The sequence below is a fragment of the Mus musculus genome, chromosome 11, assembly GCF_000001635.26.
Source record: "Mus musculus strain C57BL/6J chromosome 11, GRCm38.p6 C57BL/6J".
In the NCBI taxonomy this organism is placed as follows: domain Eukaryota; kingdom Metazoa; phylum Chordata; class Mammalia; order Rodentia; family Muridae; genus Mus; species Mus musculus.
Genome location: NC_000077.6, coordinates 70,744,321 through 70,813,392, shown reverse-complemented (window position 1 = coordinate 70,813,392; position 69,072 = coordinate 70,744,321). Strand labels below are relative to the sequence as shown.

Here is a 69,072-nt window from a genome sequence, read left to right as displayed (position 1 = left end):
GCAGGTGGGGGAATCTTCCCCAGTCACTTTAGTTGTCATCATTGTTCCTGAGTGCCAGCGCACCCCTCCCTTGGAGAGGCATCTCACACACATCCATGCTGCCATGAAGTGACGACTCACCACAAGCAGCTACTTCTACAAGGCAGTTTCTTTGTTTCCTCACCCCAAACTTCCATTTTTAGAGGCTATGAGCATCACTGGGAACTCTGTCTCACAGTGTGGTAGGAAATGATTCAATTCAATTAACACTGTCCACTGGCCGGGTGTCACAGCATGCACTTGTAATCTGGTACTTGGGAGGCAGAAGTAGGAATATCACAAGTTCAAGAACAGCCTAGGCTACCCTCTAGGTATCACCACCATGCTCTCTTAGACACTCTCTTAGAGTCTCCTTGACTCCTCTAAACAGAAGTTGGGCCAACAGGTCCAGGGGTTCAAGAGCCACACTTGCGGGATGATGCATCTGTCTTCCATTTCCCACCATGCATCTCTGGGTAGACCTAGGGCCCCCCTCTCTCTTCTTGAGTCCCACATGACCATGCCCAGGAAAGTTTAAGGGAGACTTCCCCTGGGGCAACCCCCTCACTCACTCACTCACTCACTCTGGAGCCTGATTCCTCTCAGGACCCCCTTCCACACCACGACCAGCCTTCATGGGCCTCTGCTGGAGCCACGAAGGGCAGTGGGAAGGTAGCTTTTAAAAACAGAAAAACAAAAAACAAAAAACAAAACTGGAGTAGTTAGCTTCACTAGAATGGGGACCAGAAAGAGGAAGTGTGGTCAGGCTAGTGCCTGCAGCCTCCAAGGGTGAGTGAGGGTATGTGGGCGATCAAGCCTCTCCCCAGTTGTGCTTGAGTAACACCCTCAGTCCACAGCTGTCTCCCCAGCTGCTTCCAGTGAACACCCCGGCAGTCTAGGTAAGTGCTTCAACTTGCTTTTCCCACCATAGTCATCTGTCCATGTTGCTGTTAGACGTGTGGCCAAATAGGCAACCCCACAGGCACAGGCTGAGGGGACTGTCGCTCGAGGCTGTAGTACACAGCCGGGTACAACTGGAGAAAGAGTGGCCTGGAAGAGTTCACTTGGCGTGGCTGCTGAGTGACGCTGGCCATCTCCTTACTCCTCCAGTGTGTGTGCCAGGCAAGGCAAGTTTACCTGGAAGGATGAAGTCACAGTTGGGAGTGAGTTGTGTGAAGTGTGAGGAATTATCGCTATCTGCATAGTGTCTGTAATATCTGGTATTTGATTGGTAGAGGACCCGCACTGTACTGTGTATTGTAAACGCTGGCTACCTCTCAGTGCTCTTGGATGAAAGAATCAGAACAGCACGCCTCTCGGTGCCTTTGGCACTCAGCCTCTGGTGTCTGGGATTTATAAGGCACTTGCCAACCTTCAGAAGCCTCGGGACTCAGAGGTGTTCAGCTGGCGTGAGACCTCGATGGAGCCTTCTGCTTTTGACCTCTGGAAATCAATGTTCTCAATTCTTTTTTTTTTTTTTTCTTATAGAAAATATTTTCCTTTCTCTGTTTGGGAATTTTTCCTGCATGTGTGTCTGCGTATCATATACATGCCTGGCGTCCTTGGAGGAGAGATGAGGCCATCAGATCCTTGAAACTGAACTTACAGATGGTTGTGAGCCACAACACCGTGCTGGGAACGGAACTTGGGACTCCTCTGAAAGAGCAGTCATTGTTCTTAACCACTGAGCCATGTCACTAGCTCTTCAGAAATCATTTTTTCAATCCCTGTATTATGCCATAGACCATGTGGGAGGATCAGCATCTCCAGAAGTGTGTCAGGATGGAGTTCCTCCCGCCTTCTCCCCTCTCCCCCTCCCCCTTCTCCCTTCTCCCTTCCTTCTCCTCCCTTCTCCCTACATCTATCTCTTCCTCCCCTTTTCCTCCCTTTCTCCCCTGTTCCTGTTTCCTTTTTTCCTAGCAAATAGATGTATTTCCTAACTGTAGGTAAACAAATCTGCTAGATAAGCAATAAGCTGTGGGGACTGAGCATGTATGGATAGAACTGAGTCCTATGATATAATAAATCAGACTCAGGATTAATGTGCGGCCGTCCCGGCTTGCTAAGCTGTCATGCTGAGACACACATGCAGCAAGCAGCAGGACAGTGTGGGCAACTGCCAGTCCAGTTATTGGCCCAAACACTGTGTTAACACATGCAGGCATCAGAGCTAGCCATAACAGAGTTAAATATCAGTGGAGACAGGCATTCATTATGCATAAGTACCCTCGCCTTGTTAGTTCTACAGGATTCGCATTCTGACCTGACATCTTTTTTTTCCCCAGCCAGGGTTTCTCTATGTAGTAGCCCTGACTGTTCTGGAATTTGATGTGTAGACCAGGCTGGCCTTGAACTCACAGAGATCCACTTACCTCTGCCTCCCAAGTGCTGAGATTAAAGGCGTGTGCCACCACTGCCCACCCTGATACTGTTTTTAGTGGAATACTAACCACCATGTCATTATAGAGTGCGCTAGCAAGCCAGAATACAGAATAAGGATATGATTACAGCATGTTCCCATAATTCAATATAAATACAATATAATATAAAATATAATAAAATATAAGCAGAATATAAACTTCCTCACAGGGTTTTCTACTGAAACATCATTTTATAGCCACACCTTTAATCACGCACTGGAGAGGCAGAGTCAAGTCAATCTCTGTGAGTTCAAGGACAGCCTCATCTACATAGTGGCTTCCAGTACATCCAAGGGTATGTAGAGAGACCCTGCCTCAACCACCCCATCCCCGCCTCCACCAAAAATGTATAATTCTGTATATAAATCAATGTCAGTACATTCATTTACAAGAACTTTGATTAACCCATTTCCTTTAGTAAAATATTGCATGTGATTTTAAAGAGGCACGGGCTGGACTTGTAGCTTAGTGGTAAAGGACTTTGCCATGTATGTGCAAGGGCCTAGGTTTAATTCTCAACATAAACAAACAAACCTACAGAAGATCACAAAGGAAACATCATCCAAAACAAATTTGTAAATATGTAACGATATTGTACATAAGTATGTCTTCTTTAGCAACATATTTAATGGTCATAATGTATATTTAAACAGCAAAATGTAAGTATCAATTTACTGAAGTCATTGGCCCCATATATAGTGTTAACATGTGTGCATATCCTAGATATCCCACGATAAATGTATTAAGTAGCTATATCAGTCATAATACATAGTTACAAATCACCTGAAGTCCTTTGCTAGCTCTCCACATCCCTACTGAAGCCCGTTACAGACTTCATGTTCTCCTTTACCCTGGAAGACCAAGCCCCTATTTATTAAGTTTGATGTAAGGTCCAGTCAGCCCAGGCTTGTCATCTCACATCCTACGCATATTAGACTGAAAATTATATATATATCTATATCAAACCCAGATATGGTGGCACTGGAGAAACAGAGGCAGGTGGATCTCTGTGAGTTTGAAGCCAGCCTAATCTACATAGAGTTGCAGGACAGCCAGGGCTACATAGAGAGACACTGTCTCAAACCAAACCAAAAGTAGCAAACAAACAAAGCTCATGGACCCTAACAGCTAACCTTGGTCCTGACTGTGCCCTTCCAGGCTAGCAGCCTTTCCACTTCAGGGAAGGTCCGCACTTCTAAGAGTTGAGATGGTGACACTCCCAGGAGTCAGTGTCTAGACTTTCTGGCAAAATATTATTTAGAGTCCTCAGCAAACTCTAGGAGCCAGATATTTTAGTTTAAGAACATCAACATCACATTTCCGTAGCTATTAATAATTTAAGAAGTTACTGGTAAACAATGGCCCTTTCTTTTTACAGAAAAGTGAAAGTTATACATTGTATCCCATCTGACAGGAGAACTGAAGATTGACTCTAAGGAAAGTTGTGCTTAAGGCCCATCTGGAGGACCCTGAGGCCTTCTCAGCTCTAGATAATGACAGGGAAGGGATTTAGTTAGGAGGAGGTGTCTGTACCTATCTCATCTTCAAGCCATCAGGATAAAAGGATTTCCAGGTTTGGGGGTAGAGAGTTGACATTTTCTCCATTTTGTTTCAGCTTTACTCTAAACTATAATTATGCATCTACAGGCAGGTCTTCCATTGTTATTGATTTTTGCATAATATCTAAATAAAAAACACACTGCTTGGTATGCAAATGGAGCCTCTAGATAGCCAGCAGGCTGTTGTCCCCAGGGAGCTTATGTATATGAGCCATGGGGGCTGTCACCCCTGGAGGCCCATTGAGCATCCTTGCTTTAAGCTGACAGAATGACCCCCAAGAAGGCCAGGGAGGATGCAGGGAGTCTGTGGAACTGCAGGACCCTTGCTGAGCAAAAGCTCAATGGGCCTCCAGGGGAGTCCCGAGGTGGGCAGGTGCCATGGGATTGATCTTGGCTGGGCTGGGCAGACTTTTTTTTTTTTTCCTGCTGGGCAGACTTTAGGGAGCTCATATTTCACCCTGCTTCACTGGCAAGGAGCTATAGAAAGACAACAAGGGTCATATTTATATGTGGCAGCCAGCAGTGAGCCAAAGAACTAAAACGGGACAAGCAAAATGGCCCTTTGCACAGGTGTCTAGAACCCGGGCTGGTGCACTGGAAGTGGAGCTACAGGGTAATCGATGTGAAGGCTGGGGAAGGAGGTGAAATGTGGAGGTGAGCTTGCCAGCCTTGCACCGAAATGGAAGACCACAGAATGAGCAGGCAGTGGAGACAGTGGACGCTTTCTGTAGCCCCGCCCTGTAAACACTCAATTTTAAGTCTCCACGTGGCCACTCCCAACACACATGGCAGCAAGATGGTCAGGTGGGAATATGGACATCCTGACCATCATCAGTGATGGACGGACAGACCACTAGAAAGGAATCAGGCAAGAACTGTTCACACCGACAGTGTTCATAAGTGCTTAGCTCCCTGTGCCTTTGAAATCAGTTCAAACCCTCATCCCATGCCCTGCTTTCCAAAACCCTTTCTAGTAAGCCTGTGGATTAATTTAGGAGGTACCTCTTTCCTCCTGGTCAGCAAGGCTCACAGCTTCTGTGGTTAAGCCTGTACTGCACTGACTCATGAACCAAATCCCTTTCCTGGTTCCCACACCACCAAAACAAACTGCTTAAGAAAGCACTGGTAGACGCAGAGACTTTATCAAGGATTGGGCAGGAAACGACCAGAGCGGAGCACAGTGCATTAGTGAGCAACTACAGACTGAATGCAGTACAGCCATCTTTGCTGCTGCATCCCTGACCATTTCTGTTGGTGGCTTCTTCAGGCTCTGGCTTGTGCTAGGCCTTAGCCTGTCCCAGTTCTCATACTTGTCCCTCCAGGTTCCCATCTCTAAATATCTCCCTGTATGTCCCAGAGGAAACACTCCCCAGTTCTTACCAGCAGCTCAGCTGATGGGTGGGTATTCTGTAGCCTCCCAATGAAGGGCAGTTATCCTTTCCGAAGGCAACTGCTGTTGTAAATAGAGCATTTGTGGTTTGCTCTTGATAATGCTGGTGTCTGGTGACCCTCGGAGCTCTGTCACATGTGTCAACTCTTGGAAAAGTTTCAGAACCTGTATGGAGGCTTATGGGTCTTGCATCAGCTTACAGATGCTGGCATACAAGCTACAGATACAAGCTTCGGGGGAAGCAGCCCGTTCCCTGGGTGCCCAGCTCAAGGCCCTGAAGTGCTTCACAATTCTGTGAATGTGTGTGACTTTCCAGTGCAAACTATCTTCCTCCCTAGCCCCCACCCTGCTTTTGTGTCTCTTCTTTCTTTCCTGTCTGTCTTTCTTTTTGTGTGCCTTTTCCTTTCCCTTTCTTTCTTTCTCCCCTTCTCAGGCTGTAGCCCTGGCTGGTCTGGAACTTGCTATGTTGTCTTAAGCTCACAGAGATCCGCCTGCCTCTGCCTCCCAAGTGCTGGAGATTAAAGTCATGAATCACCAGTCTCAGGAATTCATGATAAAGAATAAAGTATTGTCACTGAAATGCTTTCTAAAGAAGAGCACATTGAGGCTAGAGTAGCCATTACCCTTCCTTGCTTTTCTACCTTGCTCAACCACCCTTATCCTGTGGAATGTCCTGCTCAGTCCTTCCCACACATTCATCAGGCTCATTGAGGGTCCTTAAAATGCCTTGAGCAACCTGAGGAATGCAGGATATCCAGGGGGTAGCTAGAATGCCCGTCCCCAATGCTTGCAATGGCCTCTGCTTCTCAACCTACCTCTGCCCCCAGTGGTGGCTAGCAGATGGATGGCAGGGGTCTCACCTGCCGACATATGTCCTAAAGATGTGGCTTGGGAATAATACTACACAGGACAGGAATTTGAGACCCTCACTCAAGACTCTGTACAATATGAACAGTATGTGAATCTGACTGCTCACTGCATAAAAGCCAAAACAGGATGTTGGCAGGAAAGAGATCAGCCTCATCCAAGGAGTAGTGCCTGAGAAGGTGCACGCTGATGTCCCCAATGCTTCCTCCCAGAGAAGTTAGGTACATGAAAAGGAGGAAGTGTCCGGAGCCACGGGCAGGAAGACTACCGCTGGGTGGGTCTTCATCACTCAGAGCACCTGCTTCCTTTCTTATTTTTCTCTGGCTACAATGTAGCAGCCTCCTAGGGCTGGTTTTTGTCTGTAGAGGGCTCTATCTGTTTTCTACAAGTCAAGCCTTGTAGTACTTGACTCACTTTCTGTTAGCTGTTGGGCAGAAGGGAAAAAATAAGAATTATTACATATTCTGGTGTAACCCAAGATCAGTACATGTTCTGGGTTCTGTAAATCTAAATAAAGATTACCCGTGATTATCATCTTTTTTTTTATGTGCGGTGCTGGGAATCGATCTCTGAGCGTTTGCATCTTGAAGTTGTAGCAATCTTTTTTTTTTTTAAGATTTATTTATTTATTATATGTAAGTACACTGTAGCTGTCCTCAAATAGAAGAGGGCATCAGATTTCGTTACGGATGGTTATCAGCCACCATGTGGTTGCTGGGATTTGAACTAGGGACCTTCGGAAGAGCAGTCTGTGCTCTTAACCACTGAGCCATCTCACCAGCCCAAGTTGTAGCAATCTTACCATGAAGCCACATCCTCAGCCCCAGTTATTATCTTACTCATTCAGGGTTAGTTTATGTTTAGAATTTAGAGTGTCAGGCTAAGGGAAGAGAACTAACCTTGCAAAAGAAGAAAGGAGGAGAAACTACAAAGGACATTTCACGAAGGCATGGCCACTGTTACACACCCGGGCTGCATGGCCACAAGGGATGTCCACCCACAGTGGAAAGAAGGGCTGTCAAATCTTTTACTCATCTATTCATTCACAGACACACATGCAGTATCTGCTGTGGCCCTGTGACTTAGACACCAGGAGCGTGGTAGTAAGAGAGGAGCCAGGGCCCTGCCAGTATGGTACTTACACACCAGCAAGGGGGGTGGGGGAGGACGATGACCAAAGGGACACACGGCAGACAGGAAAGAGATGCCAGCATTGTATGGGTGGGGAAAGATGTGTGTCATCCATACTTCACAGAATAACCCAGATCTGAGGTGCCCCTTCCTGTAGCTGAGGGGCCGTCATGGGGCTCGGGGAGGAGGGAAGGAAGGCCCCAGAAGTGCCACAGGGAGATGTAGAGTGGGAAAGATGGGCTGGAAAGAGGTGGAAGACTTTGTGGCTCACTTGGGAGCACTGTCCTCACTTGGGAGCCTGCCTGCTTCCTGCCTTGGCCTACCCTGCCCCCACCTTCCACCCCCACCCCCCACCCCCCACCCGCGTCACCCTGGTTATTGACTTTGCTTCCTACTTTGGAGAAATGGACATTTGTAGTGTGATCTGCCCACTTCCTGTCCCTACGTCCTTCTTTCCTCCGGTTCCATTCAGCATCTCTCTTCTCTCCTTGTCACCGTTCGATTTTGAAAGCTCAATCTGCGACCAGAGGAGACAGCATCTCCCGGCTCCGCTCTGCCTCTTCTTCCCTCTCTCTCCTCCAACCCTGCGTTTCATTTTTCTCCTCCCTCCTGGAATCTTCACAGTCTGCAGCAGGCTGAAGTTCCTCACATCATAAACAAACTCTGGGCCTTGGATCCTTCTCTTCTTGAAATTCAGAGTTTCTCTTTCCGTGAAGACACCCTCCCCCTTCCTTATTCCTGTGGCAAACCCCCCTCCCAAGTTCTTCTTCCTCTTCCTTTCCATCTGTGGCTTCCAGCCCCCATACACCTCCCCAGAGCTACAGATGTACGGAATCTGTAAATCTCTGAGATTCCCAAGGACGACTGGGGAGAAAGGGCAGAGAGTTCCGAGAGTTCTGAACACTTGAGCAGAAGTGTTATGAGTTAGGGAGAGGACACCAAGCCGGGAGGACACAGGGGACCACTTCATGTTCCAGGAACTGCGTTTCTGCACCCTCTCCACATCGGCTCTAACTGTCCTCCAAGGACCTCAGAGAGCCAAGTCCTGGAAAGAAAACCTGAGGCACTAGGGAGTTAGTTTTTCTTCCTAAATGTGCAGGCAAGTGAGTTTAAATGAAGAAGTACAAAAAAGGTCAGCCTGGAGCCTTGCTGGTGAGAGGGAACTTGGTCGTTGGTGTAACCTTCCAGGGGCCATGGCAAGCACGCAGGAAGGTATTTGGGTTCAAGGAATATTTTCAGTGCCTTTTATCCCACCCGGTTCCTGCTGCCACCATCTATGGCTGCTCCAAGGAACAGGCACACGGTCTCCAGCACCAATTAGGAGTCCTACAGACCTGTCAAAAGTGGGGCTCTTCACTCAGACCAGAGAACCTTCTAGATGGCTTGTGAAAAATGCTGATTCAGATTCTCATACCAGATCCACAAGAGTTGGGAGTTGCACTTTGAAGCAGAGTAGGTGCTTGTAAAGACCTTGTATTTAAGTGCATCTTGGTATCCAGGAAAATTGAACGGGTTTTTGGGATGCTCAGACATACTGGTCAAAAGTTAAGGCCCTAGAGTCAGGCAAGTTTTGGTTTCTGATTTTTTTTTCCCAATTATTTGTTCTACAATCTTGTTAAGCTCTCCCAGGCCTCTATTTTCTAACCTGTAAAGTGGGATGATAATGATGACTATTTAGCTTATGGAGCTATTGTGGGGATGAAAGGATCTGGGTATATAGAATAATTAACTCATAGAATGTCAGCACACAGTACATATTGCTGTTTTGTTGTTCTTGATGTTTGTTTGTTTGTTTGAGACAAGTCTCACTATGTAGTCCCAGAACTTGATATGCAAAGCAGGTGGTCAAGGAGCACACCTACCTCTGTCCCCTGAGAGCTAGGAGGAAAGGCAAGTGCCCCAGGCCTGCCTACAGATGGGCATTCTCAGTGGTTTTCACACTGAGGCTCCCTTTATGAGCAACTAGCTGCACAGAGACCCTGAAATCTTGCGAGGACTGGAAAGTTTTGAGCATGGTTCTGCTTTCGGTTTTAGAAGAGAAGATTTGTGGGTTTCATGTCAAGGTGGCAGAATAAACAGACTCCGATGTCTGAGCTGGAATCTCAGATTGCCAGTTACCTCAGCTCTTAACCTATCCAAGTTCTGCTTCCTCTTCTGAGAAACGGAAATGCGGTCATCCCTCCACAGTCGGGTTCTACATCTGTGAATTCAGACAATAGAGGATGGAAAAGACTCCAAAGCACCAAGTGCCTCTCCACTGGCCATGTGCACTCTTTCCCCCCCCCCCTTTGTCATTGTTCCCTCAGTGACACACTGTTGCAACTACCTTTATAGCACTTACCACATTAGTGTAAGCAACAGGTGGTCTCAAGTGTGTACATAGGCTGATACAAAGACATATTTGCTCATGCACTGTTTTACATAAGTGACTCACACACCTGTACATTTGGGTCAAAATTAGATGACAGGGTTGGACAGTCCTGCTGTTCTAACCTAAGGTCATTCTTGGACCCACTTTGGCTCTGAGAGCCCTGCCTTATTCCAAGCACAAGTTATGCCTTGAGAATCCCTCCTGATTATTTCTGTGTGGCATCCCAAGTCTGCCTTGCAGCAAGACAGCAAGCCCCTGCTGCTGCATGACCCAGGTGACAATACTGGACACCATGTGACTGACTTCAGATCAAAGGTGGCAGAATCACCACACTGTTTTCCTTTCCTTGAACCATCACAGAAAGAGGCAAAGTATTTTTTTAAATATAACAACATAAGCCCATGAGTCTGATTTAATCAGAGTGTCTTTTCATTGTGGAGTCATTTGTATCAGAGCCCTTTCCTTCCTCAGAACTTCCACATCAAATCCCCAGAGCTTGGATTATGTCAGAGTTCATAGAAAATGGGAGTCAAGGCTTTGAATCAGCTGACTGAGTGAGGAAGCTGTCCTGACTCAGTGGCAGGACCCAGTGTAACCCTGAGAGTCCTTAAACACTGGGAAGAAAGCCGGAAGAGGACAGTCAGAGGCAGATATGACAACAGAAGAATGGTCAGAGCCGTGTAACAGGACTGGCTTTGAAGACAGGAAATGGTCTTGAGCCAAGGACTGTTGAATGACTTCTTGAAGCCAAAGAAACAAGAAAATGGATTCTCCCCTACAGTATCTAAAAGGGTATTGCCTTAAGGCCCACAGTCCTTTGGTTTTAGACTTACAAGTGGGATATTCATGAACTTCTGACCTCCAGAATTGTAAGATGACTTTTTAAATTTTTATTTTATGTGTGTGATGGTTTGCCCACATTTATATATGTGCATCACGTGTGTGCAGTACCTACAGAGACCAGGGGAGGGCACTGCATTCCCTGAAACTGGAGCTGGCTATGTGGGTGCTAGAAGCAGAACCCAGGTCCTCTGGAAGAACAGCCAATGCTCTTAACCACTGAGTAATTTCTCTAGTCCTAATATAGCATCTTTTAAAGATACATAGTTTCATTATGTTGCCCAACCTGGCCGCAGACTCCTGGGTTCTTAACCCAGCTTTTCAAACAACCCTCTCTTGAGAAGTCTGTTGTCCTCTGTAGCCCTCTGAGAGTTGTGGCTACAGCCTTGAACAGATTGTCAGCATCCTGTCAGGCAGGCATTTGCTTGTGCCATGCTCTGGTGGCTTCCTGCAATCCTGCAACCTACAGTCTTACCTACCAGCTTGGCCACAGGCCTGGGGCAGAGTAAGATTCAGTTTCTGTAACTTTCCAGGGCCTGTAGTTGATCATGCATTCCCCTGGCATGTATCCCCACACCTCTGTCCTGAATGCCTATCCCATTGGGAAGCACCTTAACCATTGAACCAGCTTGGTGGTCTCAGGTGACATCATACTGCAAATGGAATGTGATTCTCTTGGGCCCCCTCTCTTGGCTTCACTCTCAGAAAGACAAGTTAGCCTGTTCTGTTGAAAGAGCATCTCTCAGTAGTCCATGGAGAAGGGTGTGACTTCAGGGCATTCTTCATGCTGGGCACTGAACATTCCATTTGGGGAATTGCTATAGAAATGGCTCAGCTTTTAAAACACCAGCTGCTCTTCCAGAGGCTCAGGGCTTGGTTCCCAGCATCCACACAGTTGCACACAACTGTCCAAAACTCCAGTTCTAAGGGATCTGTCACTCTCTTCTGGCTCCATGGACACCAGGAGCGCATATGGTACACAGACACACACACAACCAAAACATACATATAGAATAATGGTTTTTTTTGTGTTGTTTTGGTTTTTTTGTTTGTTTGGTTTTGGTTTTTCTAGACAGGGTTTCTCTGTATAGCCCTGGCTGTCCTGACTGTCCTGGAACTCACTTTGTAGACAAGGCTGGCCTCGAAGTCAGAAATCCACCTGCCTCTGCCTCCGGAGTGCTGGGATTAAAGGCGTGCGCCATCATGCCCGGCTGTTTTGTTTTGTTTTGTTTTGTTTTGTTTTGTTTTGTTTTTAACATTTATTTATTATTATATCTAAGTACACTGTAGCTGTCTTCAGATGCACCAGAAGAGGGTGTCAGATCTCATTACGGATGATTGTGAGCCACCATGTGGTTGCTGGGATTTGAACTCAGGACCTTCAGAAGAGCAGTGGGTGCTCTTAATCACTGAGCCATCTCTCCAGCCCTAGAATAATGTTTTTATTAAAAAGAATCCCATCACTTTTCAATACTGTGTCATGATGGCCAAGCCTCAGCTTGGGTTCCAGGGAAACATGCCATATTCAAATCACAGCACCTAGCAAGGTACTTTGCCGAGCCCCATCCTCAAAACAAACAACAACAAAAACTCTCAAAATTCTCTCTCCACAGTCATAAAAAGTGTATCTTATCTTTGTGATATAAAGACCTGCCGCTGGGGATTGCCTTCAGTGGCACGCCTCCCCTCTGCTGTGTCTTGGCAATGGCAGCAAACCATGGTTGTGGCCTATTTCTGGAGGGTGTGGTGGTGACACAGCTCATAGCTAAACCTCACCAGACCCTTATGAAGTACTTGGCAGCATCGGTCCCATGTTACAGATGGGACACAGTCTCAGAAGACGGTAAGTGACTTGCCTGTGGTCCGCTGAGGCATTGTCTGTGAGATCTGTCTGGTTCCTAAGCATATGGGTCAGGAAGCATGATAGATGATAGCCCCAGCCTGCAAGCTTTCCACTCATGCCTCAGTCTTTGTTCTTCCTAGGCTCCCACAGCAATGAGTTGGTGGAGGGACAACTTCTGGATCATCTTAGCTATGTCCATCATCTTCATCTCCCTGGTCCTGGGTCTCATCCTGTACTGTGTCTGCAGGTGGCAGCTTAGACAAGGTAATGATGGCCACCTTACCTGACAGGGGCGGGGCAGGTGATGTCAGTGCAGCAAAACCAAGGATAAGCCTGGCCCGTGTGGGCTTAGGAGGAGCGTCCTGTGCCTTGCCACAAACCCCTGGGCCTCAGTTTGTCATGCGCATAGCAAAGGGGAGGAGATTCGTTCCAAGGTCAGAGGATTTGGGTAAAAACAGATGCAGGGTCACTGGAACCCCATGTTCTCTGGGCACTGACATCATCTTTTCTGTGGCTCTCAAAAGGGAGCAGACAGAAGTCTGTAGAAAGTCAACTGTCTTGAGCATTAAAATACAGATTCGATCAGTTGCTAAGTGAAGTCTCTCTGGTCTCTTTGATGATGATTCTATGAGGCTCCAGTCCCAGAACATGCTACAGGCAGGACAAACTGTAGGTCAAAGGTTTTATGGATGGGTTGATATCCCAGTTCCTCCACTTGAGGCTTTGCCTGATTACAGAAGATGACCAGTGGAGGCTCCCTGTCCTCCATCACTAGGAGTCTTTGCTAGGGTTACTCTTGAGATTTCATGGAGTTTAAGTACCACAGCCAAACATTAGGCAGAGCTCAGGGAGTCCTGAAGAGGGGAGGAAGGAAGGATCAGAGGAACCAGAGGGGTCAGGGACACACCACAAGAACATGAGAGCATAACACAGAATCAAGTGACTGGGACTCATGGGAACTCACATAAATTAGGGAACCTATAGGGGTCCCACCTAGGTCCTCTGCACTTGTGTTATGGCTGGGAAGCTTGGTGGTCTTGTGGGAATCTTAACAGTAGGAGCATGGACTGTCCCCAACTCTTTTGCTTGCTTGTGGGACCCTTCTCCTCCACTGGGTTGCCTCATCCAGCCTTGAAGTGATAGTAGGTGCTGGTTTGGTTGTAGCTTGTGTTTGGTTGATGTCCCCAGAAGGCCTGCTGTTTTCTGATGGAAGACAGAGCAGGGGTGGATCTGGAGAAGGGGTAGGGGATGGGAAAGAGGCTGGGGGAGGGGCAGGATGGGAAACTGCAGTTAGGATGTAATATATGTGAGAATTTAGAAACAAACAAACATAGATACCACCCATGATGAACGTGCTTCAGTAGCATGACGGCCTTCTCTCTCTAAGACCTGCTTTCTGCTATTATCTCCATCTTGACCAGAAGTTTTTGGCCTTCTCAGACAAGGTGACGATTTGGAGGTGAACACTAATTTTAGGTTATCTACAACTGGGTTTTCCATTTTGCTGTTTATCTCCAGAAAGAGGAACTCCCCAAGCAGTAGCATAGTCCTTTGAGGTCCTAGCCCTTTATAAGAAAATTCAAAGTGGTCCAAGACAGGAGCATGCCCAGGTAACACACCGGGAAGTACACAGGGTGCCCTGGGTGAGCCTCCCTGAGCACTCAGCACACTGTCCCACAGGCATCTGCTCAGTGAGAGCTGAAGTGCACAGCCTCACTGAGGGCAAGTCCTTTAAGCCTGGTCCCCAGCCCACAGGGAGACAGAACCTCAGTAGAGGTGCTCAGGGATTAGTGGCGATTTGGGATCAGATCTCAGGTGTGCTGCATTCCCAATTTTATCTTCTTTTCCCACTATCCCTTAAGCAATTAATTTTTACTAAAAGGAGAGGGGCTAGAGAGATGGCTCAGTGGTTAAGAGCACTGACTGCTCTTCCAGAGGTCCTGAGTTCAAATCCCAGCAACCACATGAGGGCTCACAACCATCTGTAATAGGATCTGATGCCCTCTCCTGGAGTGTCTGAAGACAGATACAGTGTACTAGTATATATTAAATAAATAATATTTAAAAATAAAAATAAAAAATAAAAGGAGAGGATTTATTCAGAACTCCATTACTTTAATATATATGTATATATATATGTATATATATATATATATATATATATATATAGAGAGAGAGAGAGAGAGAGAGAGAGAGAATGCCAGGCGTGGTGGTGCATGCCTTTAATCCCAGCACTCGGGAGGCAGAGGCAGGCGGATTTCTGAGTTTGAGGCCAGCCTGGTCTACAAAGTGAGTTCCAGGACAGCCAGGACTAAACAGAGAAACCCTGTCTCGAAAAACCCAAATAAATAAATAAAATGTATATATACATACATATGTATTTATGTATTTTTTATTTTTTATATTTTTTGTTTTTTTGAGAAAGGGTTTCTCCATGTAGCCTAGGCTATCCTGAAACTCACCATGTAGACAAGTCTAGCCTTGAGTTTGGAGATCTGCCTGCCTCTTCCTCCTACGTGCTGAGATTAAAGGTGTGTACCACCATGCCTGGCATCTTTTTTTTTTTTAATCTATGATTTTTAGAAAGTATGTTCTGGGCTCATATACTTCTCTATTATTGGCTATCTTTTAAGTTTTTTCCCATTTATTTATTTGTTTCTTTGTTTATTGCTGCTGTTGGCCAAGGGTGGCCACTGTTGGTGGCCAGTGTCCAAATGCTAGCTCTGTCACTTTGCAAGCTCGGTGTTCCTAAGTCTCTTATCTCTTGGCAGTTCCCTTCCTAGTGCCCTGGATCTGATTATTTTCCAAGGACTTCTAAAATTCTGAAGTCACAACTTTCATTAATGTGCCCTAATGAATATGGTTTCCCTCCCTTAGGCAGGAACTGGGAAATTGCTAAGCCCTCAAAACAGGATGGAAGAGATGAAGAAAAGATGTATGAGTAAGTGGAGGGAGGGGAGACCCCTGCAGTTCAACCCTGAGAATCAACTGTTCACTGCCACCAGGGCCCTTCCAATACTGTTCTGGTGTGGCTGCAATGCCTCCTTCCCTATGGAGTTGGTGGAGTGGATCTGCCAACATTCTCCATCTATCCAAGGCAGAAGGTCCAAGGCATTGTGGGTGCAGGGCACCTCTGGCACCCTGTTATGGGCTCCCTGGTCTGACAGGGGTTACTGTGTAGGTTCTGTGTCCTGGCTCAGTCATACTTCTTTTCTTTAAGCAGATTACACATCTGAAAACGTGGCATGAAAGTATAGCATTTGCTTCCCCCTTTAAAGATTTATTTTTATTTTATGTGTATGTGAGCTTTGCCTTTGAGCATGTCTGTGCACCGGGTTTGTGCCTGATACCTAAGAAGAAGGGCATCTGGATCTCCTGAAACTGGACTTACAGGCAGCCATAACCCACTGTGTGGATGCTGGGAACCAAACCTGGGTCCTCTAGACCTGAGCACCGGCTTTACATTTTGGTTTTTTTTTTTTTTTTGTGATATGTTTTGTTTATTTGTTCGAGACAGGATTCTACTACGCATCTCTGGCTGGCTTGGAACTTGCTATGTAGACCAGGCTGGCCTCAAACGCACAGAGGTCCATCTGCCTCAGCCTTCTGAGTGCTGGGACCAGGGGTGTGCACCACCATGCCCAGCACAGTTATAGTTTAATACAGCCAAAATTAGATAAAATCAGCAAAGAAAAAAAAAGGCACATAAGGTGGAATCTAGGAGAAACCAGCCACACACCTCCAGCCGTCCTTCCCTGGTAATTCTGAGGACAGATCCCAGCAACCATGTATGTCAACTCACATGAAACATCACAGACCCAAGCATGGAGCTCATCACAGACCCAAGCAGCTCAGCGGAGCCTTGGTACCCAGAGATAGTGATAGAGAAACCATCACTGAATTACTCAATTACTCAGTCCCCAGCCCCTCCAAGAGTCAAATTGATAAAACATGACTCAGGGGTTCAGATGAACAGAAACAGGCATGCCCCATAAATGAGATCATGAGCATAGCCAGCAGGAGTGGTATATACATAAGAGTTAAAACTGTGATGCTCATTGCATACACTAGCAAGATTTTATTGAAAGGACGCAGATGTAGCTGTCTCTTGTGAGACTATGCCGGGGCCCAGCAAACACAGAAGTGGATGCTCACAGTCAGCTAATGGATGGATCATAGGGCTCCCAATGGAGGAGCTAGAGAAAGTAGCCAAGGAGCTAAAGGGATCTGCAACCCTATAGGTGGAACAACATTATGAGCTAACCAGTACCCCGGAGCTCTTGACTCTAGCTGCATATATATCAAAAGATGGCCTAGTCGGCCATCACTGGAAAGAGAGGCCCATTGGACTTGCAAACTTTATATGCCCCAGTACAGGGGAATACCAGGGCCAAAAAGGGGGAGTGGGTGGGCAGGGGAGTGGGGGTGGGTGGATATGGGGGACTTTTGGTATAGCATTGGAAATGTAAATGAGTTAAATACCTAATAAAAAATGGAAAAAAAAAAAAAAAAAAAGAATAGGATGTTGCCAGGAGGTGGTGGCACACAACTTTAATCTCAGCAATCCAGAAGCAAATGCAGGTGACTCTTTTGAGTTTGGATCCACCCTGGTGTACAAAGCAAGTTCCAGGACAACCAGAGTTCCATGGTGAAACTCTATCTTGAAAGGGGTGGGGGGGGGAGAATACTATATCAAACTTGCCACCTATGTTCTGCCAGAAAACTTTCTTGATTTACCTTGTTTTTCTTGATTATAAATTTACTCTTAGCTCCAATTCTTTCCAATAAATTTCTGTTATTAGTGCATGTTTCATTTTTGTTTTAAGATATGTTTTGATGACTCCCAGTAGGCATAATGTTAATCCTTTTCCATCTATTTTCTATTTTGGTAACAAAATTGCTACACATCAGAAAAATAAATAAATTGAGCTCCAAGTAGTAAAAAAAAAAAAAAAAAAAAAAAAACTGTGATGCTAAAAACTGAGAGGTGACCACCCAGGACCCAGCTAAGGGCCAGCCTTTGCCTATCTACAAGAAAATCTACACTTTTCTAAAATGGGTTGTATTGGTGTTCAAAGAGACCAGCAAATATAACCTTTCCTCGTCCAATCTGATCCCCTTGTTGAGTAAGTCAATCAAGCATCACAGAGCCAGGTGGCCAAGGCCTTGCTACAATGTGAAAACTTCCCACAGAAATGTGCTATTAGGACATGCCTTAGTCAGGGTTTCTATTCCTGTACAAAACATCATGACCAAGAAACAAGTTGGTGAGGAAATGGTTTATTCAGTTCCACATCGCTAAAAGAAGTCAGAACTGGAACTCAAGCAGGGCAGGAAGCAGGAGCTGATGCAGAGGCCATGGAGGGATGTTACTTACTGGCTTGCTTCCCCTGGCTTGCTCAGCTTGCTTTCTTATAGAACCCAGGACTACCAGCCCAGGGGTGGCACCACCCCACAATGGGTCCTCCCACTTTTGATCACTAATTGAGAAAATGCCTTACAGCTGGATCTCACGGAGGCATTTTCTCAAGGGAGGCTCCTTTCTCTGTGATAACTCCAGCTTGTGTCAAGTTGACACACAAAACCAGCCAGTACACTACAGATTTTTTTTTTCAGGAAGCACACAGCTCAACAAGTTGCTATGAATGAAGCAGACATAGGTAACAGATCCCCAGTTCAAGAGAAGCTATTGCTAACATCATAGACATTTACTTCTAAGGCCTTCAGCCATGGCACCTACAAATCCCTTCTAGCCAGAAGGAACCAGCCAGGCATTTTATTGTTTTGTGCTTCACAAGAGTGGAATAGCACATGGTAGTTTGCTTTTTTTTTTTTTACCCATTTTTTTTTTTTCAGTACAATCCCAGGGCCTCACATACAACATGCCAGGCTCCACTATTGGGCTACCAGCCCGAGTCAGTATGATTTTTGTGAGATTCATTGAGTGTAGTTGTAGACTGTTCATTCCTCTTGCTGTAGAGCATTCCACTGTGGGAGTGGGTCATGGTAAATTTGTCCCTTCTACTGTGAATGGACCTTTGGCCAGTGTGATGGTGACTTGTATGGGAGCTGCTGTTACTATAACAAACGCCTGGGACAATCAGTTTATAAAGAGAAGAGGTTTCTTTTGGCTCACAGTTTGTGAGCTTCTAATCCATGACTGGTTGGTCCTGATGCTTTGGGCCTGTTGTGAGGCATTGTGGTGGAAGTGGCATAGTACAAAGCCAGGCACAAGAGGAAAGGTGAAGAGAGGCAGAAGGGACTCAGGGCCCACAGTCCCCTTTGAGCACATGCTTTCAGTCACTTAAGAATTTCCGACTAGGGCTGGAGAGATGGCTCAGTGGTTATGAGCACCGACTGCTCTTCTGAAGGTCCTGAGTTCAAATCCCAGCAACCACATGGTGGCTCACAACCATCCATAATGAGATCTGACGCTCTCTTCTGGTGCATCTGAAGACAGCTACAATGTACTTAGATATAATAATAAATAAATCTTTAAAAAGAAAAAAAAAGAACTTCCCACTAGGTTCCAACTCTTGAAATTTTCACCACTTTCCGACAATGCTAAGCTGGCGTTTGGGGGCCATTTAGCATCTGTAACATGTTGTGAACAGCCCTGCTTCAAATAGCTGGACACATCTGTGGTGAATCCACAGTGGTGTTGCTGGTCACCGTGTTGATACTTAGCATCCAGGGGGTGCTAATTGAAATCCACCTGATCCAGCACGCGTTCCCACATGAGGCTGTGCTCTGTGCTCTAATGACAATCCCTGCCCGTTGTGCACGTGGGCTGGAGGAAATGGTTTCTTTAGGGTGACAGAAATGAAATGCAGAATCTAGAAAGGTATAAAAATGCTTCCAACGTGAGGAATCTAGATTTGAACCTTCAACCGGTTTACTTGCCTTGCTCTCTTATAAAGCAGCCAGCAGTGGGCTTGATCCAGACCAACCACTGACTCTCTCTCTTTCTCGTGTCTGGGTGTCTGTCTGTCTCTGTCTCCCTCCCCCCTCTGTCTCTTCTTCTGTGTCTCTGCATCTGTGTCTGCCTCTCTGTCTCTCTATCTGTGTGTGTGTCCCTCTCTCATCTCATTCTCTCCCTCCCTAGGAATGTTCTTAATTCTTCACCAGGCCAGTTACCTGCTCTGCCACCCAGGGGTTCACCTTTTCCAGGAGACCTAGGTAAGTACAGTTGACTGATAACAGTATCATTCTGGGTGGGATAAAGAATGTATGGATGTATCCCTTTTAGCTTACTAACACAATTCTATAGGCTAGATGGCTTAAGCATTTCGAAAATGACTTCCCCCACAGTTGCTGAGGCTGGGAGTCTGAGATAAAGGTGTTGGCTGGTTGGGTATATGGAGAGGGCTCCTCCTGACTTGCAGATGGTGGCTGTCTTAAAACAAAACAAAACAAAAAAACAACAACAACAACAAAAACTTTGTGTGTGTGTTTGTGCGTGCGCATGCACACACGCGTGCGTGTGCACCCCATAACAACACATATGAACATAGTAGATAGATAGATGTTTGACAGATTGATAGATAGATAATTAACCTACAGATAGATGGATAGATAGATAGATAGATAGATAGAGATAGATGATAGATAGATAGATAGATAGATAGATAGATAGATAGATAGATAGATAGATAGCTATGGGTTCTGGGAATCAAACTTGGGTCCTCATACTTGTGAGGTAAGTACTTTGCAGACTTTGTCTCCCCTCCCCCCTTCTTGAGATAGAGTTTCATGTAGCCCAGGTTGGCCTTAAGCTCCCTTAGCAGCCAAGGGTTATCTTGAACTCCTTCATCCTCCTCCCTTCATTTCCCAAGTGCTGTGATTGGAGGTGAGGACCCCCAGGCCTGAATGGTCCTTGGTTCCTGTGACTGGCCCCTGTTAGGCACGATCTCATGTAAACCCTCAGAGCTCTGTGAAACCGATGATTGCCCTTGCTCGCTCCTCTGACAGCTGACAACACCGAGGCCCAGGGACATTAAATGATTTACCCATGATCCAAGTTACCAAGTTAATTCGTTAACTAACTACTGGAATCCAAACATGAGCTCATTTTTACAGAAAATGAAATGGCAGGGGCTTTCCAATTTTCTTAGAGAAATATAAGATCACTGTGGAGGCAAATCTGATTCTCATTATAGGAATAGCTAAGCTACACATCACTGTATTAGTCCATTTTCTGTTACCATGACAAAATACTTGAGGCTGGGTAGTTTATTTTTTTTTAAAGAGTCTTACTTAGCTTGCAGTTTTGGTGGCTGAGTATCCAAACAGCATGGCACTGGAAAGCTACATCATGTGATAACTATGACATCATGGTAGAGCCCATGAGACAGCAGGAAATCACATCTTAGGGCTGGGTGGCAGATCAAAGGGAGGACCTAAACTGCTTCTAACCAGGCTCCATCTCTTAAAGGTCCCTCCACATTTTACCCATCTTTTAGTCTTGTGTTTGTATGTGTTTGAGTGTCTGCCTGCATTTGTAGCATGAGTACACACATGTCCCGAGTCCAGAAGAGAGAGCTAGATCCCCTGGAACTGGAGTTAGAGGTGATTACGAACTGCCTGACATGGTTGCTGGGAATTGAACTCAGGTCCTCTGCAGAGCAGTAGGAGCTCTTAACCATCGCCCCCTTTCCACACATAATGTGACCATGAACCTCAGGAGAATCGCTCTTAAGTCACAGACAAAAAGCAGCAACCACTCTAGTTCCTGCTATAGACCATTCTGCACTGAGTCTATCTTTGAACACTACACACACATTACACACACACACACACACACACACACACACACACACACACACACACAGAGAGAGAGAGAGAGAGAGAGAGAGAGAGAGAGAGAGAGAGAGAGAGGTTTCCTTCCTTCTTAGCAGGCAGATTTGCGTGTAAGCAATGCCAAACAGTCCTGGAAGCAGCCTACGGTTCGGTTCGGTACAGCAGAGGTAGGGATGCACCAACAAGCCCTTCAGATCCTTGTGATCAGGCATCTGTGGGCATAAGTGTGGTCACCTAGCAACTGGCTGTGGTCTGCTTCCTGAGTGTCTGCATCATGGTTCCCTTGAAGTGGGGTCTTAGAACAGAGATGTGAGAGTCAAGAGATCTGCCCAACATTTCTCATCCATGCACTTGGGTGATCCTGAGACATGTGTCATGTCTGTGACTGGTTTTCCTCTGTGAAATGGGGAACTGGCCACCCAGGAAGTGGGAAGATCTGTAATATGCTCAAAGCTCAGTCAAAAATACATCAGTACCGAGTAGCCTTGTGTATAGCGACCTTTTTCTGTGCTTTAGCCCCACAGGAAGCTCCAAGACAACCCTCAGCTTGGTACTCATCAGTGAAGAAAGTTAGGAACAAGAAGGTCTTTGCTATCTCGGGCTCCACCGAGCCAGAAAATGATTATGATGATGTTGAGATTCCAGCAACCACCGAAACCCAGCACTCTAAAACCACACCTTTTTGGCAAGCTGAAGTGGGTTTACACAGCTCGTTTTAGAATACTCTAGAATAGCCGGATTATAACACAAGCACTTCCTAATCCCCAGAGGAAGCCACCTCAGCCATGTGAAAGCTACAGCAGAAGACAGGACAGCTTGATGTTCCCGAGGCTCCAGATGTTTCTGTTGCTCCAGATGTTTCTGCTGCTCCAGATGTTTCTGTTGCTCCAAATATTTCTGCTGCTCCAGATGTTTCTGTTGCTCCAGATGTTTCTGTTGCTCCAGATGCTCCTGTTGCTCCAGATGCTCCTGATGTTTCTGACACTGCAGAAGCTCTACCCCAAGATTCTGAGGATGTGGCCTTGGCACCTTTGTGGAGGAAGTTTCCTTAGTGCAGACCACTGGGCCTGTGAGAACTGACTCATTTCTCAACATTTTCTTTCGTTCCCTGGGTGAATGTAGCTGTAAGGCAGTGACTCTCAACCTTCCTAATGCAGGGATCCTTCAATACAATTCCTTATTTGTGGTGATCCTCAACCATAAAATTATTTTGTTGCTACTTCATACTTGTAATTTTGCTACTGTTACGAATTGTAATGTAAATATCTGATATTCAGGGTATCTGATATTTGACCCCTAAGGGGGTTGAGACCCCTAAGCTGAGAGACTGCTAGGGATCATAGTCTTGGTGTTTGATTGTGTGGAGCCTCCCAGCTCTCAATCCCTATGTAGGCCACACCTTAAGGATGCCTGTCTCCCTTCTCTCAGGCCCCACCCACCCCTGAACCTCCTAGAAGCCATGACTTGTCTTTATAGCTGAGGGCTCTTGTGATGCGCAGACACTTTGAGTCTGTAAGGTGAGAAAGTGACGCTGCCCCACCCACTCACACCTCAACCCCCAGGATATTTATAGAATGTGGACCAAACCCATCAAAGAGTCAAGTTCTGACACAAGTTTATTTCCTGTGTTTTCAGACACCATTTCTAATGATCAACAGAGGACTCAAGTGGCCTTCTGACTTCTGCCCCCAGCTAGCTTTTCTTTGGCAGTGGGTATGTTGGCTGTGCCAGGAAGAGTAGATTGCCCCAGGAAGTGTCCAGCCAGCACCCTCCAGCAGGGTACTCAAGACGAGAGTTCAGAGCTTAATGCCCCTTCTGTAGCTTTCACTATCACATCTTTAGTGGTCATTCCTTACTTTTCCATCCTATCTTTCCTGGGGTGCTGTTGTTTCCTCTTTCCCTCTCAGCATTGCTGAGTGATGTTGCCAATACCACAGGGCTCAGCATCCCCTTTACCCTAGCAACTTCCCAACCACAGGCTCCAGTTCAACCCCTCTTTTCCAGTTCCAGGTTGCAGAGCCCGCAGGACACCTCCATCTGATTATCCCACGGGATCCTCAAATTCAACATATTCCATGGATAACTGATGACACATCCCCACCCCTGACTTCTCGTGCTAGATTACTTCCTCCCTTGCTAAGGGCAGAAGTTAGGTCCTTTCTTGCATCCTTTATTGCCAGTGTCCCCACCTCCTGTTGACTGTGCCTCAGTCAGATCAGCTCTGTCTCCATCACTCTGAGGTCAGTCAGCCCATGGCCAGCACTTCCCAAAGAGAACTTTAAGAACCTCTAACCAGTGTCCTGCCTCTGGTATTTCAGACTCCAAAACACTGATTGGCAGCTGGTGATTTTTGAAAGTGAGCAACCGAATACTTCTTCCCATTGCTAAAAGCTCATCTTTACCTATTAGCCTCAGACAGAGGCCAAACTCTTAAATATGGCTTACAAGATTTGTCAGGATTTTATTACTGGCTAACTTTTCACACACTACCTCCTCCTGGCAACCTCCATGTTCCCCAGTGTTTTTCCTCTACTTGTAAGTACCTTTGCTGTGGTCTCTCTTGTCCCTGCTATACGCAATATTCCTCCCCTCCTTTGCATCTTAGGCACTGTGCTTTCCTCACCGGCCCGATGTGGTGGTGGCCTTTGTAGGTGCTTCCCCTTCATAACTCTTATATCCGGAACGATCTGCTCATGTGACTTTCATTTCCAGTTGAACAAAGGCAACACCAGTGCAGAGACAGGCCTTCTCTTCTTCCTTGTTTTCCCTGTTCCTAGCATGCTGAGGATGGTCAGTAAGTATGCTCAATGATCGAATGAATGAATGGATGAATGAATGAATGAATTCCAGGCCCTAAACTTTCTGTTCTCCCTATACTGGGAGGCCCATGTGTTGATATGTGTTGTCCAGCTAGTGGTTCTATTTTGGGAGGGCCTAGAAACATTAAAAGGTGAGGTCTAACAGGAGGAAGTCGGTAGCCAGGGTGTGTCAAGGGCTGTGTCCTGCCCTGGGGGTTCTCTTGTCTGTTTCTCTCTTTCCTTCTGCTTCCTAGCTACCCTGTGCTGAAGAAACTTCTCCTATGCACTCAGACGGCCTCCGTGTTCTGCCTCACAACGGGCCCAGAAACACAAGCCAGGTAGCCATGAACTGAACTCACTGGAACCACAAGCTGAGATAGACCCTTTCTCAAGCTGTTCTCTCAAATGAGTCCGGGTTGCAGCCATGTGAATATGAGGCTCCTTAAGGGAGAGCTTCTATTTTCCCAGTGTCCATAATAAGCCCCCGCACACAGAAGGCACTTAATAAATATATTTTTGAATGCCAAACACACAGGGAAATATAACAACCAGTTTATTTGCCAGCAAAAAAGTAGAATAAAAGTTTTTGGACATTTATAAATTTGTTGTGAGTTGAGCTAGGCTCATGTACTAAGACTGTGCTTTCTACTGCCAATCTGTGTGACAACATTAACCATATCAAGACGTCATAGGACCTTAGTGTATATTCTAGTCACACAGCAGAGCCCAAGCCAAGTGACCAGCTACATAGTCACTGATTTAAAAGAGTCCAGAAATAAGAAGGTAGGGCCCATCCTGAGCTCACTCCCTGGATAACTATGGTAACCACAATAGTGCTGACATATCATTTTGAAACAGATCATGGATGGCTGCCTCAACAGTTTTGAAAACTCATGCCTCAAATCACAGAACCATAGTTTTCTCCTTTTTAAAAATTATATCTATTTTGTATGTATGGATGTTTTGCCTGCATGCATACCATATGTGTGCAGTGTCTTCAGAAGACAGCGTTAGGTCCCCTGGGACTGGAGCTACAGACAGCTGTGGACCTCCATGTGGCTGGTGGGGATTGAACTCGGAACCTCTGGAAGTCAGTGCTCATAACTGCTGAGTCATCTCTCCAGTACCTCCATGGTGCGCCCTTGGTAATAGTTGCAGTCTGGTCTTCTTTATGAAACAAACAAAATTAAGGGACTGGGGAGATGGCTCCATGGTTAAGAGTTCTTCCTATTCTTCTATAGCTCTTTGGCTTTGTAGGATATACTGGTCTTTCAGGCAGCTACTGGTGTCTGTACAATTCTGGAGTCTTGGGAAGGCCTCTCTCTCTACATGGCTGTGTTGGGCTGTACCTTAGACAGGACACTCTGATATCCATTCCCTGATGCAGCTCCTCTGCCTGGCCTTGAGGATATCTCTGGGGCATCATTGGAAACTGAGGTGGAAGGACTCTTGCCCACAGACACTACACTTCCCATTCATGGGGAATGACACTTTGCAGGCATCCGTGGTGTACCATTTGGTGGCCAGAGCTGTGCCTTGGACCACAGCTTAAACCTCTGCTTGGGTGGCTACAGAGCCCTGAATCATAATACAGGAAACAGAGCTCAGAAACCATTTAACCCCCCAGGGCTTAACCACTCTGGTCTGGGAAGGGTCCCAAGATCTTCAAGATTTCTTCTGTGTTGTATCCCCGTGTCCTAAGCAAGTAGCCGAGTGAACCTCCTATCAGCAGTCCCCTGGCTGGCTCTTCGATGTTTTCTGAACTTGCTTTTTCTTTCTTTACAATATGGATAGACTGAGAATGTTCCGGGCTTTTAAATTCTGCTTCTGTTTTTCTGTTTTTGTTTGTTTGTTTGTTTGTTTTACATTTTCTACAAGCAGTCAAGATAGAGTGCCAAACACACAGGACTTTCCTCTCCATCCGCCAACTGGCCTCATCAATGCTCAGAACCTCCGAAAATGCCAAGACACGAATGGGCTTTATAACGGGCTCGCCCTTCCTCTGCTTTCCAGGCTCCTTGTTTCCCATTTCCAGCTGAGAAGCCACCAGAATACCCTTTGATGTTCCTCTTTCCGCTGCTGTCCTGTCCATTGCCTCTCACGTGGTGTGTGAGATTTCTCCGTAACTCGTCTCTTCTGAGCCCATACAGGGAACTTCCCTTTAGGGTCTGTGAACAGTAATTCAGTTTTTGTCCAACATGTATTTCAAAACACTTCCACATTCTTTGGTAAGCACAGCTCATCATTTCTCGGCACCATATTTTGTCTGAGTCTCTGGGCAGCCGTAAGAAGGTGACTTATGTGTGTGTTACTCAGGTTTCTATCACTGTAACAAAATACCTGAGCTAAACACTTGTCAAGATAAAAAGTTTATTTTGGTTCTCGGTCATTGGAGGTTCCGGTTCATGACTGGTTTGACCCAGTTGCTTTAGACCTGAAGGAAAGTGAGCGTACATCATAGCGGGAGGGGGGAAGGCTGAAGCAAAGTCATGCACTAAATGGCCAAGAGGTGAAGAAAAAAACAAAGGAGTCAGAGGCTCCCTAATCCATTTGATGACACCCTCCCCAGAATAACCTAAGGAGTTCTCACTTGGCTGCACCACTTAAAGACTACATCCCCTCCCAAAAGCACCATCCTGGGGAGCAAGCCTGTAATACATACGTAGACCTTTGGGGTACACTCAAAATATAGCCCCAGTTACTTTAGGAACAACAGAAATCTATTGTTCAACATCACAGAAGTCAGGGAATCCAAGAGCAAGGTGTGTCAGACTCAGTGTCTGGTGAGAGTACTCACTCTGCTTCAAAGATGCTGCCTGTCTGCCTTGCCCTCACATGCTGGGTGTGGAAGGCAGCTTTCCAGGGCTTCTATTATAAGGGCATTAATCCCATTCGTAAGAGCATAGGTTCTATGCCTTAACATTGCCATTTGGGGGATGATATTTCAACACATGTAATCTTGGGCATACAAACTGTGAGTTAGTAGAACCACTGAACTAGACCACCCCATGAATAGGAAAGTTTATTTTGGAAACCAAACTGCAAGGTTAGAGAACATCCTCCAGTGAGAAAAGCCTTGTCAGTCTTAAGGGGACAGGGACCCCGGGAGGAGAGTTGCAGGCTTCAGAAGAGCTTGGAATCTAACATGGGGGCTTTATGTATAGAGGCTGTCCCAGAATGAGATGGCCTTGCCTGAGGTAATTGACCTTGGGTTGGAAAAGAGAAGTGAGTAATGGCTTTCCTAGTAAAGTTTTGGTTTCTGTTTTCCCAGCAACAACCCTCGGGTTCACCCACTCAGAGCACTTCTGTTAAGAACACTGTCACCAGCACTGCCATTTGGGGGGAACCCTGCTTTGGACCTAACACAAATATTCAGACAATGTCACATACATCACATATGTCACAATGTGCTATAGGAGAGATGGGGTGAAAGTGCCATTTCCACCCTTTCTGGCTGGAGGTGGGCTTTGTCACCAAAGGAACCAGAGGTTACAGCTGCAGACAGGTAAGCGGCTGTGTCACTGTGCCACAAGCCTGCTCTTTGCCATTTGCTCTGTTTCAGCCACAGTTCCAGAGGTGTTAGAGCGCTGGGTTTAGGCACAGTGCCCGAATGCTGCAAATAGCCTTTCTCTTACAGGGCTCTTGATAATCCTGAGATTTAGAAGACAAAAAAGAAAAACCAGTTCCATAATTTTGAGCCAAATTTGAAGCAAGTTTTAATTAAATAGTGACTAGGATGCGTTTTGGACAGGATCACTCTCTGGAATTCCTAGCTAAATGGCTGGCAACAGACTCGTTCATGGTGTAGGCGCTGTTTAAGGACAAACACGTTCAGCCACTGTATTTTCCCATGTGGCTTGCCTGCTATTTTCCAAGAGCTACAGCTACCAGCATCACAGAAAGTTACCTGGTCCTTGGGTGGGTGGGGCTTACAGGTTCACTGTTGCTGGGAACACAGTTTCCCTCAGAGCCCAGAGGGAACGTCATCTACCCCGAGGTCTCCTCCCTGTGGCTCACTGTGCCCTTCCTTGGCATTCCCCTTGCAGCTGTGGAGCATAACAATCGTCATCCTGTGGTCACACCTCTCTTTCCCATTAGGCTTCAGGCTCCTTCAGAGTTTTAGGGTAACTGTCCAGTCAGCTCTGCTCTGGGGAGTATGGTTTTTGCTTGGTAGCCTGGTGTTCTCAATGGTGCCTCTTTTCACTGTCAAAGGTGTCCTGTTTTGGGCGATGAGTTGTGTGTTCATCCCACTGTTTGCAATTATGTCCGTGTCTGTGTGGAACAAGTATTTAAAAATTGTCAAGGGCTGGAGAGATGGCTCAGTGGTTAAGAGCACTGACTGCTCTTCCAGAGGTCCCAGCGTTCAATTCCCAGCAACCACATGGTGGCTCACAACCATCAATAATGGGATCTGGTGCCCTCTTCTGGTGTGTCTGAAGACAGCAATAGTGTCCCCGCATACATAAAACAAATTTTTAAAAATTGTTGTCAAATAAAGGCATGAATGAACAGTCCTACCTAGATCTTCTTTTAATCCACTAAACAAATACAGGCCCAACACTCCTCGTTTGAAAATTTTGAACACAAAACGTTTCAGAATCCAAAAGTGGGCATCATGACAGAAGCCACAAACAGAAAATTTCATACTTGAGTTTATATACAGGTCGCAGTGGAGATGCGAGCACATGGAAGCTGACCTGTCCGTCTGTCAGGCTGTGTGTATGAGGCACGTGCTTATGGACTCTGGTGTTGGCTGGACTGCCTCAGATTTTTTGCTACTTGAGCCACTGAAGTGGATGATCTCCTGGATGAAACAGTTCAAAGCGACTTGTCCATCTCTGTGAAGTTTGCCATGCATATTCACTTTCTAAAAGTACCTTTTGTAGGTCTGGAGAGATGACCCAGTGGTTAGAACACAGGCTGCTCTTGCAGAAGACCCAGATGGCAGCTCACAACCATCTGTAACTCCAGTTCCTGGGGATCTAATTCCCTCCTCTGGCCTCTGGAGTTCTGACACAGAATTCCTGTAGTGCTTGTCTAGATAAGCAAGCTAAGATATACACATAAATAAAAAAAAATAAGACTTTAGCCAGGGGTAGTTGCACTGCACACATTTGATCTCAGTACCTTAAGATGCAGACACAGGGACCTCTATGAGTTCAAGGCCAGCCTTATCTACCTACTGAGTTTCAGGTCAGCTAGAAGAACATAGTGAGACCCTGTCTCAAAAATAAAAAATCTTTTGTAGAAAAATATGTAAATGGAACATAAGTTAGTTTCATGTTTAGACTTGGTTTCCATTATAAGATATCTTCTTATGTATACTGTCTAGTTTTATATCAACTTGATACAAGCTAGAGGCGTCTGAGAAGAGGGAGCCTCAACTGAGGAAATGCCTCCATAAGAAGGGGCTGTAGGCAGCCTGTAGAGAATTAGTAAGTGATTGATGGGGGAAGGTCCAGCCTATTTTAGGTGGTATCTCTGGGCTGGGTGGTCCTGGGTTCTATAAGGCAGCAAGCTGAGCAAACAATGGGGAGCAAGCCAGTAAGCAGCACCCCTCCATGGCCTCTGCATCAGCTCCTGCCTCCAGGTTCCTTCCCTGCTTGAATTGCTGTCCTGGCTTCCTGCATGTGATGGGCTACAATGTGGAAGTGTAAGCCAAATAATCCCTTTCCTCCCCAGCTTGCTTTTGGTCACAGAGTTTCATCACAGCAAACATAACCCTACATTAGACATTAAGTATTAAAAATATTTCAAAGAATGAAAAAAATCCTGATATCTGAGTTATGTTTACTCCTAAACAATCTAAATAAAAGATATTTTCAACATGCAGTCTATTAGACAATTCTTAGATTAGACAATTTAAGGTCTAATCTGAATTGTTGCCTCTTAAAAGGCCCCTCTAGACATGTGATGTGTGGGGCCTGTGCAGCCTCGTGAGACCATGTTAATGGCCAAGGTCTGTGTTGCTGGCAAAAGCCATGTCTGGGTCCATGGTCCTATTGTAACCAGGACTGTGTTGATATCTGTGGCTCATGCTACCACCAAAGGCCGTGCAGATGTCTGTGGTCTGTGCTGCCATTTCAAAGTGGGATGGACTGCAGCTGGGGACTATATCTTAGTTAGGGTTTTACTGCTGTGAACAGACACCATGACCAAGGCAAGTCTTACAAAAACAACCTTTAATTGGGGTTGGCTTACAGGTTCAGAGGTTCAGTTCATTATCATCAAGGTGGGAGCATGGCAGTATCCAGGCAGGCATGGCGCAGGCAGAGCTGAGAGTTCTACATCTTCATCCAAAGGCTGCTAGTGGAAGACTATCAGAGAGACACAGCGTTATATAAATCAAAGAAACAGGCATGTTTAAAATTGCATTCTTGGACATGAGTATTTCAAGAATGTGAGGGTAGAGACGGGCAGTGGTGGCTCACGCCTTTAATATCAGCACTTGTGAGGCAGAGGCAGGTGGATTTCTGTAGTCTGAGGCCAGCCTGGTCTACAGAGTGAGTTCCAGGACAGCCCGGGCAATACAGAGAAACCTTATCCTGAAGAAAAAAAAAAAAAAAAAAAAAAAAAGAATGCGAGGGTGGAAGTGCCTGTCTCCAGTGTCAGGTGCTTGCTTATATAGGCGAGGGAATGGACACTTCAGAACCCTGCGTGGAGTACACATCCTCCAAATGGAGGCGTTCTAGATTGCTTCTGAAAGACCCCGAAAAGAGCCCCTCGCTCAGGCCTCGGGATAATAGATGACCCCCCAAGAACTCACAAGAGACCAAGCTTGATGCAAACCACATGAGGCTTTATTCGAGGAAAGCCAGAGCTCTGGGGACAACTCATATCCCACGCAGGGGTAGAGGAGTCGACCTCAAGGGGAAAGGGGGTCCCAGTTTTTAATAGGCCCTCAGGGGGGAAAGGAGAAGGGGGTAGTAGGGGATTTCCAGATCTAAACAATGTCTATTCTTAAGAAATGGGTATGGGAGGGGTACAAGGAAAGAGTCTGGTGCAGGTGTAGCAACTCAGGATTGGCCGGGCTGTGGTTGCTGGGGAGATTTTCCGACTCTATCTTAGCAACCAATATCACAAACACCTGGCAGTGAGGTGCAGCAGTGGGCACATACCTGGGTTCAAGGAACAGTCAGAACATTGGCAGACACATGGGTTCAAGGAGTGGCCAGAGCATTGTGCACCTCTATTTTTCTAAATCAGTGAAGCTACTTTTACTAACAATGAAATCTATTTTGCCAATTTCAGGGCTTCTGTGACCTTTTACATTCTGTCAGGATCTTTCACTAAAACAATACATACATACATACATACATACACACACACACATGCATGTGTACAGACACACATGCGCACACTAAATCTCTTCTTCTTGAGGATGCCTCGCCCTCACACAGTCCCACTGGTAGTGTGGATAATCTGCTAAGGACAGATGAAAGCCAGCTTCTTTCTGTTCCTGAGGTACCTGCTGCTTCAGGAGTATGACGACTGCTCCAGGCATGTCTCCTGACCTGGGGTGTGCTTCCATGATAACCTATCCTGCCTGCTTTCCCTTAGTACATACGCGTGTGCTCTGCCTTGGTTAAATGACTGTCTTAGTTAGGGTTTTACTGCTGTGGTGAACAGACACCATGACCAAGGCAAGTCTTATAAAAACAACATTTCACTGGGGCTGGCTTACAGGGTCAGAGGTTCAGTCCATTATCATCAAGGTGGGAGCATGGCAGCATCCTGGCAGGCATGGTGCAGGCAGAGCTGAGAGTTCTACATCTTCATCCAAAGGCTGCTAGTGGAAGACTGAATTCCAGGCAACTAGGGTGAGGGTCCTAAGCTCACACCCACAGCGACACACCTATTCCAACCAGGTCACACTTATTCCAACAAGGCCATACTTCCAAATGGTGCCACTCCCTGGTTCAAGAATATACAAACCATCACAGTGGCCGAGTGAAATCTCACTTAACTCACATTTGGTTGTAGAAGGCTTCCCACTAGATACAGTCAGGTAATGTTGACTGACTGTGGCCTCATTTTATTTTACTAAAGCAAGAATAGAGAAGTCCCCATGTGCAAAACTACTGTAAAAAAAAAAAAAAAAACAACCCTTGGCCCAACTACTGCAAAATTCAGTCATTTGTGTAGATTTATCCATTTATCTCAATGGTAATTTTTAAAATTATTTATGTTTTTGTTTGTTTCATGTAGAGTGCTCTGTCTGCATATACACCTTCATGCCAGAAGAAGACATTGGTTCCTTTATGGATGGTTGTGAGCCACCATGTGGCTACCAGAAATTGAACTCAGGACCTCTGGAAGAGCAGCTGTGTTCTTAACCACTGAGCCATCTCACCATCTCTTCATTAACAAAATGTAATGCCATTAAAAGCTTATGTCACCTGAACATAAAACAATTTAGGTCATTTTTTAAACCTTTATTTTTATTGTATGTGTATGGGTATGTGCACCACATGCTTGCAGTGCCCATAGAGGCCAGAAGAAGGCAAGGAATCCTCTGGGACAGGAGCTGTGGATGGTTGTGATCCACCTTAAGGATGCTGGGTACCATACCCAGCTCCACTGGAAGAGCAGCCACTGAGCCATCTCTCCAGCGTCTCCATCATCCTCAAAAAACCCCCCCCCAAAAAAAAACAACAAACAAACAAACAAAACCCCCCTACTATGTCCTGTTTATTTTTGTTCCTAAACATAATTACTGGATTTCCAGGTTATACTCTGAGGTCTGCTTTCCTCAAAAGTTGTTGCCAGCTGACATGGAGAAAAAAAATTCTGTTGGTATTTCCCTCATCAGCGATGAAAATTGAGCTGTGTGTGGTAGTGCATGCTTTTACTCCCCAAAGGGGCAGAGGCAGGTGGATCCCTGAGATCAAGGCCAAACTGGTCTACAGAGTGAGTTCCATGACAGCCAGGGTATGCAGAAAAACCCTGTCTCAAAATAAACAAACAAGGGACTGGAGAGATGGCTCAGCTCTTCCAGAGCTGACTGCTCTTCCAGAGGTCCTGAGTTCAAATCCCAGCAACCACAAGGTGGCTCACAACCATCTGTAATAAAGTCTGACGCCCTCTTCTGGTGTGTCTGAAGACAGCTACAGTCTGCTCACATAAATAAAATAAATAAATAAATCTTAAAATAAACAAACAAAAATATGAAAAAGAAGAGGAAGAAAGGAGGAAGGAAGGAAGAAAAGGAGGGAGGGAGGGGGAAGGAAGAAAAGGAGGGAGGGAGGGGGAAGGAAGGAAGGAAGGAAGGAAGGAAGGAAGGAAGGAAGGAAGGAAGAGAGGAAGGAAGAAAGGAAGAAAGGAAAAAAGGGAGAAAGGAAAATTGAGCTTGAGCTGGGAGCAATGGTGGTATTCGTGCCTTCAATCCCAGTACTCTGGAGGCAAATGCTGACAGATCTCTGACTTTGAGGCTAGCCTAGTCAACAGAGTGAGTTCCAAGACAGCCAGGGCTACAGAGAACCCCTGTTGTTGTTGTTGTTGCTGTTTGTTTGTTTTGTCTGTCTGTCTGTCTGTCTGTTTAAAATAAATCTGGTCTGGCAAGATGGCTCGCCAAGTAAAGAACATTTACTGACAAGCCTGACAATCTGAGTTTGCTCTGTGGGACTCACATGGTGGAGGGAGAAAACTGACTCCATGAAAACTGCCCTCTGTCATCTATACACATACATGCACACACATTCACACGTACACACAAATAAATTGTAATAAAAACACATCTATTTTCCAAAACAAAAAAATAAAAAATAAAGAGTCTCACTGTGTGTGCTATATTTTTTTTCTGGATCTCTTTCACTATAGCTAAACAGAGAACATTCAGTTTGCTGTCTGTTTCCACAGTCAGTCAGTCTGTCACTATATCCTGCCATGGTCTCTCTGCAAGTTCCACTGTGTGTTCATACGAGACCATGTAAACAGTGGAAATAACCCATTACTGTTACAAAAAATAGTTTTTGGTCTTGTGACCCAGCGCACACTTTAAGAACCAATGTCCTCAGCCAGGCGTGGTGGCACACACCTTTAATCCCAGCACTTGGGAGGCAGAGGCAGGCAGATTTCTGAGTTCCAGGACAGCCAGGGCTACACAGAGAAACTCTGTCTCAAAAATAAGAAAGAAAAAAAAAGAAAGAAAGAGAGAGAGAGAGAGAGAGAGAGAGAGAGAGGAAGGAAGGAAGGAAGGAAGGAAGGAAGGAAGGAAGGAAGGAAAAGGAAAAGAACCAATGTCCTCGAGAAGCTGGAGAACCTGCATAGGATGTCCTGTAGTGTCATTTGTCCCCTGTAATGTGTGTGCCATGAGAAAGCAGAGGCAACATACCTGTCCATCAACAAGGGACTTTCAGCTTCATGGAAGCCACAGGAATGTTAAATTTCTGTCACTTAGCACGGGCTAGCACGTGATGCTCAGTAAGTTCTCATGGTAGGGGAGAAGAAAGGCAATAGGGACAACTTGAAACTTGCCATTTTAATTTAACTCTTACCTTCCCACCAAACAGGAAGACAACAGCAGAGGCCTGTGTATCTAGAGAGCTGTGCTTGGTACATGCGTGTGTGGTCACCTATGCGTGTTCGTGTGTAGGCTGGAGGCTAATGTCAGGTGCCTTCTGTCATGTTCCAACCTTAGTTTCTGAGGCAGGGTCTTTCCCAAGCCTGGGACTTGTTGACTTGGTTAGGCTGGCCAATGAGCTCTGGGAATCACCTGTCTGCCCTTCGCTTAGGGTCACAGAATTTCGAATGGGTTCTAAGGATAAAAACGCAATTCTTCCTTCTTACACTTAACTTGCTGAACCATCAATTTAGCTCCACACATACAGACTTACACACACAGACACTTGCTAGGTAATTCAGGCTAACATCAAACAAACTCTGTAGCCCGAGGCTGCTCTCAAACTTTCAATTTTCCTGACTCAACCTCTCAAGTATTTGGATTACGTGTGTAAGTCACCACACCTGTCTGGGGATTTATTTATTTATTCTAAAATGAAGGTTTATTTCTGATGTCTTAACTTGAAGCTACAGTTTTAAACCACCGGTTGCAAACACTGCCATCTATAGGTGAATTAAGATCTCAACACACTGTGGATCTAGGGACCTTTACTGTTTAAAAAAATTATACAGCTGGGCAGTGGTGGCACACGCCTTTAATCCCAGCACTTGGAGGCAGAGGCAGACGGATTTCTGAGTTCGAGGCCAGCCTGGTCTACAGAGTGAGCTCCAGGACAGCCAGGGCTACAGAGAGAAACCCTGTCTCGGGAAAGAGAGAGAGAGAGAGAGAGAGAGAGAGAGAGAGAGAGAGAGACCCTGCTGCTCTTCCTCCCAGTGCGCTGTTAAGTGGCTCAGGGACCACATCTGGGCCCTGCACTCAGGGACACATCCACATGCATACACACATCCACACAGATGAACAGAAAATAACAGATGCAGACAAAGGTGCTGAGACAAAGGAAACTTACACACTACTGGTCCAACCCCTGAAGTCAGTATGAACAATCTGCGGAACACTGAAAATGGATGCACCACGGGCCCGGCTAGAGCACTCCTGGGTGCTTACCCAAAGCACTCTTAAGCTAACATATTACAGACACACTCACAGGCATGCCCGTGTCTGTTGCAAAACAATCGACAATAGCTTAGTTATGAAAGCAACTTAGGTGACTCTGAACAGAGGAATGGATAGAAAAGAGGAATGGATAGAAAAGAGGAATGGCATGTGTTGTGTGTGTATATTTAATCAGTCTCAGAAAGACAAATATCACATTTTTATAAATCATATAGATATTATAGACATGAAAGAATGATAACTGTATAACGAACAGACAGAATTAATGAGAAACAAGAAAGGGAAGAAGTATGTTCAGAGTACACTACACATTTGTATAATGGGTGGGGTGTGATTTCCTTGAGGCGCTATCGCTGCGCTGGTAGATGTTTCTGTGGACGCTAGAGGGCAGCCTCCACCCACCCAGCTCTACGCAACCAGCGCTCACAGAGCCCAGTCCGCACCATGCAGCACACTCCAGCTTGTAGGAAGCAGTTGTGGGCTCAGATCTGCGAGCACAGCAGGGTAGGGTTCGAGAAAACTACCACCCTCAACTTGGAGAGCGCTCTGGAAGTGGAAGTTGACAAGAATATTGGGGTCTGAGGTTGGGCCCCTCAAAGTGAGGTGCAGTGTCATTCCCTGGTGGAGCTGGAAGCTTGGGTGGCCGTTCTCAGACGTGGGGGTCCTAGGCCTGATTTCCTCTGTATGCAAGAAGGAGGGCCCCGACTTGGTATCCTTAGATCAAGAGAGGCCAGAGGTCATGGGGATGGAGAGCAGAGGTGCAAGGTGCACAGGGATGGAGTCGCTGCACACCACCCAGGACCTTCATCCTGCTGCTTGCCATTCCGTGTCTGTTACTGTTGTACACCGTATCTCATCTGGGTCCAAGGTCAAACAACAGGCATGCATTAACTCAACTCTGCCAGGTACCTGTGCACCAAGATCTGCTCTCTTTGCTCCATGAATGGCTGAGGCCTGCTGAGACAACTGTAAACCAGATGAGCTACAGGACTCTGTTTCAGAGACCGCCTTGTCAGAGCCGACTTTGCACAATGCCCCTGACCTGCATTGAAATTAGCTGAGGTGGGGAATGATGGTGAGCCATCTCTCCAGCCAATTAGTCCTGGCTGTTCGCTTTTTAATTATCACCTCTGGCTGATATTTCACAGCTGCAGTGGCAACTCTCTATCACTCTGATTTTTGCAAGTGTTTTAGTGACAGCAGGTCTCAGGCATGTCCCTAATACTCTAAACCAAGACACCTTGGTGGGGCTAGAGAGGGGCAGTTAAGTAAGAGACAGTAAGTAAGTAGACAACTGGCTGCTCTTTCAAAGATCTGGGATCCAGGGTTCAGTTCCCAACACCTACGTGGTGTCTAACAACCAGAGGGAACTCCAGTTCTAAGACATCTGATACCCTCTTCTGGACTCCACAAGTACTTCGTGTACATACATATATATACACACACAATCTTGGGCACTGAGTGGACACATGAACACACATACACACACAAGCATTTAAAAGACAGCACCTTTTGACATCAGCAAAGACATACTTTATTTGCTTAAAATGTTAGGGGAGGGAGGGAACGGGTGTTGACATACCTTCGAAGATTCTGCAGAGTTTCTCTGGGCAGTTAATGGCTTCAGCCTGAGAGGCCTACTTTATTTCTTGAGAGTGGGTCTGAAGTTAGCTCGTGACTTGTCTTTGGCAGGACTCTGCTTGCATAGAATTACGACTGCTAGCCACAGCTACAGTGGGACGTGGGACACCAGGGCGAGTTGAGAGTAAGGAGGGCAAATGAGGGAAATTGAGAAGTCTCCCTCAAACAACCAAGTGATAGGTAGAGGGATCAACAGACCAGGACAGAGGATATGCATATGCCAAACGTAAGATGAAGACTATTTCCTCAACCAGAATTCCTCTCAGGCAACACGCACATAAATTTCTTTTGGAACATGAGGCCTTCATTCTCTTCCAAGCATGTAAGGCACAAGAAAAACTTGTCACTAATGTTCAAGTGGACGAATGGGGTAAAAGGCCTTTTTGCTAAGCAGTGATGGTTTAAGGAAACTGAGTTGAGAACAGAGCCCAGTTGGTGCTTGCTATCATGCCCAAAGCCCTGAGCTGGGGATGGCAGTGCACGACTGTAATCCCGGCCCTCTGGGAGGCAGGAGGTTCGGAGGTTCAAGGTCACCCTCAGCTACAAAGGGAGTTCATGGTTGGTCTGGGCTATTTGAGATGTGTCTAAAAAGGAGAAAAGAAGAAGAGAGGAAAGGAAGGAAAAAGAAAGCAACTGTGTGCTGGACTTAGGTGGAAGGATTTGGTTATCAAAACCAAAAACCAAAACAACACTAACAGCCCAAACTGACGGAGCCCAGAAAAGGTCCGGGCATGATGGTTCATGTCTTTAATCCTACCACGGGGAGGCAGAGGCAAGGAAGTCTCCAATTTCAAGATCAGCCTGGTCTACACAGCAAACTTTAGGCCAGCCAGGGGTACATGGAGAGATTGTCTCAAACATAACAAAACAAACCCTGCACCACTACTTTCAACATGAAGGGACTTCTGAGGAGATTGCCTAGCAGGAAGGACAGACAGTGCGAACCTTCACCCTCCATAGCACGCTCACCCGCAGTGAAGTCCTTAGTGCTTTGTGCAAGCTTCCTTTGGGGGAAGTCTGAGGAGTGTTGATGTCTTTTTCAGACAGGGTTTTCACTTGGCTTTTTAACTTTTATTGTAATTATTCAATCACATTATAAATGGGGCTTGTAAGGTGCTGGTTCTATATGATGACGGAAGGGATGAAATTGGAAGTAAAATATGCCAACACAGAAACCAGAAGTTAAAAGCAGTGGGTGATGCCCTGGTGTCATGTGAGAAAGATGGTGTGAGCACAGCTCCCTTTGAGCCTGAACAAAACATCAATCAGTAAAGAGTGAGGCCACAGCCTGGGCCAGCCCGAGAGCCTCCCCTGCCAGACACTGACCCGGGGAGCGACCTGTGGATCTAGGAAACAAGTGATCAGCCTTTTCTCAAGGCAGGCTGTGAACCTGAGAACTGGTGTCAGGGTACAGAACACGCCTGCTCTGCACAACGGGGCTGGGCTGAGTCACATCTGCAAAGATGTGGTTACAATTCTTTGTATTAAAGTCTAGGTGGTGACTAGTAAGGACAAAAGGGGTGCAAAGGGTTTAAAAGTAGGCAGTAATGATGGGCCTGTGCACAGCACAGAGGCCAATACAACAGTGGCCACTAGTCTTAGCTCTAGACCTAATACTATCCCAGGTAAATCACCTCACACGCCCTGTCCCGCCAAACCCATTCATCTTTAACTTGACTCCAGAACACTTCATTGAGGAAAATACCAAAACTCTGTAATTTACTAAAAGTCACTCAACTGAACACACACCGCGAACCCTATGATGTAAGTTGTACCTAAATAAAGCTACTTTTAAAAGGTGTGCCCACACCATACACATACCATGAGAAACAAATGTAAGCTGACGGGCACACTGCCTGGCACAGAGTTAATTATAAATACTGATGGTCAGAAGCCTGGCAGGCAGACAACTACTTAGATCCCAACTACTTAGGGAGCTGAGGCAGGAGGATCACAAATTTAAGGTCTGCCTGGGCTACACAGTGAGTAAAAGACCAGCCTGGACAGCTCATCAGGATTCTTTCTGGCACGGGAGGTGGCGAAGGAGGGTTAGGGCCATAGTTTAGCGGTAGAGTGCTTGCCTGGCTCAAAAAGACTAGTTAAACACAGTGCTGAAAAGAAAAGCGATTAGTCTATTTCCTTAGAGGCTGGTTGAGACTTGAGAGATCATTTAACTCAACACCCCTTGCTCTGCAGATGAGAGAACCGGACAGCAGGGACTGAAGGGCCTTCCCGAAGGGACAGTTCTCAGATGAGAGCCCAGGCTCCTGGGTTTTCTTTACTGCCATTGCTGTTACCACTGCCTACCCCAAACGTGGAAGTGTCAGACTTGGAGGACACAGAAGACGTGTAGAGATGTTGGAAAAATATTCTACGACCATCAGACAAGCCAAAGAGGCTTCACATACCATCTGTTACCCTGAGCCCCCAGCTGGGTGGTCATGAGAGCTCAATGTTGGAAGGGCCAGGCCTGGTTAGCCAGGTATCCAGCTCCCCACCATGGCCAGCAGTCTGGCAGAGAAAGGCCACAGGATCCTGCTTACTACTTCCTAACAGGATGGCTGCAACAGCAGGAGCTGCGACCAAGGGCCTGCGGCAGGCGCCTGCCTGGGCAGTCTGCACACAGCGCAGAGCAAGGGCAGCGGCTACCAAGCCTCTTCTGCCCGGTAGCCCGACTTCCACTCTTTCTCCGTCTTCCTCTGGGTTTTCAGGCTTTTGGCTCCTGTCCTGTAAACTTTCTCCTTTTCCTAGAAACCTCTTCAGATAAATAAGGAATCTATCAGGAGGTGTGAGAAGATGCAAGCTTCCTGCCTTTTCACTATGATCACTATAGCTGAAAGATTTTGAGGCTTAAAAAAAGAAACGGAAGGAAAGGTTAGTATCCAAAGCCAAGCAGTGGAAGGAGAGGTTAGAAAGCCAAGCAGTGGACGGAGAGGTTAGAAAGCCAAGCAGTGGAAGGAGAGGTTAGAGTGGAAGGAGAGGTTAGAGTGGAAGGAGAGGTTAGAGTGGAAGGAGAGGTTAGAGTGGAAGGAGAGGTTAGAGTGGAAGGAGAGGTTAGACCTTTCTAACATTTCAGGAGACATTGAGTCAACCCTCTGGTTCTTAGGAATGGTGAATCCCGTCCCCACTTTTCATAAAGAACAACAACAATTTAGGCTAGACACATGTACAGAACCCTGTGGAGACAGACAGAAGGAAAGGCCAGAGGAGGATTAAAGCCGGAGATAACTTTTATGATTTAATTTAGTATGCTGAAACTTCTCAATAAATAGTTCATAAAACTGCCTCATCACTTTCGGCCGACGACTGGCACACACTCAGTGGACGGGCAGGGGCAGGCCCTGTCCCTTCATCTGATCCTAGGGCCCCGGTACAGAGCAATGGAGAAGTCTGCCTCCAGCCTCCCCACACCACCTTCCTGGCCTGCAGATCACTCGCTACAGTGAACGCTCTGGTGCCGGAGGAGGTGGGAGCTCCGACTGAAGGTCTTCTGGCACTCCTGACACTCATATGGCTTTTCTCCAGTGTGAATTCTCTGGTGGATGGTGAGCTGGGAGTGTTGGCTGAACGTCTTCTCGCATTCGCTACACTCATAAGGTTTCTCTCCAATATGAATCTTCTGGTGAAGCAACAGCTCAGAATTATCCCAGAAGGTTCTTGCACACTCATTACACTGATGGGGTTTCTCCCCAGTGTGGATTCTCTGGTGGACAATCAGATGAGAGGTCCGCCTGAAGGCCTTCCCACACTCAAAGCACTCATAGGGTTTCTCCCCTGTGTGAATCCTCTCGTGTCTCAGGAGCTCCGAGTTACCCCTGAAGGCCTTCCCACACTCTTTGCACACATAGGGCTTCTCCCCGGTATGAATTCTGATATGTCTAATAATTTCTGAGTTCTGGCCAAACGTTTTCCCGCATTCACTGCACTCATAGGGCTTGTCCCCTGTGTGGATTCTTTGATGGCGGATAAGCTCCGAGCTCTGACCAAAGCCTTTCCCACATTCATTACACAGATAGGGCTTTTCTCCCGTGTGGATTTTCTGATGTCTGATGAGGCCGGAGCTGTGCTTGAAGGCTTTGCCGCACTCACTGCACTCGTGGTATCTTTCCTCTGTGTGAATTCTCTGATGCTGGATGAGCTGTGAGCTAACCCGGAAGGTCTTCCCACACTCGTTACACTCATAGGGTTTCTCTCCAGTGTGGATTCTCTGGTGCAGAATAAGGGCTGAGTTCTGACTGAAGGCTTTACCACACTCTTCACATTTATAAGGTCTTTCTCCAGTATGGATTCTGTGATGGTGAATCAGATGTGAGCTCTGAATGAAGGCCTTGCCACACTCAGTGCAAGCAAAGGGTTTCTCTCCGGCGTGAATTCTCTGGTGCCTTCGAAGGCTGGAGTTAGTCCCGAAGGTCTTTCCACACTCTTTGCATTCGAAGGGTTTTTCTCCGCTATGGACTCTCATATGCTGGATGAGATGTGAGTTCTGATTAAAAGCTTTCCCGCACTCTTTACACGTGTGAGGCTTCTCTCCCACAGGAGGCCCCTGAGCTTTAGTAAGCTCTATACTCCCCAGGCAGTTGTGGCCAGAGGCAGCACATGCGCTGGCCCTCTCAGCACCTCCATGACACAATACACTAGGGTTAGGATTAAAGCCTCTCGGATTCTCACTGGTTTTCTCACCTGAGGACGACTTCTTGAAGATAAGTAACCCAGATGCAAAGTGTCTCTCCTGAGGATACCTTTTTTCTATAATCTCTTTCGAGGACTCTCTCAAATGTCCCTCTGACATGTCTTCCTCGCTTGCTTCTCCAAACTCATGGCCATGGCAAACCTCCTGTGCAAGTTTTTCTACTGTTTGCCCATGTGGCTTGGAGTCTTCAGAAGTTTCTTCCTTGGGAAGTCCCTCCTTTTTCTCAGTCCCCATATCACAATCTGAAAGAAGAGAGGGTACTCATGTGAGGCTGCTCTGTCCTATCTAAATGACACTGCAGGTGGGGACACAGGGCCTGGACATGGCATTGGTAAGACCCAAAGACAGTCCTGCCAGTGAGGCAATGGCAGACTGCTGCTGACCTAAAGGAGTGAGAAAAACCCATAAGAGACAGAACATCTGATAGCAACAGGAAGTGTGCAGTGCAGAGATGCTGGCAGGAGCTGTGTGGCACTGTCAGTTACAGGAGAATTCAAAGTGATAAAGAAAGCACTGTGGGGAATTAATGGCCATATTAACAAAGGGTGTATGAAAGGGGTTAGAAGAAACCAAAGTGCAGGGCAGTGGTGGCGCACACCTTTAATCCCAGCACTTAGGAGGCAGAGGCAGGCGGATTTCTGAGCTCGAGGCCAGCCTGGTCTACAGAGTGAGTTTCAGGACAGCCAGGGCTACACAGAGAAACCCTGTCTCAAAAAAACAAAGGAGAGAGAAAGAGAGAGAGAGAGAGAGAGAGAGAGAGAGAGAGAGAGAGAGAGAGAAGAGAAGAGAAGAGAAGAGAAGAGAAGAGAAGAGACTGATAAGTTAACAGAGACAACTTTTGAATGTAAGATGAAAGAGCCACACAGTGTTGAGCAAGAGGATGCATCTTTTTTTTTTTTTTTAAGATTTATTTATTATTATATGTAAGTACACTGTAGCTGTCTTCAGATGAACCAGAAGAGGGCATCAGATCTCATTATGGGTGGTTGTGAGCCACCATGTGGTTGCTGGGATTTGAACTCAGGACCTTCAGAAGAACAGCAGTCAGTACTCTTAACCACTGAGCCATCTCTCCAGCCCCCAAGAGGATGTATTCTTTCTTATCTGTATTACCCAATAGCCCTAAAGAGCAGTGCACAGGGGTTACCTACTCAAAGGGTGATACAACAGCACAAGAGTAACTTCTTAGCCCCTTACTTTTGGGTGAAGTGAGGGTAAATGTGCTGAACTGCACTAGGTTCTGACTCCCTACAGAGCCGTTTTAGGATGATCTCGACATTGTTTGCCAGCTGAGCAAACACCAGGCTTGCTATTGTGTCATTGGAACTCACTCCTGTGACAGGGACAGTAAGATTCCCAGGACAATTATATTAGTTAGAAGTAGGCTTGACTTCATGTAATAATGTATGTATACTTTTTTTTTCTTTAAACAGAGTCTCACTCTGTCTAACTGAGGCTCACACTCAGGATTTTCCTACTTATGCCTCAGGATTATAGACACTACGCCCAAATACAATTTATTTTTTGAAACAGGGTCTTCTCTCTGTTTAGTCTTGGCTGTCCTGGAACTCAGGCTGGTTTGAACTCAGAGCCCCTGTCTCCTGAGTGATGGAATTAGAGGTATGTGCCACCATGCCTGGCAATAATGAGCTTTTTAAGAACCACGCCTTAGCCAAGGCATTAACATATTTCTGCCTTGCATAAATGAAGGCCAGAGGCAGGCATTCTACAGTTGGTATGACAGAACTGTGAAGGTCTCTGGCTCTTCCCAGCTCAGACTCCCAGTCTTAAGAGTATGCTGGTATATTCCTAATCAAAGGTGGTGCTCCAAGAATCACACCATGCCCTAGGAACAGATATGCAGAGGAAAGCAATGGTACCATGTGCACTCCTTTGCCTACCACTATCTCATCTGCCAAAGTTTGGTCAAATGACTAGATGTGTAAAGAAAGATCAGACACACACACACACATACACACACACACACAATCACTAAATAAATCCAAAGGTGACCCTCATGGGAGAATAAACAGTGCAAAGAACTTCATCCTTAGATTTGGCTGGGTGGTGGTGCACATATTTAATCCCAGCATGAGGGAGGCAAAGTCAGGGGGATCTCTGTGAGTTCAAGGTCAACCTGATCTACAGAGTGAGTTCCAGGACAGCCAGGGCTACACAGAGAAACCATGACTCTAACTACCCCCGTTAATAAAAGTCTTTAAAAAAAAAAAGGGGGCTGGTGAGATGGCTCAGTGGGTAAAAGCACCCGACTGCTCTTCCGAAGGTCCAGAGTTCAAATCCCAGCAACCACATGGTGGCTCACAACCATCTGTAACGAGATCTGACGCCCTCTTCTAGTGTGTCTGAAGACAGCTACAGTGTACTTACATGTGATAAATAAATAAATCTTTAGGAAAGAAAAAAAGAAAGGAAGGAAGGAAGGAAGGAAGGAAGGAAGGAAGGAAAAGAAAGAAAGGAAGGAAGGAAGGAAGGAAGGAAGGAAGGAAGAAAGAAAGAAAGAAAGAAAGAAAGAAAGAAAGAAAGAAAGAAAGAAAAAGTAGACTTGTGGAATGATTTGAGGCTGAGGAGTGGTATAGTCTCTGTTTTTTTGTTTTGTTTTTTGTTTTTGTTTTTGTTTTTGGAGACAGGGTTTCTCTGTATAGCCCTGACTGTCCTGGAACTCACTTTGTAGACCAGGCTGGCCTCGAACTCAGAAATCCACCTGCCTCTGCCTCCCAAGTGCTGGGATTAAAGGCGTGCACCACCATGCCCTGCTAGTCTCTGTTTAAATCATAATGTCACGTAGGTGCATACTAGTGGCCATTTAATAGATGAACTACAATCAGTAGACATGATGGCTGGGGGGGCTAGTGTAGTCATCCAGGCTAAAAGAAATGAGACCCAGGCAGCAGTGGCAGTGAGAATGAAGAGGAAATAGACAGGAGGAATATTTAAAAGATTGAATTCCATAACACCTAGTATGTGATATCAAAGTGTAAAGAAGAGCGAGTGGACTGGAGAGATGGCTCAGTGCCTAAGAACACTGGCTGCTGTTCCTGCAATGGGCCCAGACTCAGTTCCCAGCACCGCAGGATGCTTCACAGCTATCTATAACTATCTATAACTCCAGTTCCGAGGTGTCTGATGTCCTCTTCTGGTTTCCTTGGGCACCGTCAGGTACCCGACACACATATATGTATTCGGGCAACCACTCATAGTTGTAAAACATTTTTTTTAATTAAAAAAAAAAAAAAAAACGCGGGGTGGTGGTGGCGCATGCCTTTAATCCCAGCACTTGGGAGGCAGAGGCAGGTGGATTTCTGAGTTTGAGGCCAGCCTGGTCTACAGAGTGAGTTCCAGGACAGCCTGGGCTATATAGAGAACGTGATCTCTACTGGAACCCTGAAGCCTAGGAAGCTCTTTGTTATCTCCCTCAAAGTGGGCCAGAAGCCCCCAGCGTCTTCTCATGCTTTCCCATGGAGCAAGGAAAGACCCCAAAACTAGACTTCTCCTTTTTTTTTTTGGTCAAAATCTATGTAACTCTAAGGATATATTATGGAGTTGTGACTATCTGGTTTTGGAACAATGTAAGTCTGGCTGGCCTAGAACTCACAAGATGGCTTCAATTTTACAGAGATCTCCTGTTTCTGCCTCCCGAGCACTGGGGCTAAAGGCACACCCCACCATGCCGAACTGGTGACTATCTTCTCTATCTATGGCATCGTTTCCTTTGGGAAGCACTGTCACAAATTCCTTTACAGTCTCTTTAATCTCAGCACTTAAGAGGCAGAAGGATCATGAATTGAAGCCAGTCTGGATTGCATACAGGATGCTGTGTAAAATAAAAATAAAAAAGAATTATTTCTGCAAGCAAATGTCTCCCAAATACCCAACCAAGAACAGTTTTCAGGAGCAGGTATTTCAGCATCTATGTACTTCCCACCTCCCTCTGTCTGACCTTCCTTTTCAAATCTTCATGCCTTCTATAGTTGCTTATCTCATAGTTTTGGTCTTGATGGATTTTTCCCCTCAGAGTTCTACAGATTAAACCCAAGATTCAACCACTAAGCTGTACTTCCAGCCCTTCCTTTTTTTGTTTTTTTTTTTGTTTTGTTTTGTTTTGAGACAGGGTTTCAGTATGTAGTTCCATCTGGTCTAGAGCTCTGTTTGTAGGCCAGGCTGGCCTAGAACTCATAAAGACCTACCTGACTCTGCCTCCCAAGTATTGGGATTAATTGCAAGTGTCATCACATGCTGTTTATTTCTTATTCTAGGTGCCACAGGCTCCCACTAAGTTTCCAAAGCTGGCCTCCACCTTGCAACGCTGCTGCTTCAGCCCGAGTACCTGGATTATAGTCCTTCAGTGTCCCGCCCAGCTCACAACCTTCTAGGGTTTGTTCTGTTTTTAAGGAAGTCAGCATTTGGAAAATCTACACCTGTACAAGATGTGGAAAATCACTTGATCAAAGTAAAACAAGGCAGAATAAAAGTTGGATATGGGAGCTGGGTGTGGTACCCCATGTCTGTAATCCTAAAACTCAGGAGGCTAAGGCAGGACGAATACAAATGTGAGGCTAGCTTGGGTTACAATGAGCCCTTATCACAAACAAGCAAAGCTAACAAAGAGAAGGGACTCAAATTCACAACATCTTCCACATTATTATATTTACTTTGAATTCTGCCAGTAACATAATGAGAGTGTTATTTCTAGGTGTCCTCTCCCATAGAAATCAGAGCCACTCTCCACTTAGTGTTCTCAGAAACAAAGCCATACATGAACACTCATTTTCTATAGAAAAGCCCCCAGAGCCTAACTGCACATTCCCAAGCATTTCCTATCTTTGTGACTCCCGTCTCTTAATCTATAAGGAGCTATCCCTAAAGATGGAGACTACCATCTGAGGAAGGAGGCTGAACACAGTTGGTTTTCATGTTGGGGGATGACAGGCAGACCTCCACCTGGTCTCTACAGCTTAGAATAAGGTCCTTAACTCTACAAACCTGGACTTGTTTTTGCAATGCACTGGAGGAGAAAAGTCTCAGAAACCTCATTCAGAAAGTTCTGACGAGCACACCTTACTAACGAGCAGTGACTAATGAAAACTACATATTATTGAGCCAGGATTAGCCAAATTCCATTACTCATCTGGCACAAGGCCCACCTCCTCCGGAAGTCCTCACTAACATCTGCAGGAAGGAGTCCTTGGTCCTCTGAAGCCAGTTTTCCCCTCGCCCCCTTCTCACCTTTCCTTAACTACAGTTTCCATGTTACTTCCTGTTTGTTGCTCTTTTCGAGGCCTTCAGAATGAATACTTCCTACGGCTCACAAAGCTCTCCTAATCGTGGCCGTTTCCTTTCCCCACATCCTACCTCACAGTCTTCAACAACAACCGGCAGCTGCAGGTGTGCTCAGTGTCCTGCAGGCCAAACACTGTCCATTCTTTAAAGTTTCTCTGCCTTCGGAAACAAATCATTCTCACTTCCTGGACTTAGCAAACATCTTCGCGATGCAGCTGATATGGACAGTCCCCTCCATCCTCTTTCTGATCTGCAGGCCCCAACAAGCGTTACTTCTTCATGCAGACATCATGCCACCGCATTATGCATTTGCTTTTCTCTAGGGCAGCGGTTCTCAACCTTCCTAGTGCCACTTCAACCCCATAGTACACACGTTGTGGTGACCTCCGACCATAAAATTATTTTCATTGCGTCTTCATAATTATAATTTTGCCATTACGAGTGGTAGTGTATATATTGTAAAGGGGATATTCAAGTCTCAGAGGGGTTGCACCTCACAGGCTGAGCACCACTGTTCTACAATGTGACCAAGGATGACATTCTACTCATCTTGTTAACCTCAGTGCTTAGCACATTTCTGATACCTGGAAAACATTAAGTGAGGTTTCTGAGCTATCTGGGTGAATGTCTGCAGTTGTTTTAAAGGTTAATTGAAGATTCCATTCACCATTGTCCCTAAAGAGACCAGAGCAGTGTCTGACAGATAACTGGTATCAACGTTTTATAAAAATAAGTTCTTAGCCGAGCACGATGACCCACACCTTTAATATCAGCACATGGAAGACAGAAGCAGATGGATCTCTGAAAGTCTTAAGTCAACCTGATCTACCTAGTGAGTTCAAGACTAGCCAGAGATATGTAGGGAGACCCTATCTCAAAAAAAAAAAAAAAAGTCAAACTAAGGCAACAACAAGAAAAGTTCTTTCTCCCAAGACACTATTTATCTTCCTCCTTTGGTATCCAGGATCAAGGGAACTCTGTCAATTCTGTGCTCAATTCAGTCTCATTTATGATTATTATTATTATTCTTAACTATGTGTAGTTGTGTGTTGCTACAGAGTTATAGATGTGTGTGCACATGAGTTACAGATGATACGAGGCGCCTGATTTGAGTTCTGGGAACCAAACTAGGGTCTTCTGGAAGAGCAGCAAGAACTACTGTGTCTTCTCTTTAGTCCCAATTCTATCATCTTTCTTTAACCTTAGTAAGCCAATGTCCTGCCTGCCAGCACAGGTCACAACATGCCACGGGGCCCCCAATTTTTGCCTGCTATTCGTTCTAGCAGTATACTTAGAGAATGAAATGAGAGAGAGAGAGAGAGAGAAGAAAAATAGGCATAGGTCTTTGGCATGCCCGTGTCGGAGCCTGCTTCTCCAGTTTCCCTGGCTGACAAGGCCTGCAAGCAGAATTAGGATCGGGCCCCTGACAGTGCCCAGGCTCCACCCTCTCCGTGTGCAAATGAGTAGGAGCCCCCGATGCCATAAAGTCCAAGGTCACACAGCAAACCCGAGTCAGGGGCGGGCCTACAGTCAGAACTCCAGCTCCAGGCCGGGAGCCCCGCGCCCTCCTCCCCCGGGCACGACGGAACCAGAGAGGCCTCACCGCTGGCGGATGCCGCCCACGCTCCCTCCGCCGGGCCCGAGGCGCTGCACCGCGGCGCGCACAGAACCGCAGCTGTTGTCTGGTGTCACGGGCGACCCACGCCGGCCACTTCCGGTACCGGGCGCACTGCGGCCAATCCGCGCGAGCCGCACTCGCGGGAGGAACAGGTGGCCAGCGAGCCCACGCCCCCATGCCCGTCTCAGCTTTCCCGTCTGCCGTTCTCGCCCACATTCACCCCATCTTCGCCCGGTCGGACAGGGCCGGTCGGCTAGCTGGAATGTCCCATGCACCTCGCGAAACCCACTGTGTCCCTTGACCACTGACGCGCAGGGTCCTCCCGGTTTCCTAGACGGGCCCCGGGGATGCACTTCCGCCCCGCAGCAGCCGCTCTGCGCGCCCCTGACGTTTCCGTGGGCTGGAAAACTCGAAACTCCGCCACGCTTCCCGCGGGGACGTGTCGAGCAGCCGCGTTTGTGCCTCACCTCCCGCTTTCCAAGAGTCTGTCAACTCCGGTTCCTAGATTTAGGGTGCGCCTGTCATCTTCTAGGAGCGAGGGGGGAGGGGAGGCCTGCTTTGAGGTCAGGAAGGCTTCAGGGAGTGATGCTTTGACAAAAAACTCAAGGTTGAGTGTGATTTCCGTTTTCCGCAGGCAATGGGAACTGCACTATTTGCTGGCCTTTCTCTCTTCTTGAATAAATTTGGTCTTTTAGCACAGCACGTATGTGACTATGAATGTGGTGATCCTCCTGCCTCAGCCTTCCAACTGCTGAAGTGAGCAACCAAGCCCAGTGAAGTAGATCTCTGTGTGGGGGAGGGAGAGGTTGAGGCAGTTAGGACTGGCCTTGAATTAATTATGCTCAGTGGTGGCCCTGGCTTGACTAATCACATTATCCCCTTCCTTCTGACTGGTCCAGAGGTGAACATTAGATACAAATAAGACTGAACAGTCCTTCCTTCCAGTTGCTATCTGGGAAGGTGGTGCAGTTTGAAGCAACATTTGTAAGGAATCAGGTCTTTTCTGAAGCCATGGTCTTTGTAATAGACCTAAACAAGGAGATCTGAACCGAGAAAAGGCAAAGGAGGCTGGGGGTGTGGCTTAGAGGTCGAGCACTTGCCTGGAATGTGCTAGGTAGGCCCTAAATTCAACCCCTAGTACTGTTAAACAAAATAAATAAATGAAATAAAAACAAGACATTTGAAGAAAAGGCAGGGGGGGTAACTAGTTTTGAGTAACTAGTTCTGAGGTAAGGGCTGGGGAGATGACTCATGGAGTTAAAGCACTTGCCATGCAGTGGAAGGACCTGAGTTCGAATCCCCAGAGCCCATGAGCAACTGTAATCCCGATGCTCCAAAATATAACAGTGCAGAATACACATGACTATTCCCAAAGGGAGAGATGGGGGCACAGGGAGGGAATAACTAAACCTGAGCAAGAAAACACCAACTTCTCTAGTTCTGTTTCTGGTATAAAGAAAGACGTGGACTGTTCTGCCCCTCCAGCTTCTACAAGATGCAGCTCTCTGTACCTCGTTCTCTTCTCTATCCTCCCACCCCCACCCCACTCCCTAACAACATGGGGTTCCTACACAGTCCGGGCTTCACACAATGGGTTTCAGGGCTTACACACAGGACTATTCTACCTTACAGCAGCCTCAGCAGCTCTCTGAAACCACAGAGGAAGATCCCATGACAGCTTCACTCGTGTCTTCTTCATGACTTTAAAGTTAGCGACACTCGGATGGCACTGCCAACGTCAGCTGGCAGCTTGGGCTGGACTGTGGCCCGCTTAAGTCACATCTGCAGCAGAATTTCACGTTTGCTGTTTCTTTATAGGGACAGAAAGAAACCCTTAGATCTTTTCCACTCCCAAGTCGGAAGTCTCACTGGAAGGGCCTTGCCCAGTGCCTGAAGCCTCTCCTTAGTCTCCTTATCTCTCTCGGCACAATCCTGGTACTCTTGTTTTTCCTCTTCAAAATGTACTTTTTAAAAATGTCTGCCCCCATTTGCTGTTTTTCATTGGTGAGCCACATAAAAGAGTTATTTCTAACCACAGGACAGAGCCAGTATTAGGTTGCTTTGAAACTTCCTCTGCCATGGGCAGAAAGCAGCAACATTATTTTTTTATTGAAAATATTATAGCTCTTCAAGCTTGGGCTTCAGGTCCAGCGACATGGCTAAAAGCACCAAAAGGTCGGGATCGTTGGGAAATACGGGACCTGCTATGGTGCCTCCCTCCAGAAAATGGTAAAGAAAATTGAAATCAACCAACACACCAAGTACACTTGCTCCTTCTGCGGCAAGACCAAGATGAGACAAACCATGGCATCTGGCACTGGGTTCCTGCATGAAAACAGTGGCCATTGGGGCCTGGACCTACAACACCACCTCTGCAGTCACAGTGAGGTCGGCCATCAGAAGACTGAAGGAACTGAAAGACCAGTAGAAGCCCTACCACCTGAGACTTGCCTAGCCTGCAATAAACGGGTTATTTATGTCATACACACACACACACACACACACACACACACACACACACACACACACGACTATAACAGTCTCTAGCCATTTGATCTGGTGTGCATGAAAACCAGAGCACTCATATACATAGAAAGAGAGGGGGGGAGGAAGAAAGGAAGGAAAGGAGGAAGGAAGGAAGGAAGGAAGGAAGGAAGGAAGGAAGGAAGGAAGGAAGGAAGGAAGGAAAGAATTTTGTGGTTGGGGTCGCCTCAACACGAGGCAATGCACTTCTGTATTTGCTGAAGCATTAGGAAGATTGAGAACCCCTGCTCAATATGTTCATATCCAGTTTGATATAGTTCCCTACAAATTACATAATTCCATTGTTCTTTACAGCTGCATAAACCACAATAGGTTGGTTCCACATGTTGGCTACTGTGAATATCCACTGTGAATACTGCTACAATAAATGTGGATGTGCCAGTATCTCTATTGGATGTGACCTTAGCCCAGAAGTGGTATGTTTGGATCATACAACAGATACAAGAGTTGTAGTTTTAGTTTTTTTGAGAAATCTCCATGTGGATTTCTTCAGGGGCTACACAATTTATACACCACCACCACCACCATGCAAATGTCTCGTTTCTTCTGCAGCCTACCAGTTTGCTGCCATGTCCTTTCTTGATGACAGCCCTTTTGAGAAAGGTAAGATGGAATCTCAATACTCCAACACACAATGCTCTCTCTGTGTGTGTGTGTGTGTGTGTGTGTGTGTGTGTGTGTGTGTGTGTGTAAGCCAGAGGTCAACCTCAGATCTCATTCCCTAGAAGTCTTGTTTTTTGAGGTAGGGTCTCTAACTAAAACTTGGGGCTACCTGATTGGTCTCAGGTGCTGGTCAGCCAGCCTCGGGGATCCATCATCTCTGCCTTCTAAGGCTTTCAAGCACCTGCCACGGTCCCTAGCTTTTATGCGGGTATTGAACTCACATCCTCACTATGCAAGAGCAGCTTTTCAGTGGCTAGTTCTTTAGTTCCTCAACGAGGTTTTAATTTGCATTTACCTGAAGGATAAGGGTGCTAAATATTTGTTGACTATTTGTATTTCTTCTTTGGAGAACTGCATGCTCATTTTATTTGCCTATTATTGACTGAATGCTTTGTTTTATTTTATGTTTAATATTTGAGGGTTTTTTCTATGAAAGGGTATTTTTATTTTTCTCCCCGCATAACATCTTAATGAATATACCATTTGCATTTTCTCAGCTGGCAAATAAGACCCAAAACAAAATTCCCTTGCTGCTCAGAGAATCATGAGTGCTCACCTGTCTTTGGGAGGATTCAGGTTCTTAGGATGTTGGTGGTACTGGCCATGTGGGTACCGGTGATGCTTTATAGTGAAGAGCACCTTGCTGAGTCATTCTATCACGGGCCCTTGCTTAAGCTGTTCTTCTAATTTGGTTTTCAGCACTTGTTCCTGTGTGTTTCTTCATTCTTATGCAAACGATCTGGTTGAGGGATAGGTTTGGTGTGTTCATACAGGATGTCCACAGTAGGGTGACAGCACACTATTGTCCCACTGTCAGAAGTTGAAGGGAGCTCTGCCTTTCAACTGTAGTCATCTGAAGGAGAAGAATACATAGATTTATGAAAAACATTAGATAGACCTCCATTTTGGATTGGAAAGAAATGCTTCCTGTCCTATTTGGGGTTGTCATTTGCCCACTGTACTGCAGCTGCCCTGATCCTTACTAAGTGATTTGAAAAAAGATACTGTGAAGAGAAACTGCCTCTAAAATCTGTTTCCAGGCACATGGATTTTCGTTCCCTGGGTGGCCATCTTATTTCCAATATTTTTGTTTTTCTTCAAGACAAGGTTTCTCTGTGTAGTCTTGACTATCCTGGAACTTTGTAGACCAAGCTGGCCTCAAACTCAGAGATCTGCCTGCCTCTGCCTCCCAAGTGCTGGGATTAAAGGCGTGTGCCACCACTGCCTGGCCAAACATAAGTATGTCTTTCTTTCTTTTTTCTTTTTCTATTTTTTTTTTTTTTGGACCTTTTAGTCTTGAAATTACTAAATGAGCACAAACTGCAGGCAGAGTTCTGAGTTCGAGGCCAGTCTGGTCTACAAAGTGAGTTCCAGGACAGCCAGAGCTACACAGGGAAACCCTGTCTCGAAAAACAGAACAAAACAAAAATAAACAAAAACAAACAAACAAACAAACAAAAAACCATCTTCACTTACAAAAGGAAATTATTTAAGATAAGAAAAACAAATGAGGAGCTGGAGAGATGGCTCAGCGGTTAAGAGCAATGACTGCTCTTCCAAGGGTCCTGAGTTCAATTCCCAGCAACCACATGGTGGCTCACAGCCATCTGTAATGGGATCTGATGTCCTCTTCTGGTGTGTCTGAAGACAGCTACAGTGTACTCATATACATTGAATAAACAAACAAACAAATAAATAAAACATATACATAAATAAAAAAAGAAAAGAAGAAGAAAAACAAATGAACCAGAGCATAGATTTTATTTAACTTTTAAAAATATTTATTTTTATTATCGTGTGTGTCCACTGGGTCTGTGGATGCATCTGCATATGAGGACAGGCGCCAGAGCAGGCCAGATCCGTTGGATCCTTCTGAAGCTAGAGGTACAGCATTTAGTTTTTAAACTTTACTTAAATCTTAAGCTTTGCTGAATCTTTAAACCTTATTTCCCAGAAGTGGTGGTACATTCCTTTAATCCCCAAACTCAGGAGATAGAGGAAGAAGGATGTCTTGAGTTTGAGGCTAGCCTGGTCTACATAGGGAGTTCCAGAAGAGGACTACACAGTGAGACCCTATCTCAAAAAAAAAAAAAAAAATCCACCTTATTGCAAGTTACGTCCTTTCAAGATGGTAACTCAGGAAGCAACTGGACCATAATGTACCCCCAATGGCACCTAAGTATAGCTCTCTCTTGAGAAGCCTTGGGGTTGCACGCTGTCCTTTCTCCTGATATCTATTCCTGTGTTAGTTTGCTTTCTATTGCTGTGATGAAACAGCATGACCAAAAGTAATATGGGGAGGGCAGAGTTTCTTTGGCTTACTCATCTCCATCACAGGTCACAGAGAAGGAGGCCAGGGCAGGAGCTCAAGGCAGGAACCTGGAGGCAGGAACTGCAGCAGAGGCCAGGGAGGAACGCTGCTCACTGCCTTTTTAGACTTGTATTCAGCTAAGTCACCTATACAACCCAGGACTACCAGCCTGGGGTGGCACCACCCACAGTGAGCTGGGTCCCCCCACATCAACCACTTCTCAGGAAAATGTCCCACAGACTGGCCTACAGGCCAATCCAATGGAAGCCTTCTCTCCACTGAAGTTTCCTCTTCTCTGCTGACCCTGGCCTGTGCCAAGCTGACATAAAAACTAGCCAGGGCAGTATCTGAACAGTGACGCTCCTCCCTTGGTTTTTCATTGGATCATCCTGAAATTCTTTTCTGTGCTGAAGTCACGGTTCGGGCTTCACCTGAGTAGGGGTCCCTAAGGAGGAAAGGGACAGAGCAGTCTGCTGCTGGCCGTACCAGGCTGTCATCTCCCCGCAGCTGCTGACACTAGCAGACTCAGGATCCTCACAGCATTGAGTTTATAGGTAAGGGTTCTTTTGTTTTTAAAAACTTATTTTATCTATATGAGTACACTGTAGCTGTTTCCAGACACACCAGAAGAGGGCATCAGATCTCTTTACAGAAGTTGTGAGTCACCATGTGGTTGCTGGGAACTGAACTCAGGACCTTTGGAAAAGCAGTCAGTGCTCTAAACCACTGAGCCATCTCTCTAGCCCCAAGGGTTCTTGAAAAAAAAAATTGTAGGACTGAAACCTTGACCATTGGACTGGTTGCTTTTGTGTCAACTTGACACTAGCTGGAGTTATCACAGAGAAAGGAGCTTCAGGTGAGGAAATGCCCAATGAGATCCAGCTGTGGAGCACTTTCTCAATTAGTGATCAAGTAGGAAGGGCCCCTTGTGGGTGGTGCCATCTCTGGACTTGTAGTCTTGGGTTCTATAAGAAAGCAAGCTGAGCAAGCCAGGGGAAGAAAGCCAATAAATAACATCCCTCCATGGCCTCTGCATCAGCTCCTGCTCCCAGACATGCTTGAGTTCCAGTCCTGACTTCCTTTGGTGATGAGCCACAATGTGGAAAATGTAAGCTGAATAGACCCTTTCCTCCCCAGTTTGCTTTTTGGTCATGATGTTTGTGCAGGAATAGAAACCCTGACTAAGACTAGCATACGTCTAGATTCTCAAAGGGACAGGTATAAAATAAAATAAAATATCAGCTGCTTTGCTCCCTGTTTCCCCTCTCACCTGTGAAACATCTGGAACAGAGAGCTTCAAGCCCAGGCTGCCTACCTTGGGTTTTTGAGATTAGATCTATGCAGCCTGGGCCGGCCTAGAGCTCCTGGTCCTGCTGCGGCAGCTGACAGGGCAGGGATTACAGCTATGGGCCACCACACCTGGCTCCTCATGTTTTAAAATCACATTTCTCAAATTAGTTGACAGATGTTTCAGATTTAGTGCTATTGCAGTTTCAATTACATATGGGCCACATCACCTGTCTTAGTTCGATTCGGTGGCCTCTTGAGCTTAAATGGCATTGTGTTGGGATGCTAAAAGGAATGATCTTAAGGTTTGAGTGACCTTGTGACTCTCTGGTTGTTTGTCACTTCTCCCACAGGTACATAGCCACAGATAGGGGATGCTCTATCTAACAGAAGGGCCCTGGCTCAGACAGCTTTCCCTGTTAGCTGCTCTCATGCTCTTATCACCTGTACACACTTCTTGCCCCTGTCCATCCGATGTCTCCATACTCTTGAGTCTCCCCTGTCAGCTAGGCTGACCTCAGAATAGCTTCCACTCCCAACGTTACATGATGCTGACACAAAATGCATCTTGCTTTAACTGACGTGACCATCTCCTAAGGACAGATAGCACCAAGAGAACAGGCAGCTTTCCTTGAGCACCCTCTGTGTAACTTGTCACCCAGATCCCTCCTGGGTCATTGGCAGGGTCGGATCTTAATGTGTTGGATGTAGCACTCCTGTCTGACTCTTGCACACTAAGGCAGCACTCAGCAGGTGAATCTTTGGTACTCAACCCCCACCTCCAGCTGTGAAGATGCAAAGAATGTGGTGGCGCACGCCTTTAATTCCAGCACTCCGGAGGCAGAGGCAGGCGGATTTCTGAGTTCGAGGCCAGCCTGGTCTACAAAGTGAGTTCCAGGACAGCCAGGCTACACAGAGAAACCCTGTATCCAAAAACCAAAAAAAAAAAAAAAAAAAGCACCCAAAGGGCAATTCCTTCTCCAGGGTTAACTGTCACACCAGGGAGACCAGAGGGACCAGTTCTGAGCCACACCCAGAAAACTCATGTCTTTCCTGAGCTTTGATAACCAGGCTGTCCGGCTTGGGAGGTGGTTTGAAGAAATGTTCCTTGTCATCCAGGTGCACTGTGCTTGTGGCTTACAGGTAGGGCCAGGATCACTCCAACTGCAGGGAGTTGGGTCCACCTAGGAAGTGGTTCTTCTTTATTCCAAACACAGTCATATTGGGAACTAGGCCTTCATCATACAGACCTGACAGAGGGGTGACCAGTTCAGTTCACAACACCATGCCTCATCTAACTCAATAAAATTCTAATTTAATTTAATCGAGACAGGAGCAGATAGTGGGAGTACTTTTTTCCACTAGTACTTATTTTTAAATTTTTATTTTTATCTTATATGTATGAGAGTTTTGCCTGCGTGTATGTTTGTATGTGCATCATGTGTGTGCAGTGCCCAGAGTCCAGAAGCAGATATCGGATCCCCTCGAGCTGAAGTTACAGTTTTGAGCTACCTTGTGGATTCAGAGAAATGATCTTGTCTTGGAAAGACGTGGTGGTGGTGGGGGGGTGTCTAGGGGAGGAGGGAGAGAGTTACGGTTTTTTCTCCTGAAAAGTAATAAGAATGAGAGAGAATAGAATGCTACATGTCAGACAGCACCTGCCAAGCTAGGCTGTGTATCCTAGCAGTTACCACTGAGGTTTGCCAGAAGGAGACAGATCTCCTGGAGGTGGAGGGCAAGGGTTTGAAGAAATGTGTAGCGGCGATAAGGATGTTGTGTGGAAAAGACGATCCGGTATGGAATTCAGGAAACATGCCTGAAAGAGAAAGACACCGGCACACATTGAGGTGTTTTCTCCTGTGCTTCAACAATGAGACAGTTCCCTGGCTGGGCGCAAGGGGGCACCAAGAGACTGTGAACAAAAGTCACTCTGTGTGGCTGGAGAAGTGGATTAAAAAGGAACAGTCTTAGGGCATTTGTCAATCTGATGCAGCTGCTGTTTTGTACAGATGAAATGTTTCCAGTCAAGGGTTTAACATATCAATTGTGTATAAAATCCAGTGTATAAGCCGGGCACATAGATATTTTTAGAGTATGATTCTCATAGTATCCACAATGAGACAGTGGTACCACACTTCAAGTGATGGTGTCACATACATCTTCCAACAGTCGTGACCCCAGACCAAAAAGGACAGAGCATGAGACCAGCCTTGCTGGTCCCAACTCTGTTGGAATTCACCTCCACTCCCAACCTGGCCAGGGGGAGCCAGGGAGGACACATAGCTGCCCCCTGAATATGAATTTGAACTGAGCAACAGAGTTGAACCCTCCTCCATTAACTGGAAAAGTAGTAATTTGCAAGCTGGCATTAATGGAGTTAAAAGTTGTCTTAAGAAGACTCTCCCTGTGGATAGATGGTAGCTTCATCATAGCTGCTGCCCATTGTTAGAGCTCAGAATGTGGCGGGTATTTGCATCAATTAAAATGACACAATGGACAGAGAAGTTATGAGACTGGGAAGGTGGCAGGTTGCAGGTTCTGCCACCTGCTGGGCTTGCACTGGAGATGGAGCAGAGGTAACAAACTGAACCACATGGCGGAGCTTGTCACCTTCACGGAATTTCTACAAAAGTCACCAATTTCCCCAGCAGATTGGCGTTTGCTTTGTGTATAGAGATGCCTTCCGATGGCACCTGGCTCCGTGCTCCTGGTGGGGACATAACGTTGAGTCTACAGAATCATGTGAGGAGTTTTGGACTGCTCCCCTGGTTTTGTTGTAAGTAACCAAATGTTCTGTGGGCGTGTTTCCCACACTTTGCAAGTTTTTCATACAGATGTTTAATTCTTAAGTCGCTGTGCTTCTCCTGTTACTTATTCTGATTTTTAAGGATTGCTTTTTGTATTCGTAAAGGAGGGGAAAGTGCTTTTGAATTTAGCACAATCCCCAGGCTTTTGTGGGCCGTGTGATTTTTGGATCCTGAATAAGACAACCCTTCAGGGGATTTCCTGGAGAGCCAAGGGACAAAGACCTTCCTTTACTTCCTGCCAGAAGGTGGTTGTGAAACAGAGGCTCCACACTGGATCCAAAGACAAGGCTAGAACTCTAAGTGTGTCAGAGTAGCAAGCTAGCGGCATGTATGGGCTTCCTAGGAACCTGAACTGTCTACTGCAGCTTCTTAGATGAAAAAAACACAAACCTTTCAACTGTCACTTCGGTTTCTTCTGCTTGTTGCCAAACAATCAAACTGCTGCAGTGTTCTAAAAACTCCTGTTAAGTTTTTACACATTTATAGAGACAGGCATAGAAGCACAGGACGGTGATACCAGCACCTGGGAGGCAGAGCAGGAAGTTAAGTTTTTGAGGCCATCCTCCTCATCTATATACCGAGTTTGAGACCAGCCTGTGATTCATGAGATCTTGTCTCCAAAAATAGGCCCCCACCCAAAAAAAAGGAAAGGAAAAAAAAGATTTGTAGAAAAAAATGTAGATGAAAATAATTAAAGACTAAATAGGGAAGAGATCACCAAATATAAAAACAACTTTAAAATTTTCAATTTAGCATTATTTTATTTTTGAGGCCATGTAGCCTTGGCTGGTCTGGAACTCAGTAAATAGAGCAGACTGGCCTCAAACTTAGAGAGATGCCTTCCTCTGCCTCCTGGATGCTGGGATTAAAGGTATGTGCCATAAGGCCCCCCTTCTCCACCAAATGCAATGACAGCTTTCAACTTAAAATACAGGTTCAATCACAAACAGGAGAAGCAGGGCAAGGGCAACAAGATGGTGCCATAGGTTAAACCACTTGCCAGGCAAGCCCAGTGACCTGAGTTCAACCCCCAGGACCCAGAGTGGTTTCCAAAAGTTGACCTCTGGCCTCTATGCACAGACTTCTGTGGCACACATGTGCCTGCATACACATATCAAATACTCAATAAAAAAAGGAAAGAAACACTGGCAATATCATAAAAAGTATAAATTTTGGTTTTTGAAATGAGGTCTCATCATATAGCCCAGGCTGGCCCTCCGGAGTGCTGAAATTCCAGGGCTGTGCCACCAAGCCCATCTACCTACAAGTTCTTTCCGTTGGCACCCTTTGAACTATGGTGGACCCAGAGCCTGTCTGTTCCGCTCGTCCTGGGCTCTTCAGTGTGATTATATATAATAAGGATTCCAAGACCAACCTCAGGTTCTTAGGGTTCCTGGAGCTCAGACTACCTTCATGATTATATCACATCACCCCTGAATCATCGAAGGCCTCGTCTGCACAGCACAGTCCAGGGACCAGCTTCCGGTTGTCTTTTCCCAGGACAGTCACACAAGCATCACCTTTCCCCCTAGCAGCAGCATGTGACAATGCAGACGGAGTATTACCAGCCAAGAAAACTCGCCCAAGCCTTGGCACTCAGGCTTTGTTTTCTGTTTTGTGTTTTTAGAGGAAGGGTCATGGTTTGCTACATAAGCATAGAAAGTTCAAGAAATGAACTTTTGAGCCGGGCGTGGTAGCGCACGCCTTTAATCCCAGCACGGGGGAGGCAGAGGCAGGCAGATTTCTGAGTTCAAGGCCAGCCTGGTCTACAAAGTGAGTTCCAGGACAGCCAAGGCTATACAGAGAAACCCTGTCTCGAAAAACCAAAAAAAAAAAAAAAAAAAAAAAAAAAAAAAGGAAATGAACTTTTGGCTCCTCCGTTTCTAGACTTGTCAAAAAAAATCAACTAGTGCAGCCTGGCCCCCAATCCCTGGTCATATACAAACAGCCATTTATGATATAGCACACTGTTTTCATAAAAGTCTTTATCAGGCATACAAAGTCTCTCTTATCAGGCAGAATATTACAAGGCCTTAGGAGTTATCTCCCAGGAACCAACCAGAGGCTAGTTCTGAAGACCTTTGGACTAGGCAGCGAAGACCTGCTGGGGTAGTCCTCTACTGCAAACCCCATAAACCGAGATGGTTCTGAAGGCCTCCACTCCCCATATAGAGTCCAACCAAACCATATTCCTAACACCTAGCACTTGTCTAGCAAGTATTGCAAGATGGGTATTTCATCTATGAGGGAATGCATGGAGACTTGAAGACAGAGCTGTGTGTTAGATGCCAGCTTCCCTGTCTGTGGACTGTGACTAAGTCAGTCCCTGCAGCTCTCTCTCCCTTGGCTAGCCTCCTCCCAAGCATTTTTGCCTCCTGACCTCCTTCCAGCCATTGCTATCTGATCCAGCTTTTCCAACATTCCCAAGCACCAGAGGCCATCTCTAACAAGTCCCTTCCAAGCTGCTTGTCTAGGCCACAGGGCTTCTGTCCTTGCAGAAGGTGAGGCACAGCTGAGACACGGGAATACAACCCGGAGGTGGCATTCCCTCTCAGAGTCACCTCTGGAAAGCTGCCACACTTGCAGCATTGTCCTCCCTCACTCCAGTGGCGCTCATGTTCTGTCTTGAATCAGAGTGTCTGTGTGGCAGCTCATCCTCCTATTCATGTGCATGTTAAGAGGGCATGGGGAGGTGTGAGGAGCTCACAGGGGACTTGCTTTAGAATGGAGCTGAGTATTAACTCAGGCAACAATGCTGTGTCTGTACAAACCCATCTAACATGTTTCATCCTAAAGGGTAGGTGGCTCAATCCACTTTCAAATACCAGGATGTGATGGAAATGAGCCTCAAGAGTCAGTAGTGTCTTAGGCTCCATCTTCCCACTTGGAAGCCATTGCCTTAGTTGTAGCAAATTTACCAGTGCCCTCGATAGAGCTGGAAAACTTGCACAGTTACCTTGTGCTTCCTTTATAGAGAGTAAAAAGTGGCTTTAAGAGATACAAGGATCTCAGAGTCTCGCAGAACAGACATTTAAATATCTATGATCTATGCAAGTGCTTTGTATTCAGCTTGGCATGACTGCTGCCATTTTGAGTTGTAACCACCATGATTGCCCCAGAGTAACCCCACTCAGTTTTTCCTGCATTTTCCCAGTAAAGAACAATGATGAAAGCGATGAGCATGGCAAATGGAGACTTAAAATGAGACCAGGGACCAGGAGACAACTGGTGTTTAGATAGCATTCTAGATAAACCAGGTATAGTGTGACTACAATGAAGTCACATTTTTGTTTATTTTATGTGAGTAAGTGTATATTGTCTTTCTGTTTGCCTTTGTACCACACACATGCCTGGTGCCCTGAAGAATCCAGAAAAGGGCATTAGATCCTCTGGGACTGGAGGTATAGATGGTTGTGAGCTGCCATGTGGATGCTGGGAATTGAACCTGGGTCCCCTGGAAGAGCAGCCACTGCTCTTAACTGCTGAGCCATCTCTCCAGCCCTGAAGTCACGTTTGACCTGACCAATAAATGCCCTTCATTTCTGACCCAAATTGTGGAGATCGAAATGATCTTGCTGCGACCCATAACCATGCATCATGATCAGCAAGTCCCCTAAAACAGAGAGCTCTGTGTTGTCCTGGATCTGTCTGCCTCTTGCTTTAGCTTCGCTGTGAGGCTGCCAGTCCTCACACCAGGGCTGGATTGTCCCAGAATAGAGGTACAAGAAGCCTTTGCCATCTCTTTCTAAGAATTTCACTTATTGCTTTTCTATCTAGAATGAGATGTATGTGTGTGTGTGTGTGTGTTTATATATGAGTGTATGTATATGTTTGTGTGTGGTTTGTGTATCTATATGTATGAGTATATATGTGTGTGTGAATGAGTGTGTGTGTGTGTGTGTGTGTGTGTAGGGGAGTGTCTCTACATGTATGTGTGAGTGTATATGTGTAAGTGTGTGGTATTTATGTGTGTTGTATATGTGTGAGTGTGTGTGGTGTGTATGTGTGTATGTATATATGTGGTATGTATGTGTGTGTAAATATGTGTGTGGTGTGAGTGTATGTGGTGTATATGTGTGTGTGCATGTGTGTTTGATGCGTGAAGATATCTACAGAGTGTCAGATTCACTGATGTTGAAGTTACAGCTGGATAAGCCACCTACCTGACTTGGGTGTTGGGATCCAAATTCTGGTCCTCTGAAAAAAACAGCAAGTTTTCTTAACCCCCAAGTCCTTGTCCTCTTTCTGGCCCATCACAACAAATCTATATATGTACATTTGAGTCGCTTGGGTTGATATCATCCATATATATATATATACATATCATCATCAAAAGGAGTTTGGCTAAAGCATCCTCACTTTCGTTACATTTCCACCATTCTTTTCTGAAATTAATTCTTCAATGTTTTCATACAGATTGACTTAGGTCAGCCAGCATTTCCATTCATTACATGTAAAAATTTTCTTTACAATACAGACTCTCTGGGGTGGAAACAAAGTGTGAACTACAGCTGACAGATTTCCAACATTTATGACACTCAGTGTTTAACCTCCATGGTGTTCCCTGATGTGGAATGAGAGCCATGTTCTGCTGAAAGGCTTGCCATAGTAGGTAAGTGATGGGGTTTCTCTCCCAAGGACACAGTGATATGGAAGAGTTCCTCTTCTAACATGAGGTCCCAACAAGACAAGCAAGGCTGAACTCTGTCTTATATTCACAGAGATTTCCCCAGGCGTGTTTGCTGACACTGAAGATCAAACCCATAGCTAAAGACTCCTCCACACTCAGTGTGCTCCCACGGTTTCTCCCTAATGAACCCTCTGCAGTTGAACATGTATAAGCCTCCCCCAGAAAGTTTTCCCCACTTATTCCTCTTCACCACTGTGATCCTCTGACACCCAAAGTGTGTCCCACTTTCTTCATATTCACAGTAAGTTCAACAATACTTAATGAGCCCTGAATTCCCATTATAAATCGTTCTTTCTTTTTTCTTCCTGAGACAGAGTCTCACTGTATAACTCAAGCAAACTAAGAATTTAGTATATAGACCAGGCTGGCCTTGAACTCACAGAGATCTGCCTGCCTCTGCTTCAGAGTGCTGGGATTAAAGATGTATGACATCACAAGTGACCCTAAATTTTATTTTATTTTATTTTATTTTATTTTATTTTATTTTATTTTATTTTCTTGCTTTCTTGCTCTCTCTCTTCCTCCCTCCCTCCCTCCCTCCCTCCCTCCCTTCCTTCCTTCATTTCTTTCTTTTTTTTCTGAGAGAAGAAAGGTTTGTTTTGATTCATGTTTTGAGGTACTTCCACATGGTTGGGAAGACATGACAGCAGAAGTGGCCTCAGTTATGGTGGTAGGAAACATGAACCCATCATCTCACATTTCCAATGTACCATGGCATAGATATTTCAAAAGGGAAGAAAACAGGCATATCGGGGGAAGTTATGGTCACCAAGTTGAAACCTAGAGGATACAACTGGAACCCTTTGGCTCCTTGTCTGGCATAGCCATGCACTTCCTGATCAACCGTTGTCTTTTTTTTTTCTTCTTCTTTGTACCACCCTGTCCCTAGAAACTAGAACAATATTGCATCAGCTACTTGCTGTAACAAAACACTGTGACCAAGGGAACTCATAAAAAGAAGAGTTTCTTTGGCTTAGAGTCCCAGAGGATTGGAATGCCTGACGGAGGAGCAAGGACACAGGAGCAGGAACATGAATCACAGAGCTCACAGTTTGAGCTGCAGGAATGAAAAGAGACAACGAACTCAAAATGACATGTGACTTTTGGAACCTCAAAGTCTTTCCCCGGTGACATCATTCCTTCAGCAAGACCACACCTCCCAAACCTTCTCAAACAGCTCCTCCAACTGAAGACCAAGTGTTCAAACCGCTGAGCCTGTGGGGCACATTCTCAGTCAAAGCATCACAAGTATCATCTAGATACATCTAACGACAGATGCTCAGGGCTTCTGGTGGGCCATGGGGCTGGGAGGAGGGAGGTACTTGGGAAGACACAACCGGGTAGGAAATGGTATCTTTGCATAGAGAAACCACTCACTTGTTAAGTCAAGCTAGGTGCACCCATGTCGGATGGGCAGTGCAATCTGTAACCACAGGGCTTTCCTACCCAGCCTCTTTGTTCCCCGAAATAATGGCTCTGAGCCTTAATATTTCGTGAATAAATGCCAAAAGCTTTGGCTTGTTCCCCGACTAGCTCATAACTTAATTACTCATTTATCTTTTCCTATGTTCCATGTGGTTGGGGTTGGTTACTTCTCAGTTTCATTCAACTATCTCCTTCAGCGTTCGGGGCAAATCTCCCCAGCCTGACTTTCCCAGAATCCTCTCTCTCTCTCTTTCTCTCTCTCTCTCTTTCTCTTTCCTCCCTCCCTCCCTCCCTCTCTCCCTCTCTCTCTCTCTGCCGGATGTCCCACCTTCTAATCCTGACTCAGCTCACTGACCGTAGGCTTGTTATTGGCAGCTGATGCTTCCACACAGTACATAAAGATCCTTTCTACAGAAACCAATGCTAAGTTGACTCTACTGATGGTTTAGCAGGAATGGTGCCAGAGGACATTTGTCAAGTTCTTACTTAGCAGGCTGTAAGGAATTGCTTGGGCTGCTATAGCCAAGTAGAAGAGGCAAAAAGTCAAAATGGCACTAAGGCTGAGGCCAGGGTTGGTGATATAGCTGACAGGTGAAAAAAGGTGGACTAGGTGAGAAGACTTCAGCTGGGCATGTTGTCATAGCCCACATTTCCCTGACCCGTGGCCCACAAACAAAAGGCTCAGTTCTGACAGGCAAAATCCAATGCAGGTCAAAGATCTACAGAGCCAGGCACGGCCACCCCCAAGTATGTTTATGAGTCATCAAAGGATATTACACATGCATTAGTGAACAACTCTGGCTCACTGTTTTTTCCTCCTCCAGTCTCCTGTCTTAGGGTTCTAACCTGTCCTGGTTCCTGGTAACAAATGACTGCCAACTATTATTCTTACAGTAAATGCCCAAAACTTTTTAAAGCTATAGAGAAGCTCTCATTATAAAATTATAAAGTACTAGTGCTGCTATTAAAGTTGCCCCAGGAATGAAGCCTTGGGGTCAAGCCCCAGCACCCACCTACGCATGCAGTAAATGTCCGTTAAAAATAAGTGACTCGGGCTGGTGAGATGACTCAGTGGGTAAGAGCACCCGACTGCTCTTCCGAAGGTCCAGAGTTAAAATCCCAGCAACCACATGGTGGCTCACAACCATCTGTAACAAGATCTGACTCCCTCATCTGGTGTCTGAAGACAGCTACAGTGTACTTACATATAATAATAAATAAATCTTTAAAAAAAAAAAAGTGACTCTGAGCTCAGGCGGTAGAGGCGCTAGCTCGGATCCCCTGTGCTTAGTAAGAAGCTGGATGAGGTGGCACGCATCTGTAATCCCTTGTTCAGGTGTAATCCAGTACAAGAGGAGGGGCGGAGAATGACCTAGAACCTCATAGGTCGGCTAGCCTGCTTTATACAGCACAACAGTAGAAAGAACAAGAGAGAACCTGGGCTGGTGGCACTTCAATCAATCCCAACAAAAAGAAAAAGAGAGAGAGAGAGAGATCCTGGTTCACCAAGTAAAAAGGAGAGAACCAACTCCTGAAACTTGTTCTCTGACCACATGTGCACTGTGGCCTGCATGGATATTTAATATATATATATATATGTGTGTGTGTGTGTGTGTGTGTGTGTGTATGTGTGTGTGTGTGTGTGTGTGTGTGTGTATTTTACAGTTATGTGTATTTTGTCTGCATGTGTGTCTGTGTACCACTTGCTTGCCTGTCGCCCACAGAGGCCAGGAGATCGAATCTTCTGGAACTGTAGTTAAAGATGGTTGTCAGCCACCATGTGGGTCACAGGAATCAAACTCGGATTCTCTAGAAGAGCAACCTGTGCTCTCAACTGCTGAGCCAGCCCCTGAGCCAACCCACGGAAAACAAAAAGTTAAGAAAGAAAGAGAGAGGCTAGAGAGATAGCTCAGCAGTTCAGAGTACTGGCTGTTCTTGCAAAAAATCTGAGCTCCTATTACCCAAGGAAGAAAACAGCCAGTAAGTATCAGGATGGCTTCGTAACAGGACTCGTTCTTGTTCTTCCTGTAGCTTAGCCGTCTGTTGTCCACCACATGGAGCAGCAGAATTAGAGTCACCGAGCCAACTAAAATATTTGCCAAATACTTTTTTCTTCATTGTAGTTGATACATGGTATCACATCAATGTTTTGATTTCATTTTTAAATGTGTGTGTGTGTGTGTGTGTGTGTGTGTGTGTGTGTCCATGTAGAGGTCAGGGGACAACTTGAAAAAGTTCATTTGGGCTGGGCGTGGTGGCGCATGCTTTTAACCCCAGCACTTGGGAGGCAGAGGCAGGCGGATTTCTGACTTTGAGGCCAGCCTGGTCTACAGAATGAGTTCCAGAAGAGCCAAGGCTACACAGAAAAACCCTGTCTTGAAAAAAGAAAGAGAGAGAGAGAGAGAGAGAGAGAGAGAGAGGGAGGGAGGGAGGGAGGGAGGGAGGGAGGGAGGGAGGAAGGAAGGAAGGAAGGAAGGAAGGAAGGAAGGAAGGAAGGAAGGAAGGAAGGAAGGAAGAAAGGAAAAGTTCATTTGGGATAGAAAGATGGCTCAGTGGTTAAGAGCACTGACTGCTCTTCCGAATGTTCTGAGTTCAATTCCCAGCAACCACATGGTGGCTCACAACCATCTGTAATGAGATCTGATGCCCTCTTCTGATGTGTCTGAAAACAGCTACAGTGTACTTGTAAAAGAAAAAGTTCATTTGCTTTTTCTACCATGTGAGTCCTGGAGCTAGAACTCAGTCAGTTCCTAAGTACCTTTACCTGCTGAGGCATCTCGGTGGCCCTGATGTGCCTTTCTTTGGTCACATGTCAGGGAGAGCACTTCTCTAAGTGTTTATCAGGCACATGTATTCCCAGGAACTCTTATTTATTAAATAAACCTTCCCTAGGCACACACACAGCCTCGCTTTGCTGTGCGATGACCTTTTACCCCTTCCACACTTCTAGGTATGTGCCTGGGCTCTATCTTTCACCATCTTATCTGTTCTTACTGGAAAGGCCTGTGAGATGAGCCCAGACAGGTGATCCGGGACAGGGGAGCTTGTCATTGCAGGAACAGGGCGTGGTGGTGAGGGCAATCCAGCCCTTGAACGGAAACTGTAGTCCAGGATTTGATTTCTTAGTTTTAATAATCTAGACAGTTGTTCCTCGAGAAAGTTTTGGGGTGGAAGGAGAGATGGGGCGGGGGAATCAAAGGAGAAAGGACATTTTGGGGTCTTCGTGTGAGCTGGTACCGTTGTGAACCAGAATTGAATGTGGGGCTCCAGAATGAGCCAGCACATCTGAGACCCCGGACGGTGAGAACTCGAGGATACCTCCCAAGGTTAGGACAAGTGATACGGTCCAGCTGATGGAGCTTGGCCAGTGAGCCTTAGGATCTTGGGCTTAACCTGCTGGACTCTGTGGGGAAGAGCTTCCATAGCCTTAGCCCAAGCCTCACGGCCCTGCTGTTGCTCTTGGCCTGTATCTTCTGGAGCGTGCCTGGCTTTTTTCCTTCCTTCTTTTCCTTTTATTCATTTATTTATTGATTTTGAGGCGCAGGGACTGAACCCAGGACTTCACACGCACTAAGCAAATGTTCTATCACTGAGCTACACCTCCTGCCCTCTTTTTACTTAAAAAAAAAAAAAAAAAAAGGCTTATTTTTTAACTATGGAGGGAGTCCATGGATGCCAGAGGCAACAGACAGCTCCCGGAACGGAAGGTACAGGCAGTTGTAAGCCACCCGAAGTAGGTGCTGGGAACAGAACTTGGAGCCTCTCCAACAGCAGTACTTGCTTTTACAACTTGTACCAGAAGACTTGGAGACTCACTGAGTTCTAGCTGAAGTGTTTGTCAAGCGCTTTACTTCCTTATTGTACACGATAGATGGCGTCTTAGTGCTTTGATTTGCTCTTCTTATTTTGACTTTATTTGTGTGTGTGTGTGCATGTTTGTGTATGAGGATGTGTGCATGTATGTGTGCATGTATGTGTATGAGGGTGTGAGCACATTGGTGTGTTTGCATATACGTGTGCATGTGTGAGCATGTTTGTGTGTAAGGGTGTGAGCATGTTGTATGTGTGTGTGTGTGTATGTGTGTGTGTGTGCTTGTACGTGTGTGTGTGTGTGTGTGTGTGTGTGTGAGCATGTTTGGGGGTGGGCAGAAGGCATGCCATGTTGAGCATGAGGTCAGAGGAAATCCTCCTGTGCCCAGGGTCTTTCTAGCTGTTTGCCACCACAGTGTATCCCTGGAGAGCTGGCCTGCAAGCTTCGGCGAAGTTCTCTCGTATCTGCCTTCCACCCTGCCATAGACACTCGCCACCCCATCTGGCTTTAATTCCAGACGTGCTCAGGCCTTCAAGCTTGCATAGCAAGAGTCTTACCTGTCAAGCCCTCTCCCTGACCTTAGGAGGGAAAACCATCGCAGAGGCTGTAAAAGACCAGCTATGGGTGTTCTAGATTCCTCCATGTTGTTGTCCGGTTCTAAACGCCCTAAGCCAGA

The 69,072-nt window shown here is 46.1% G+C and overlaps 2 protein-coding genes, 1 long non-coding RNA gene and 1 pseudogene across 4 annotated transcripts; 2 read left to right on the top strand and 2 right to left on the bottom strand.

Annotated features, from left to right (window-relative positions):
* Nucleotides 1–831: 831 nt before the first annotated feature.
* On the top strand, nt 832–22,461 carry Scimp (SLP adaptor and CSK interacting membrane protein). The gene is made up of 5 exons (NM_001045526.2): nt 832–917; nt 12,580–12,703; nt 15,317–15,380; nt 19,545–19,618; nt 21,755–22,461. Exons 2-5 carry the CDS (start codon nt 12,592–12,594, stop codon nt 21,955–21,957), a joined length of 453 nt encoding a protein of 150 aa, NP_001038991.1. The 5' UTR covers nt 832–917; nt 12,580–12,591; the 3' UTR covers nt 21,958–22,461.
* An 18,003-nt stretch (nt 22,462–40,464) lies between these two features.
* Nucleotides 40,465–48,946, bottom strand: Zfp3 (zinc finger protein 3). The gene is made up of 2 exons (NM_177565.3): nt 48,844–48,946; nt 40,465–42,184 (listed from the first exon to the last, which is right to left on the bottom strand). The coding sequence occupies exon 2, from the start codon at nt 42,174–42,176 to the stop codon at nt 40,683–40,685; it is 1,494 nt and encodes a 497-aa protein (NP_808233.1). The 5' UTR covers nt 42,177–42,184; nt 48,844–48,946; the 3' UTR covers nt 40,465–40,682.
* A 3,671-nt stretch (nt 48,947–52,617) lies between these two features.
* Gm51884 lies at nt 52,618–53,111 on the bottom strand (annotated as a pseudogene).
* Nucleotides 53,112–58,226: 5,115 nt separating this feature from the next.
* On the top strand, nt 58,227–64,689 carry Gm12320 (predicted gene 12320). 2 transcript variants are annotated; one of them, NR_167738.1, is made up of 4 exons: nt 58,227–58,439; nt 62,948–63,082; nt 63,192–63,401; nt 64,050–64,689. It is a non-coding gene; the product is annotated as a predicted gene 12320 (long non-coding RNA). The 2 variants fall into 2 exon arrangements; NR_167739.1 differs by lacking the exon at nt 63,192–63,401.
* The last annotated feature ends 4,383 nt before the right edge of the window (nt 64,690–69,072 follow it).

Bases quoted from the DNA above. Each gene is read 5' to 3' on its own strand.
- Zfp3 (NM_177565.3), bottom strand. From the start codon at position 42,176: ATGGGGACTGAGAAAAAGGAGGGACTTCCCAAGGAAGAAACTTCTGAA.
- Scimp (NM_001045526.2), top strand. From the start codon at position 12,592: ATGAGTTGGTGGAGGGACAACTTCTGGATCATCTTAGCTATGTCCATC. The intron at 12,704-15,316 runs GTAATGATGGCC...TCCCTCCCTTAG, and splicing joins CAGGTGGCAGCTTAGACAAG to GCAGGAACTGGGAAATTGCT. The intron at 19,619-21,754 runs GTAAGTACAGTT...TCTGTGCTTTAG, and splicing joins ACCTTTTCCAGGAGACCTAG to CCCCACAGGAAGCTCCAAGA.